Here is a 57,151-nt window from a genome sequence, read left to right as displayed (position 1 = left end):
TTCTGTGTGTGTGTGTGTGTGTGTGTGTGTGTGTGTGTCTGACGGACGAGCTCACACTCAATGGAACACTCAGTCTCTCTCTCTGTCTCTCTCTCTCTCTCTGTCTGTCTCGCTTGCTCTCTCTTTCCATCAGTCGTTCATACCATCTCTCTCTCTGTTTTTCCTTCAATCTGTTTCACTCTCTGTCTGTCTGTCTCGATCTCTCTTTCCCTCAGTCGTTCCTACCATCTCTCTCTCTGTCTCAATCTCTGTCTGTCTGTCTGACTGTCTGTCTCGCACGCTCTCTCTCTCTTTCCCTCAGTCGTTCCTACCATCTCTCTCTCTGTCTCAATCTCTGTCTGTCTGTCTGACTGTCTGTCTCGCACGCTCTCTCTCTCTTTCCCTCAGTCGTTCCTACCATCTCTCTCTCTGTCTCAATCTCTGTCTGTCTGTCTGACTGTCTGTCTCGCACGCTCTCTCTCTCTTTCCCTCAGTCGTTCCTACCATCTCTCTCTCTGTCTCAATCTCTGTCTGTCTGTCTGACTGTCTGTCTCGCTCTCTCTCTCTTTCCATCAGTCGTTCCTACCATCTCTCTCTCTGTTTTTCCTTCAATCTGTTTCACTCTCTGTCTGTCTGTCTCGATCTCTCTTTCCCTCAGTCGTTCCTACCATCTCTCTCTCTGTCTCAATCTCTGTCTGTCTGTCTGACTGTCTGTCTCGCACGCTCTCTCTCTCTTTCCCTCAGTCGTTCCTACCATCTCTCTCTCTGTCTCAATCTCTGTCTGTCTGTCTGACTGTCTGTCTCGCTCGCTCTCTCTCTCTTTCCCTCAGTCGTTCCTACCATCTCTCTCTCTGTCTCAATCTCTGTCTGTCTGTCTGACTGTCTGTCTCTCTCGATCACTCCTTCCGTCAGTGGTTCCTACCATCTCTCTCTCTGTCTCAATCTCTGTCTGTCTGTCTGACTGTCTGTCTCGCTCACTTTCTCTCTCTTTCCATCAGTCGTTCCTACCATCTCTCTCTCTGTCTCAATCTCTGTCTGTCTGTCTGTCTCGCTCTCTCTCTCTTTCCATCAGTCGTTCCTACCATCTCTCTCTCTGCCTCAATCTCTGTCTGTCTGTCTGTCTGACTATCTGTCTCGCTCTCTCTCTCTCTTTCCATCAGTCGTTCCTACCATCTCTCTCTCTGTCTCAATCTCTGTCTGTCTGTCTGTCTGACTATCTGTCTCGCTCTCTCTCTCTTTCCATCAGTCGTTCCTATCATCTCTCTCTCTGTCTCAATCTCTGTCTGTCTGTCTGTCTGTCTGTCTGTCTGTCTCGCTCGCTCGCTCGCTCTCTCTTTCCATCAGTCGTTCATACCCTCTCTCTCTCTGTCTGTCTGTCTGTCTGTCTCTCTCTCTCTCTCTCTCTCTCTCTCTCTTTCTATCTACCTATCTTTCCATCAGTCATTCATACCCTCTGTCTCACTCTATATTTCCATCAGTTTGTCTCACCCTCTGTCACACTCTCTCTATATGTCTGCATCTTTCCATCAGTTGTTCATACCCTCTGTCACTCTCTGTCTCACTCTCTCTATATGTCTGTCTCTCTCTCTTTCCTCCATTATGTCTCACCGCATACCTCAACATTACTCAAATATAGAACAGTAAAAACATATCTACCGATCCAACTTGCAACATTTCCTGAACCTGAACATCCATTATTAGTCTCGTTTCTTAAAATAAAAATTCCCCCACACTACAGGCCATTGAATCTGAAATTTGCATCCGAAATTTCTGCAAGTTAAAAAATCTAACTGGGTTTCCGATTTTCGGCGTTTTTTTAACACTGAAGCCGCGGTAAGATTTGAATTTGAGCAGGTGGACTGCGGTACCAAAATGGGTGGGCGTGATTCCAATTTTTTTTACATTTCTGTACCGAGAGGTCACGCTGTGACGTTTTGATCTTCTATTGGTCTCACACGCAAGTTCACTTGAACTTTGCTACGCAGCGAAATGTGAAATACCATTTGGACGGTCTTGCGTTCCCTGTATGTCGTATTCGCATGCATATGAAAGGAAGTCAATGGTGGGAAAAGTCAAGTGTGACCGCGGCTTGACACTAGATGATTAAAGCCTCTGCAAAACAATACTCAGAAAGTAGATTAGGTTTTGAGAAAAATTAGTTTGCAGATGCTACTTGCTTTCATACTTTATTATCTAATGCAATAACATCAGATAATAGTGAAACGGTGTGACAATGTTCTACATCTGCCTCCTGTGTGGTGAATCGCTGGGCTGTGATAAGCTTCTATCTGCTACTCCCCACAGGAAAATGCTGTGACCTTGACTGGCTTTCTCACCTCTTATCAAACAGAAGAGGATAAGGGCCCAACCAAAACCCCAACATGACAAATACGCCCGCTAGAACCACCACACCCACGACCTGACAAACTCAATAGCACAGCGATAGTTTCCCTGAGCTGAGAAACGTCAGAAATAACATTTAACACCTGTCTCTAACTATCTCACGTGTACCCCAAAAGAAGATATTTCGAGATATCTCTCGGTGGATTTGTGTTCATACAATGAAAGTCAAAGTTGTTTGGTTACCAGCATTCTTCAAAATATCTTCTTTTGTGTTCTGTCATACAGGTTTGGAATGGCATGAGGATTTTCGTTTTTGTGTGAACGATCCCTTTAACTAAACCTTTAACTTTTAAGGAACATTTGGATTGAACGCTCACCTTCCCAAGATTCCTCTCCACTTTACGGAAGCACTTGTTGAGGGACAGGTTGTGCCGCACCGAGTTCTTCCAGCCCGTGGGGGCGCTGGAGAAGTATGGAAAGTGCTCCAGAATCCAGCCGTAGATGTCCTTGACCGGCAGAGATTTACTGGGAGACTGTTCGATGGCCATGTATATGAGCAGGGAAAAGGAAAACGGTGGTTTGGACTTGACAGAGTCTCCGTGAGAGGCCGCTGAAGAGATGACGTGGTTCTCGTGGTTGCCCTCGATGTCAAAAAGCGGGCTGGGGCTTGACTGGGCCTCGGGGCCTCCCAGTGTGAAGTTCTGGAGGAGGTTCTCGTGGAGCCAGTTGAGGTTGGTAAGTTCTTCGTCTCCTGAACTGGACGTGCGGTCCAGGCTGGTGGCCAGCGGGCTGGCGGCACATTCGGCTTCCGGCAGAGTCCCACAAACCCCGCGCGGGCTGGCCCGTTCATCCAGCACGCCTGGGGATTCAGCTTTCTTGTCTGGTGACATCCCGATGATTGGACCCATTTAACCAGAAACGTCTTCTAAAAAACAAAAATGATGATTGTGAATTTGTGAATGAGTTTATATTATAGATGCACCGAAATGAAAATTCTAGGCCCAAGCTGAATAAAAATGAAACACTTGGCTGAAGGCCGAATACCGAATACACATTTCTGTGTATCAATGAAATATCTGCATCAATGAAATTAAATAGAGAGCAAATTATTTTCTGCACCTTAGATCTCCTGAGAAAAAGAGAAATCTAACAAATGTCTCCATTTGAGTTTCAGAAGAGATATCAACAATGTCACAAACTGAGCTCAGATTTGTTAAGACTGCAAACAAAGGTCAATATTATTGATGATCTGAGTATGAACTCAAACATTTCTCATCAAATTGAGTAAAATCCAGATTAATTTACCTCTACAATCAACATTCGTTGTAGCGAAGAACAGTCTGAGACTTCAATAAAACACAACTGGAAAATCGATCAAATCTCCCGAGCTATGAAAGAACAATATCAGGACAGCAGGTCTTATTCACTAATAATTGCGTTTGTATTTAAACGCACATTTGAACCTCCCATGAAAACTTTCCAGAGCACAAATAAAGATATTCAGGTGGCATCCGAGAGATTTCCAGGTCTCCTCATAGACATCATGGTGTCAGTTTTTGCCAAGGTCTAGAAAACTACTAAAGACATCGTTAAATTGCTCCATCCCCACATAGTGGCCCTGTTAACATTGACATGTTAACATTTGAAGCGACGAGAATGCTTTATGTGCGAAAAAAATAAAGATAATACCAACTTCAATCAATATATTCTCCTCTGTCTTGTTAGTGTATGGCGCACGTTCACAAGAGCAATTCTTCTTCGTCCTCTTCTTGGACGAGAGCACATTTCCACATTTTGAGTCGGAGCGCCGGCATGCAGAAGATGAAGAAGAAGTGCTCTTGTGAACGTGCGCCATACACTGACAAGACAGAGAAGAATATAGCCATTGTCACCTAAATATCTTGAGTAAGAAAAACAAAAAAAGACGCCCTTCACTGTATATGATGAAATCATTTAAAAATAAAATATACATCTATGAGTCATTTTATATATATATATATATATATATATATATATATATATAACTATTATCCTAATATGAAACAGGCACTTTGACTTAGAGAGAGATAAAGAGAGAGAGAGAGAGAGAGAGAGAGAGAGAGAGGGAGAGAAAGAAGGAAACAAAAGAGATTTTGCGTACGTGTGCTTTCAACTGTTCCTATCTTTTCTCTTATATTTAGAATACATTTTAGTGCTAAAGTTTTTGTTCATTTGTCCGTGAAATCGTTCGTATGCCAGTTTCAGGCTTAGTGAAAGAGACCCATTGTTCCTCTGGGAAAAACTGGAGAGACAAATGGATGTCACACACGCCACAAGTTGATCAATTGCTCCATGAAACCGTCCTACAACCCTGTCCCTTATTGACAGTATCTCCAGAAAAAAACATTTCAGATAAATGCTCCTCTCCGCTGTCACTTCCCTCCAATAATCTTTCTTCTCCGGGAGAACCGTCTCTCATCTCACACTCATCTGCTGGTATTTCTCAGTCATTCACTGAAGGAGCAGCTCTTGTTTCCAAGGGCCGTTGAGGTTTCTTGAGAGTGTATGAGATGACCGGGTCTCATTCTCATCTCCGCCCACCTCCTTACCGATCACACGCGGCTGTTAGTGAGCCATCAGCCGGAGCGGCCTTGACAAACCGCTCACCGAAGAGCGAATGGGTTGCTTGGAAAGAGAAAACATCTAGAAAGCATCACCACGGCACGTCTCTGATAATCCATTACCATGGAACGAGAGTTGACATTAGGCAAAAGACACAAATCCTAATCGCGATTATCTTGCCCAATATTGAGATGCCGATTATTTAACACGATACCTCATGTTAAAATCTGAATCTGTCTAGCGTGAGCTTTATGCTTTTACTGCGAGGGAATCATATAGACCGAGTATGTGTCATGTCAACAGTCAAAATGCGGTTAAGGTAAAAAAAACGAATTTTTCTTCTTGTAAAAGGGACAGACGCGGCATCCCAACTGTGGCATTAAGGCGAATCAGGTCAATGGCGCCGAGCGAATCGGCAAATCCCTACTGTCTATTCACACCACGCTCAAAGCCGTGCCCCGATGTCACCATGACAACCATCCTGTCTGTTCAATTGGGGGGAAGGATTAGACAGTGGATTGAATAAGAGCAGGGAAAGTCCATCCAGTTAAGCCATCAGTCAGCATCAGCCGCTCCCCAGCATCACTCGCACACTTACACCAGACACGCCAGACAGGGGCAGGAGGGGAGTGGAGGGTATACTAGTGTTTTTAACACTGAACTAGGTCAGTCAGAGCTGTACGAGCCTGTTGGCGGTCAAAGGATACATCAAGGATACAACATGTCGGAACAGCGAACCACATTTCCATAATTCATATTTGTATGGAAGACTAAGTGGACCCAAAAATAAAAGTGCTGTCATCATTTTTGACATACTACTCTTTGCGACATATTCAGTAAAACGTATGACAGAGAGTAGATTGGCTTCTGCAAGATTATGGGAGGATTAACCGGTAACTTTCCTGCTATAAACACAGACCGAACGACAGAGAATTCAGAAGAACGACAGAAGAGCATTAGACCCAACATCTCTCATGGGAAGACAGATTTTAAGAGGATCAAAGAGAGAATGATCACGCAAAATTACGAATCCCGAAAACCTGAATACATGGAGAGGCAACTAGCTGCAAGCTCCCAAAGAGAATGATTTAAAAGGAGCTCCATGGAAACAGTCAAATTAATAAATAAGTGATAAGCCGTACACGATGAATCATAAATCTCAGAAAAGGGAAGCGATTAGACATGTCATGCAGAAACAAAACTGCCCATCTGCATTAAAGAAAAGCTTCCTACCCAAACCTCAAAACACACAGATCCAAACCTGAATATAGTTCAGCAGAGGGGCTTTCAAGACTAATTCAAATCTGAGTAATGTTTTATATCCCATTACGAATACAACTAAACTGAAAGTTTTATCAGTAACTTTTTATTAGTTTAAAACAAACAAAATGCAGTTAGAAAGTAATTAAAAATATCCTTGTTGAAAATGGTCTCCTTTTCATAATATTCCAACCCTTATGTTATTTCACATGTGTGACTTTCTGTCTCAAAAAAGAAGATATTTCGAAGAACGTTGATAACCGAACAACATTGACCCCCATTGAACGATCGCAAAACCACAGAGGCGTTTCTTCCAATATCTTGTTTTGCGTTCCACAGACAAAAGAGTCAAACAGGGAAAAATGACACGAGGGTGAAATTTAGCGTGAACTACCCCTACAGTAAAAGACATTTAGGTTTTACACACCTCATACAGCTCAAAATAAGTTAAAGCTGTGCATCACAGGTTCACCTTTCAGTCCCACAGAGAGTCCTGCATTCAGAACAGTTTGGTTTAATAGACGTGTTGAGTCGTAATGTCTCTTGGCTTTATGGTGTTGTAATTGGGTGAGTACCTTTAAGAGGTGTCGTTATCATAAACACAGAGCTGCTCCTGTTAACTGAACCCTCGCTCCTCTCTATAGCCTCTGGGTAGTTCATTTGCCCCTATTACCAACACAAACGCTGACCTGAAGTGAGCAGCACAGCCATAAGAATTCCCAGGTGTTGCTGAGACGACACCATGTCGAGAAACAAGAAGTGCTTTTTATACGATTAGCTCATAGACGATTATCATTAGCATAATTATCGCTGCTCTTATCAAGCCACATCAAAGCGGTAATGGCACACTTGTGAGGGAGGGAGCGAGCACTAATGAGGGAAGACACTAGGGCTTAATCACACAGACGCCACCAGCTCATCTGCAAGTTAAAATTCCTATTCAATGCTCGGCCTTTCATTCATTCATTCATTCATTCAAAGAGAGAGAGAAAGAGCGAGTGGGCGAGCGGACGAGAGAGAGAGAGAGAAAGAGCGAGCGAGCGAGCGAGCGAGCGAGCGGGCGGAGAGAGAGAGAGAGAGAGAGAGAGAGAGAGAGAGAGAGAGAGAGAGAGAGAGAGAGAGAGAGAGAGAGAGAGAGAGAGAGAGAGAGAGAGAGAGAGAGAGAGAGAGAGAGAGAGAGAGAGAGAGAGAGAGAGAGAGAGAGAGAGATCATCCTAAGGTGTCATCCTTAAAGAAACCGTGCATATAAAACTCCTGTCCGATCAAAGTCGTCATCGCTACAATTTAAAGGGACAATTCACCCGGAGTACAACTTCTGTCATTATTTACTCGCCCTCATGTCAGCGTTTCTATTATTTTAACTGCACGCAGGTTGGGAACAACATAAGAGCGGGTGAAAAACAAAATGAGAACCTGCATCGAGGGTTGAAAAAAAGTGATGACCTTCACGTGACATCCTCAAGAAAAAGGTCTGTTTTATCCCTCAACAAATCCTCCATCACGCAACAGTCTAATGGAGTGAGATCAATACCGCGGTAGAAACGCTGAGGCCAGCAGTATGACATATCACCACAGCCAGCAAAAGAGCCCTTACGTAACCTATCCATGGTTTATCTTCCATAACCACATTTGACATGGTCTTGACCAAAAGTAAAATATGGTAACGCGAAAGATATGCAAAAACATTTATTCTAAGAGATAAATAATGACAAGCTTAAAACTGTGAGGTTAAAATCTCAAATGAATTAAGAGTTTTACACGTTCTAATGAAAGTGAGACCGCGGTTGTCAGATTATGTTGCTAAGGTGTAAGCTGTTGTTAAACATTGCTACAACGTTTTGAGACATAATGTATGATGCGTGAATGTCTACAGACAGTCGTCGTTGGTTTTATCATCTAAAAGATGGCAACTGTTTTCTTCATTCATGACTATTGAGTTCGAACATAAGCAATAATTACCTTAACAAACACCACTGAAAAACTCAAAGCAGACTTGTGCCGTTGTGCCCTAAAGGCTGTCACCCCGCCCTTGGTAAAGTCATTCGTTTTGACGTGTTGAACCGTGCCTCGTTCACACCCCAAACCTCCCGGCTCTTACGCTGTTGTCAGTGAACCTGATGAAAACCGTTTCACCTGAATAAAAACAAAACCTGAATGTCAAATACACACAGGTGTGTCTTAAAGCCCTGTGCAAACAGCCAGCGACTACGTTGTAAAGGTGTTTCAGTCTCACACTCCAAGTATAAATGACAACACTTCCTGTAAACGTTTTTTTTTTTAAAGAAGTAGGCTAATAGTTCAGAGCGATAGGTCTAAAAATACAGCTGGAACGGGCCGAATAGAACACACTTTCACTCGTTTAACTTTGCAGAGGAACAACAGCGTATGAGGTCAGGTGACGTACGTCCCCGCTTATGTAAAACCTTCTCAGAGGACACACCATCCAACATGGGCATGAGGAGAGAAGATGTTCCTCCCCCAGTGGGTCACGGGCTGGTCTTAATATAGTACCACACCATCATCCACTGGAACGCGTCTACAATGATATCAGTAAGATGATATCCAGGAATGATGCAGCTTGAGCAAAACGTGCGATAGTATAGCCGTCTGAAAGATTACCAAGATCAAGAGTTCAAAGAAATACCGGTTTCAAGGTATACAGAGGTTTCAAAAAGTTCAGGTTTCAAAACCACCACATTCTCTGTGAAACCGTGTTTACAGAAATTCAATGTTTGATGTTTATGTCTAATATATAAGAATATTGTAATTGTAAGGCTTTATTTTTACATGTTCTATACCTTGGTTCAAAATGAAAACTTTTGTCTCCAGTTGAAAAGTAGTTGTTTGTATACGCAAACATTTGGAAATAACACATTTTACTGTTGTAATGGCAAAACCGTCAAACCGTGAGTTTTGATAAAGGTTATTATACCGCCAAAATATCATACCGGCCCATGCTTAGACGCAAGTATCCGAGTACCAAGTTTTATATATTTTATTTTACTTCACAACATCACAAACTGATCCAAAATCAGTTACAAGAGATGAGAACGTCCCTCTGTGAAAACCACCAGTCACCGAGAGGCAAAAGTAAATAGAAATGTTGGTTTTGCTGTGACAAACTGGTGGTTATTGGGCACAGGTTATAAAATAAGACTATGATTCATAACCTCTTATCACAAAATGAACCACATTAACACAGGAAAGAAAACTGAAGCAAAACAATTCATGGTGACAGTCAGTCCCTTCTAGTTTTTGTAAATTATTAGTGAAGATTATATAGAGACGACTGCAACAATAAACTGTTAAAGAAGAAAGTGATGATATCTGTGATTCGTTTCACAAAAAATTATTTCACTTTGACGAGGAAGTGACAACTTGGTTTAGAAACACCGAACGAGACCCCACATTGATCCCTGTATACAAGCATTGAAAACTTCTTGGGCAATGGGTTTATGGAGATTCCTTTTAAAAATAGATAAATCACATGTTTTAAAATCTGTTTTTGTTCCTCTTGGTTTACACGGTTTCTTTCAGTTACACATGAAGTCAACTCAACTACAGCTGAAGTGTTGCATACAACTACACTGTTATATTTCAAGCCGGTAGTTCTGGTTTTTGTTCTGCTGTGTGTGATAGTTTGCAGCAAACGTCGTCGTTCCATAGCTGTCTGAATTAAAACAAACCGCATTTATTCAGCAAGGAGTGACGTACACAAAGAGCCATTGTTGCCAGTGACACGAGGCTCATCTAGCTTCACTTTCCCTCACGTAATCAGGCCAACGGCCACATTAGCATCACTTTCAACGGGACAACGAGTGCTAATAGAAGCATGTCTTAAATCCCCACGACAGCCGTGGAGGTCAATGTGGGCAAGGCGATCTCCACAAACAACGCTGTTTGACCAACCGACAGACACGAGACTATGAGGGCGTCTCTTATCCAAGCTAAACAGCCTAAGGAGAGTAATGAACCATCCGTCCTAACTCTCCAAAAGCCACTAGTTAATCCATCAAGCACACTTATACCGCCTTCAAGTGTCTCCGTAATGGATTTATGAGATGAAAACGCCAACGCTTTATCTTAATGCCGAGTGGATTTTCCTTAAGCCATGACTTTAAGAGACGATGCTGGAAAACCGGTATTAATTCAATTGAACTTTGCCAGTTCAATTTAGTTTGTATTTATTTCGTGTTCTATTAATGAGAAATAACTCAAATAAATGCGAGGCATTAAGCAGCGCGGACAAACTACATTACCCATCGTTTTCTGTAAATAATAAAACAGAACACCATTGACACACCTAACATCTTTTATATTGTTAAACTTGCACTCAAAACGTGTCCGGTCTTTGTCAAAAATAAAAAAGTGAGCAAGAAATATGGAAAGTGACCCACATGTGAACGCACAACAAGCGATTTCTGAACTCATCAGCACAAACTTCCCAGGAGGACTTGAAAGCAGCATAATAAATGAAAGTGCCTTTCTAATGGAGCTCAAGGAAGAGGGCAGGAAGTGCATTAAAGAAAAAAGCTATTTTTACACTGCAACCCAAATTCGGTGCAAGCACGATATTGCATTAGCGTCCGCCGACGCCTCGTAACCAAGACAACTGCGGACGTTGGAGCAGGATGTCCCTCCTCCTGGTAAGATGGAAAGAAAATAATAAATAATAGTGAGGGGTGTGAGGGAGGAAGAACAGGGAGGGGACGTCTAGCTGATGAGAGACGGGCAGCTGCAGTCACTGAAAACAATCACCTACAAACAAAGAGCAGATAGAATCAACAGACATGCGCAACACCGATTCCACTTAATGATTCTGATCACTTGAAATCATTTTTGACAAAACACCTCAAAATCATCATTATTTCCTGTAAATTCTCAATATGCATGAGCTTATTTGCCTGGAGTAAAACATGACGGACGCACTTTGTGTTTAAGACAGGACATCCCTTAAGATCTGCAACACCCGTCCCGGGAAAATTCCACATCCTCATCAGCGAACACTTCCGTCCTTCATCGGCGAAAGCTTAATTCTCCCAACACATTCCAAAAGTGTTTAGCATCAGTGTCGTCGACGGCCGAATAAAAGAGGGAAAGACTCGGGACTCAAGAGGTCCTTTAAAAGCGCACCGGGGGGTATTCGCCATTCACTCACACAAGTAAGGGGCTCTCCTGGCACGGTAACATCCTGCTAAGTGACATCCCGGAATTCATAGACCCTCCCGATGGCGGACAAAATAAATACACAAAATATTACTTTTAAAAAAAACATCAGCAAGAACAGCTTCAAATCTATGATGCTTCTTAAGAGATTAAATGTAAAACAACATTAAGTTGAGTTTAAAGAACTACAAATTGTAATTTATTAATGAATGTAAGTTGTTTAAGCCCTTAAATATCAACAGTACACCCACACTGCAAACACAAACTACCGATGTCTGTTCACAGTTAAATAACAAAAGGTTGAGCCGTTCTCTCTCTCTCTTTTATCTTTTTGCCTTCTTTGTGTGCTGTTTATCTTGGGTCTTGCTGTCAGCAAACAACATCTGTTGAACGAAGAGAGTTGACCGCAACCCACTCGCCTGCACAATTCAAAAGACTTATTTTGATCTCAATTAACAATCGATTTGACATCAATGGAGTACCAACAAAAACGCTGTATCTTTAAAAAGGCATACACACCTACACAAGCCATTTGTGTTACTCTCCTGGGTAAGTGTTTCCGATTATTCGTGCCATCTACATCTTTTCAGCATTTCTAACGTTACCTAAGCTCTCCGCTACAAGCGACCACGACATCATTGCAGTACACAGATGTTCACTTCAACGAGTGATCCAGAATAGTGGGACAGAGCAACCAGCCTACGGTCTGAACACATGATCCAAGTTATCGTGACTCAAGCCTTGGGGAATAACGGCGGAGACTGTTGAATCAATGAGCAGACTCGCTCTGAAAGTGATATCACCATGAACAGATTGCGACATGTCAAGGAGGTCAAGGCTTCAAGCGAACGGGGGTTCACGTGGAACCCGCAACAGATCGCACACAGGTCACTTCCCTAGAAGGCTTAAAGAAAGGTTAAAGGATTTAGAGAAAAGCTCAGAGGAATAAAGTTATTGGTAACGTCAACTTTGGTGATTCCTGTCAAAAATGTCTCTGACACGGGTGGTATGACAGGCATGCGTTTTTCTGACAGCGTAGGTGTGATGACTCAAAAATCCCATGACGGCGACTTTCAGTAAGTTGTGTTGTTTGCGACGTGTTCTACTTTCATAATCGTAAAACGATTAACTGTACGATATATACAACTCGAAGGTCTGCTTTGTTTTAGTTTGTAACAATGGGGAAACACAATAATGTGAACATTTACACATGAATTTTTATAGAAATATGCTACACAACATTTTCGTCATTATTTTATTCATCTCAAATCGAACCATATCACATCACGTGACCCACTTAACTTTCACACATATAACGTCTTTAATCCATATAGATCTTAGCTGTAACAATACAGACTTTGCGTAAAAAAAATCCCTATAAAAACGATCAACGAATTCGGTTCACTTCGAGTTCCCACGTCGCAATTCTGCGCGAATTCGGATTAAACGTCCGATGCGATATTGACACCAAACATCGATCAATCTTTCAGAAGTGCGCGAGAACACTCCAGGAATGGCCTGAGATCAAGAACGGGTGTCCTCGAGAGCAAAAGAAGAACTTTGATGAATCAGAAAGTGAACACATGTCTGACTTCTCCGACATTTAATCGACACTAACGCGAGCAGTTGAGAAACAATACAGGAACCGAAGCCTCATATCCGCCCCGCGCGCGCTTCACAACGACGGGAAGTTTTTCTGCGTCGGTCACACAAACACACGCAAATAATCGATGAGGAAAAAGAGCCTGAAGTTCGTTTCGTTACTCACGTTCGTACAGACCGGTCCGTTTGCCGACGAGGCGCTTTAGTTCTGCTTCAATACTGAGGGAGTCCGATCGGCAGCTGCTCGCGCCGCGCACAGCTCACGCCGCACAGCAACGCTACCAAGCCCATTGGCGTTGCCAAGGCAACAGACCCACTTCAGCCAATCATAACCCCTCCCCTTCGACGTCCCCTGGCAACTGCTGCAGCGCGCGCTGGCGCTAAAGCGTCGTGTGTTTTCACGTGTTTCTCCACCGTGATGTGAGGTAAAGTGTCCGTGGAATCCTCAGCGTTTGTCGTTTTTTATTTTTATTAGAAGTTTAAATACAATTCGTGAATCGGTCGCTAAACTTTTGATGCCTGTGCATGCGGGCACAGAACTAAGGGATTGTCCTATAACACGAGTTTATCAAAAATAGGTCGTTTCGGTATTATGTATCTATCTTTGGTAGATATTCTGGGAAAAAAAGAGAAATATAAGAAATCGTTTACATTATTTTATGCATGATTATTTTACGTATTTATTTGGGCATTTAAATAATGCACTCTAATGTGCAAAAAATAAATACGGTAACTGATGTGTTCAAACAAAACATCGATTTTTAACACTCTACAGTGTTAGCTCTCCTTAACAATTAGGAGTGTTAAACTTTGCCGAAGCCAGCATTCGAAGTGGGTTTTTACCTGGCATTTAAAACATGTTAAAAGCGTGTTAGCCGCTTCGTTTGCAGTGCTTGCTGGATGAATTAAATGTGTAAAACCACATTTTGTACACTCTTTACAGATCATGTCCCGTAATCGACTATCAAGCGGTTTGTAGGCTGAAGATTTAAAAAAATCCAGCGCTGGCAGACACCAAAACAACTGTATACTAGAATGACCTCATTGGCCTGACGCATCTGCTCCATCTCACCCAACTGCTGTTCTCGCACATGGATACAAAAACAGTAGCGCAAGACTTCGTACTCGCAGCACACAGGACGTCTAAAATGGTGGCAGGACACAATGTCAGACTGTTTACACTACAGGCGAAGAAAACCATTGATAAGATGATTGATGATATGGTTTCAAGCTCACTAGCATAGTATTTACGTGCCATGAAACCCATAGTTTAGTGATAATCCCCGGGGATTTAAAGCAAGAGGAATTCAGGTCATTGTAATAGGGTACCATTATGAAATGTGACGCTTATCTGGTCGTTCAACAAGACAAACAGGATTTCTTGAGCCCAGGATTTGGAAAACAGGGAAACAATTTTGTAAATGGTCGTGATAACTAATGGTGGTGTGTAGAAGCACTGGATTCTGGGACTGTATCATTTGTGTCACTGTTAGTCAGCTGCTTTGAGCAATTCAGAAACGTTATATATGTTTTTTGCATATTTAGCATAGTAGAACATGACCCTGGATCTACATCCTTGTTGGCTCAGGCTCATTATATTAAAACAATACGGTCCCTAGACAGAATCCTAACCTTAAAGGTAAATGTATTTACTCTTCTGTTGTTCACAACCTGTAAATGACTGTTCTGTGGAACTCAAAAGAAGATATTTCGAGAAATCTCATAGTGGTTTTGTGTCCATACAATGAAGGTCAACGGTGTCCAGTGTTGTTTGGCTACCAACGCTCTTCATAATATATTCTTCTGTGTTCTGCAGAAGAAAGAAAGTCATTCAGTTTTTGAATGACACGAGAGTAAATGATAAAACAAACCGCATAAATCTAATGGTAACGAGTGGTTGATAAGAACGTTGTGAAACGTACTGTTTTCTCAACAAGCATATTAATGCATTGTATGCGTCATGTATTATCACCAGATATCAAAGAAGACAAACGCTGCGACTGATGAAAGGATGGAGATGTGGTAGGGTGTGTCTGCGCAGGGAGGGGACGGTCTGCGTGTGCTGGTGTATTGGTCAGATGCCCTGCTGTTTTAATAGCCCATAAATCTGAGCAGGCTAGAGGCCGCTGTTTTCAGCTCACTGAGACCCTTTCATGCAGAAAAATGAATCCGTGACCGTTTTAAAGTAAGCGCAAAGCCCTGCCAAAAGGCATCAGCGGCACACACGCAGGAACTGCACTCCATTTCAGACGGGTTAGAGCTAATAAAACACTCCATTAATGACCGTCGTGGTTTGTCCATGAGAGTCTTCATCCTTCTATCCCTTACACATTCTTGCTCTTATACATCCATGAAACTCGCTTGTTGCTGTACTTAATCAAAACAAGGCGTGACACTCGTATCTGGCGGTGGAGGGTTATTGAATCAAGGCGGCTCTTAAATGTACTCAGGTCTACAAACCCATCTCTGCAGTCGTCCATATCACATTAAAGCGAGACTCCCTGCTATAATTCTATCATCTCGCATGCAAACTTGCCCAAGCTACATGCCGCCCTGAAAATATGACATTGACGCATTGTTTTTCTGTGTCCACAATGAAGGTAAACATTGGGCTAAAAGTCTTCAGAAAAAGTCTCTGTCTCTTATCAAAATGTATTTCATCCAAAAGTGATAGGCTACTAGTGCAAAAGTCACCAGGGGTGTTCCAACGTAATTGATAGTACATTGATTTTCCATTACTAGGGCATAGGTAGGGCGTTCTGGGTGGTTGCTATGCAGTTGCTATGGTGTTATGTGTCCAGAAATGATATAGAGAGGTAAGTTTTAGTTTTGATAAACCACAAACCTTAAGTATGAGCAGAGATAAAGTAACTCTTGCCTTAGCAAATGTCACAAATGTTTGCTTTATTAAAGACTTAGATGTTTGCAAGAACTTGGATATTTGTAAAATATTGAATGTCTCTAGTGGAAACTTTTTTTTGATGGCAGCAATAACACACCCAACCCGCCTTTATTGTCTGGCAGTTTGAGAGCATTTACATAGATAAAGACGTCAGGGCTGCAAAACCGGGTAAACAAGAAATATTTGCATTCACCTGAGGGCAAGTACCAACTAACTGTGGCACTCCCATTGGCCATTCGACTTTGCTTTTATAAAGAAAAAATGATGTAAATGTTTAGGTCTTTGTTTTATGTTTTTTGTGAGTAATGCTACGACTAGTGCTTGAGAAAGACGGAAATAGGAATGTGTTGATGTTTCCTGGTATCTACATATATACAGACTTCATTCTTGTTTGCACGATTATGACTTGGAATGCTGTCTAGGTAGGCAGCTCAGTAAAGTATTAGAACAGAGTTAGTGCTTTGGCTCCTGTGTACTGTAATACTCTAGATGGATAACTTTGTAGACAAAAAAATATTATTACAAAGATTATCCACTGTTGGTCAATTCATTAACAATCCAAACACATTCACAAAACTAGACATAAACAATTTACAAACACAGCACTGAATCTCACAAGATTTGTCAGTAACGTATGAAAGTTTATGTTGCATGAAGAAAACTACTTGGGACAATCAGATTTCTTTTGCATTCTCATTACAATGCAAAACAATATATATTTTTATTTATTAAAGTCCCAGTGAAATGAAAAATTACGATGCCTATTTTTTCATTAAATATTGCAGCGTTTATTGTAAATAGTTGTCAATGTGGGTCGTTCTCTTTTTAGGATACGTGTGCCCTCATAATCTTCAGTAAGAATCAGAAAATCTGTCATTTAATGACTATCCATTTTAAACGACATATGTTAGACGGCTTGGGCGGAGCTTCCGTTGACTCCTCCCCTTCAACTGTCAGTCTGCTGCCAGTTCCATTTCAAAATGCAACGGCTGTCTTTATACGTCCAATCAAATCGGGTCACGCCGCATCCTAACCAAACACGATGAGTTAACCTGTGATAAGAAATTTGTTTGTCCATACCGAACGCGAAAAAGGGGTGGGATGCGACAATCAATCAAAAAACACAGCCAATCAGAACAGTTTTTGTCTGTCCACGCAGCTGAAGAGGACACATGCGGAGAGATGCGTAGTGTACTCATGACGTCATTGATGCCTCACCTGACGCTACGCTATAATTTTTAACTCTAAACGTACGTAATCAAATGTACATAACCCGTCATCCTCCATGTTTGGGGATTAATATTCATGTGGTGCAGAACTTGCATCGAATAAGATCGTTGTGTGGGCGGAGCAGTCATATCATTGCTTTAATGGACTAGTTTTGATGCACTTATGTATTTTGTTGCCTATGTTGTTATAATTGCTTCCAATGTTTCCTCATCTGTAAGTCGCTTTGGATAAAAGCGTCTGCCAAAAATGACTAAATGTAAATAACATGGAAAAGATACTTTTTATCTTACTTGGTGTAAGACAAAAGTCACGCCCAATATTTTTCTTTGAAATTTGAAAGGCAAAAATAAACCAACGTCACAGAATAAAATCACCTTCACATTCCTTTTCGTTGTACAAAATACAAAAATGTTTTTGGTCTTTAGATTCAGTAAGTCGTTGTGACCTGAGATTCTTCCACATAAGTGAACGTACATGGTTAAGCAGACAGCACTCGGACAGCTCTCCGCATTAACAGACTCTTTGTTACTCCAGATGTGATGTGCGGATGGATCTCCACGGCGACACAGAGAGCCTTATTAAACACTGAGACAGCGGAGGGTGTTTGCTCACAGAAGTCTAGTGTTTGACAGCTCTTTGTGTGTGTCGGGCTTTTATGAAATGTGTCAACAGCTCCTGCTTGACTCTTATCTGTACTGATAGACACGTGAAGGTAATAAAACACTCGACGTGCGGTGCCACAAAAGTGCAGCCGTTCAATTATCCAAGTTTGAGTTTAACTAGATGTGTACAATAAATATGGATTGTGTAAATAAATACACAGTGTTTGCATGAAATATGGATGTGGCTTAGTGGGGAATGGACTGGCTCTTGAAAGTTGTCAGTAGTAATAGAATAAGTCTAATTATAAATAAAAAGTGGGAAGAAACAGATGAACACGTCCAAAACACATTTACTGGGGACTATAACAATATTTTGTTAGTCATTGATGTCTCCGTTTCAAAATTGTATATAAAGCCGCGGACAAAATTACGTGACCACTCCAGTTTAGCTTTAAATCATAATTTCTGCATGTATTGTGGCTATTTTAGTCCAGTGTCTGTTCAATTTCAACATAGAAACAAACTTCTGGAATGACATAAACATGCCATAACATCTCATATAAATCTTGATGACCTATAGAGTAGTATCGCATACTTCATATCTTCAAAGAGTATTTGGTTTGATCACATTTATAAAAGATAGATACAGCTGTACCATTATTTCTGGAAAATACGGGAGGGGGGAACTAAATCAGGAGCTCACATCATCGCATTATTCCTGCATAACTATCGATTCACTATAAATTAATGTTGTTATGCACGTACGCGATTACCGAATGCCAAAAAAACACAGATATGACCACTTGACCTAGCGCATGCGGTTCATGTCCGGCATCTTTTTGCGCTGGGTCTGCTCCATCTATCAGTTTCAAACGAAAAATCCTTTGTTATATCCACCGTCTATACAAGTATAACATCCATCACCGACATGTCGTGAACAAACAGACACACCTAAACTTCACTAGCAACAACATTTTATATCATCATAGTTTTACATTCGCTTACATGTGATAGTTCCCCCAAAAATACAACAGACATAATTATGCGAACTATCTCTTTAAATGTCTGGATTGGTCTTTTGTTTTGGTTTCTCACTTTAACAGCGGCACAGTTCATCGAACAAAAGCCATTTGAATGCCCCGCAACACAATACACTGTTTGTAGATGCAATCAAATTAGCCTATTGATCCCCTGTTGTTTTACTGCCTCTGTAAATTCTGTTTTTCTTCTGTAATGTGGTCTCGTACAGGCTGATGAACCCCTTTGGAAGTTAATTAAGTGTAAAGTGCATGACTTTGACTGTTTAACCACATCACATACAATTATCTGAACATGTTTGTTATATTAGTGCTGGAATATTTGATCTTCTCTAAAATATCAAACACTTTGAGTACTGTTTTTCTTATGTCAGAGGGAAAAATATGAGAAGCAGAAGACTTCATCTCACGCTGTTAAAGAGACATATCTAAGATATACAATAACATCACTGAACACCCATCAACATGTTTTACATTTAATTAGAACGTGTGAAACCCAAGCTTTGGATGTACTTGTTTCCCGCTTCTATGAGCTTCATAGCGGAGCCCCTCACCCACAACCTCAGGCACAAGTGCACTTTTGTCTCATGGGACAATTGTGATGCTGTGCCTGCTGCTGTCGCTGGCCCCAGTGTGGGCCGCATGACATGCGAACGCTGCCATCTTTGTTCTAACAGAGATCTTCACACCGCAGACAACATCATGCATGACTGACGGGTGTAAACTTCAACATGTACCCTACAAGAGAGATAGGCTAGTTTCCTCACACGAGTTTACTTAACCCACTGATTTAGACAAATTTGATGAGAAATGTTGAAGCCCTATAAGCCCTTCGAGTCATAAAGCAAAACCGCCGGTAAAATTAAACATGACATTTGCAATTATTTATTTGATCTAGAATTCATTAACATAGATGCATTTGGAAGATGCAGTTTGCAATTCCAATGTGTTTAATCGGCATGAGTGAGTCAAATCCAGAAAACAATACGTGACCCCTGTAAGTTCACAGTTAAGACCTATCATACAAACCAGTTTAAAAAGGTTCATTTTGTTTCTCTGCGTTCACCCAAAAATGCTGTCACCATCTACAAACTCGCAGGTTGTTCCAAACCTGGATAAATGTCTTTGTTCTGCATAACACAAAGGAAGATACTTTGAAGAATGTCAGTGACCAAACATATCTCATCATCCATTGACTGCCATAGTATTTATTTGAAGTTCAACGATTCTGTCATTCAAACCTGTATATGACTTTCCTTTAATGAACACAACAGAAGATATTTTGAGAAATGTCTCTCTCCATACATGGATGTCAGTGCTGTTTGGTTACCAACGTTCTTCGAAATATCGTCTTATGTGTTCTGCAGAAGAAAGACAGTCATGCAGGTTTGGAATGACATGAGAGTAAGATTGACTTGGCAAGAGTGTGTAATCGTACAGTAGAGATAAAGGCAGACGCTGAATGAGGGCGCAGATGTGTTGGTGTGTGTGTTTTTCTGATATGTGTATGTGCTTTCTCGCCTACAGCGTCGTTGAGTTTGGGGTGTGTAGGGAAAACCGGCCTACGGGCTGTACAGTGTGTGTGTGTGTGCATGAACGCGTGCTGCCCTCCTCTTCCTGCCTCAGTGAGCGCAGCTTAATGAAGCGAAAGTGTCCACAGGGCAGACCGGGCCTCGTGTTCCTACGCAACCAGGAGGCATGGGGAGGTGGTGAGACAGTGAATCAGGGCTCCGGCTACAGCTTCTCCTCCCTTGCTTTCCATAACAACACACACTGTTTCTTTTGCTAACACAAAGCAACTGTTTTTATGGTCGGTCTTTGTTTATTATTTTCTGCTTTAGTCTGTCTGTCTCTTCTTTGGATCCTCTCTCGGGTTGATAAGTCAAGCATCACTGTCACATGCACACAGTTCAGGATTTCGTCATTCAGCTTTTATTCATCCTCATGTCATTCCACACCTGTAGGACTTTTTTATTCTGCAGAACACAAAAGAAGATATTTTAAACGATCGGTACAACACCGAACCCCATTGACTCCAAATCACTGCGACATTTCTCAAAATATCTTCTTTTGTGTTCCACAGAGAGAAGGAGTCATATACAGATTCTGTATGACATGAGGGTGAATAGCTGGGGTGAGGTAGGGTGTAGCTTAGACCCTACATCTTTTACATAATGAAGGTTTTTATGAAAACCTGGCAACTCTGTATTAATGAGTTGCATTGTCCCACGAGAAGGAAAATTCACAAATGACATCACAATAATATCTCAATTATTACACCTGCGTAAGGAATTTATAGAGAATCTGAGACAAAGTTGACAGCCAAAACCAAAATTTAGAACTCAATAAAGTCTCTAAAAGAGCGACCGTGTTGTTTCACGGTTAGGCTTTAAGGACAAAGTGGACATGTTCTATACTTAGTGCAGGTGATGGCGTGCTCCGCTCTCGGGCTGGCCATGAGAAGGTGCGAGGACCTGCTGCCAGCTCCTACAGGGTTTGATGAAGCCGTGCAGCCGCGGGCCGGTGGGGCCCGTCGGCCATCTGTCCCTGAGCGAAAGAGCCGGGCACGGCCCTGAGAGGAGCAGTGAGGGGCTCCTAACACTAATGCTGAGAATAAAGGGGGGTCTGGAGCGGTTTTCTTTCTCTCCTAGCAACCGTTTCTTCTTTTACTTCATTTTTTTTGAAGGGGGAGTAGTATCCGTATGGCGGGATTTGTACGGCCGCGCTCTCTTTCACTGTCCTATTTATGGTAATGAGCCATCTGCCCTTTCTCTGATGCTCGAGGGAGGGGGGGTGTCTGACGGGACCGGCCAGAGGTGAGAAGACATTGGTATAATGATGAAATCTTTTTCTTATGAATCACTTCGCAGAATTGTTGATTCATAATAGAGGTAAATGGCATCCAGACCAATTCATTTATAGAAAACTTTACTTTACAAAGTGTACTTATTTGATAAATAAGCGAAGTTCCTTTTATTAAAGATATGTTCAAATTCAAGTACATTTTAAGTATCCTGTATGTAGTTAGTATGCTAATGTCATTGTAGTATAGTGTACTATTTCAATACCACTTGACTAAATTGGCACACATTTTAGTTTATGAAAGCCTACTTTTTTATAATAATTTAAGTGTTTAACTTTAAATACACATCTAAGCTCCAACAGTTTTTTGTTTGTATTGCTTACTACAAGTGTATAGTTGTTTGTACCATACTACAAGTGAAAGATATTAATAGATGCACAATTTTGTGTCTTTAAAAAGTAAACTCTGTGTAAACTACTAGTTGCAAGCGTACTTGTACTTGTCTTTAAGTGACATATTGTCATATTTAAAGGTTTATAGTAATATTTATATTTTTATATTATTATTTAAACTTCAAATACAATACAATTTCTTTCAGTATAAGTGAAGTATACGTGTACTTTTATAAGTGTACTTTTACATACATTTGAATGAACCTTTTCATTGTAAAGGACCTTTTTTATAATGCTTCCCATGCATGATTTTTATTTAAAGGTCTCAGAAATCCATTAAATGTCATTGACCCAAACGTGGAGAAAGAAAGAGGATCTTCAAGAGAACATCCAGAAACAGCCTGTGACTCCCAGCATGCACTCTGACTGCAGTGTTTGCATGTGTGTGGGCTGCAGTATGACACACTCACAGTGTGTGACGGGTAGGTGTGAAGGTAAACTGTGAGAAGCCATTAGTGAACGTGTTCTTCTAGTGTGTGTGTGGTAGTTATGTGCGTATCAATAATAAACCCCCTGACTAGTGTGGCAGAGGTGAGTGATGACATCTAGTCTGTGTGGGGTCATTTGTTTAAACACAAAATAAACAAAGTTTAAAAATAAGAAAAGTGTCTAAATAATATTGGGTGTAGTGTGCTTGCAGTGAGTCGGGGCTCAGTGACGTGAGGAAGTGATGAATGGGTTTGGTTCAGGTAAGGGGCGGAGTTATGGTGACCGCATGTGCTCCTTTCCTGGTCTGTGGGATGGATGGGGGGGGGTGGCTTCTTTGAAGGTGGGGTCTGTTTTTCTCACACACACCTTGAAAGTTACGCACAGGTCTTGCCACACAGCTAAAGGTTGAATATCGGTTTCTGTTCCCCTTCAGGATTCTAGCTTCTATCTGTGTTCACTACAGATTATTTTCTGTCAGTGCACCACAGGTTTTATTTACATTTATGCATTTGGCAGACGCTTTAATCCAAAATTACTCACTTTGCATTATACTATACATTTGTTTCTAAGCGTGTGCAATCCGCTGGGATCGAACCCATGACCTTGCTCTTACCGCTGAACTACAGGAAAACACTTCTAAATAATCTGGCATGACCGAACATGTCCATGGCCGGCAATGCAGACACAATAACTGATCTTGGTCTATATATCTGCTGTTTATTCGTATGTCTGAATATTATGACACAAAAGGAAAGTATACTTTTACGCTCCTTTGTATGTATTTGTTGCTTTTTGTATAAAAGATTGTAAAGTAATGTACTCGAGATTTACAATTTAAAGGCATACTTTTATAAATCAAACTAGTTATTTTTTGCCAAGTCAACGTCAACTTAAACCTACTGAAATGGTCTTGTATTCACAACGACATAAGAGATGAGGATAAGAGACACAGTAGATCTGTTTAGGTTAACATAAAGTCAAGTTTTGGGTAAAAACAGTGGTTTAAGCGGAGTGAAGTCAATAACTGTGTCAGTGTTGGTTTGCGATCGTGCAGCCTGAATGCATCACAAGGACATGTGATTTCTTCATGATACGGTTGTCATAGCAGCACCCTGGATCACGCCAAGACAGTGAAGTATGGCGGAGGAACACATGATCAAGGTTATGTAAGGGCAAGAAACAATTACAAGCAGATCACTGACAACGTGTTATCAACTAAATGTGTAGTGTTGTTAAAGAAAATGCTTGCAATGCTTTGATGCTGTAAATTGTTGCCAGGAAACTTGCTAAGTTGTTGCAGCAGTGGGTTACAATGTAGTCGCCAAGATGTTCTGAATTCATTAAATACTAATAATGTCAAATTAAAATGACACCTATGATTGAGATGTGTATGGATTTTTTAACTTTTGTGTTTACAATTTCTATTGAATTTGAACCTGCTTGTGAAAAACAACTAGTTTCAGTTCCTTTAGCACAAGCCATAGGGAACCATGCTCTGGTTCAACAGTTGAGCTGCTTGCCACATCCTGCTACACACACACACACACACAACCGGCTTCCTGTCGCTGGCATCACCAGCTGGAGTTGTCTGATAGCTTTGTGTGTGTCGCGCCCTCACACATTTTGAGATATTATTAAAGTTATACTTTTCTTCACCGTAAGGTCAGAAACTTAGAATCTCCACTTCTAATTAGATTTAAAAAAAAACCGAATCCATCCATCAAAGAACAAACATCCCATAGACTTTTTTTGTATCATTTCATGTTTATTTAAAGCTATTTTGAAACACTACAAAATTGTTAGCAAAAGGCATTACAGAAATACACTTAGATTGAATTTAATATCTGAATGGATTCATGGAGACTTGACGGCTCTTTTTATAACCACACGAACATGAACATCTTAGAAAACTACAGTGACCAGACAAAACACCCCACGAATCCAATAGCAACCGCATGACAACACCTTGACAACCACCTAACACCTCCTAATATCTTAGAAGTGTGTTTCACGCAAGCAACAGTTAAGGTTTAATGCCCACCAATTTCATTAACATATCATCACAATATTGATAGTGATATTACTCTTACAAATACGTTTTTTTCTTTTCGATTTTTACACCAAGGCGCAATGCATTTCTCCTGCTTCGTCCAAGTTTCAGCACGTATAAAAACCATAAAATGTACCGTGGTACTTTCTATTAATGAATACTTTTCATTCACACGCATCCTTCAGGTAGTCCCGGACAACACAAACCTGCAATGAAAACACATTTATGTGGTGTCTACACAAACGAAATCATTTCTCCATCAGTTGCTCATTACTGACATCATTTGTTAAGAGCTGATGGTTTGCTTTAATAAAGTCGTCTACAGTGACATCTAGTGGTAAACATGTGTGTTTGCCCGATTACAAATGTTTAAATTGTGTAGTCGTGGTAGATGTTTCTCTAACCATAGTTTTGCAACTATATAGGGTTCTGGTTATTTCATTGTTTATGTCGTATTGATATATCTGTGAAAAAACATGATATTCATTTATTTCGAGCTTCCTAATTCAAACCACGTTGTTAATATCGCATTTGTTGTATTATTTATCGCCCAATATGTTTATAATTTAATATTGCTCTTCAAAAGTACTGACACATATCTACTGTATAACATGCTGGTGCATCTATGCATTTAAATATTTTATCATCTATAATGAAATAACCATTATCAATTTGCCTTCTTCCCCAACAGTGACAGAGAAACATTTATTTTCATATATACTGTATATATATATGTGTATATAATAATTGTTCAATACATCTTCTGAATTTGCATAATTTAAACCACGAAAAGAATATATAAAGAATTCATTTGTGTAACTTATTTGATATAGACTTTTAACAACATCTTTGCCAATAAACTAAGAAAACCACCTTTTTTCCCAGCTGAATGTTTGACTGCAGCATTTTAACTCAAAAGTAACCTGTTTTATACCAAACAAAACCATCATCAAGCTCACCACAATTATAGAGATGTAAAATGCAGTTCTGTTTTATCACAGCAGGTAGTGCTAATGTGTATGATGGACTTTAAGAAAAAACTGAAAGGTAAATATACTGTAACAATGACAGGTGTCTCAGTTATGCAACAGTTTTAATAGCAACTTCTCGAACTAAACAATTAGCCTTTTAGAGGAAATACATATTCAGATTGTGACCTGTTTGTTGCTTTCAAGATTCAAAGTGCCCAGTGAGGAAACAAGTTTCCCTGAACAATGAAATTCTTACTTAGCTGTGCAAAATGAAAGATACACACACATACATACAACGTAAGAAACATAATAATAAAAACTAAACATATGTATATGAATATTATATGTGCGAATGTACAGTATTAACTTGTATGTGCAAAAAGCAATAGCGCAGTAACATGTGCAAATAAATTGAATGTAAATACATTATAACAATAGCAGCAGTAACGGTAACAGACGTGCAAATTGAGATGAAGCTATTCAGACAGTTTTTAGTCTGGAAAAGTCTTGAATTTCCAAAATTGCCCCAAGCAATGCACCAAATGATAAACCTTGCATATAATCTAATACACCAAAATGATTTTCTTTGAGCAACACACCACAACTTGTTAGAAAATAACAATATTAGAGGCGAGGATTACCAAAACATTGAACTCTTTTCAAAAGATCTCTGATCTAGATGTGATTTCAGCGTCGACTTTCATTCTGCTTCCCAGTCATATTTTCTCAGTGACAGTGTCTGATTCATTGTGATCATTTTAGATCTCATGATTTGTGCTTTATCATCACATTTACATCTCTTCCGTCAACACGTCGCAGATTGACTTAAACTAATTATTATCTTCTTATTCAAAAAATTATACTAACCTCACTATTCTTAGCTTTGTATACTGTGCTAGGCTTTAATGGACTAGTTTGATGCACTTATGTTTTTTGTTGCCTATGTTGTTATAATTGCTTCCAATGTTTCCTCATCTGTAAGTCGCTTTGGATAAATGACTAAATGTAAATGTAAAATGTACCTGCATATACATTTATTCATTTAGCAGATGCTTTTATCCAAAGTAACATTTAGTCTAATGGTGGATGATTGCGTCATTAACCAAGAAGTACATGTCCCAAGAAAAAAAGCATCTTGGTGCCATGGTCAAAGTATCTGGTGGTTATACCATTGTCATCTTGTAGGTGTAAGAAAACAATACTTATATACAATGGTATGATATTGTATTAAATGCAATATGACATTTACCGTGGTAGAACCATAGTACTTTTTTTAGTACGTGCGTGTGTGTGTGTGTGCGTGTGCGTAAATGGCTCCTCCTGCCACTGCAAATCGAAATCGGAGGTCTCGGACCGGAGCGCTTGGACGGTATAATCGCTTCCTCGGATCCCGAACCGAGCTCATTCTCAGTGCAATGCACTTTACGTTTTTATTTGCATTTTCTAAGCTGATCTCAGTGTAGCGGTCGGAAGGGAAGGGCAGCACGGTGTGTGTTTTTAACCAGAAACCCGTCAAATGAACTCCGTCAGAGCGACTAACCGCAGACCCCGGCGAGTGTCGAGGCCGCGCCCGGTGCCGCCGGAGAGAAACAACGCTGAAAGAGGTAAATATTTCCCTTAAGATCTCCAGACTGTGCTCGATTCACACCCGGCGTTCAAAGAGAGGACGATCTGTGTCGGTTCGTGTCACTTTCGTGTCGCGATGTGTGTATTTGCGTTCATTTATATGCGTCAGGAAACACCGAGGCTTCTCTTCTCCCCGCAGGCCGCGCTTTGTCTGACTGGATCTGATCTGCTCTCCTATCACCTATAACCCTCGTTTGTCTTGGAATTCTACATCCGATTCTTGTCAGATTTACACCGTATTGTTTCGAAATCGTGTACGAGTCCAAACGAAAGAGTTAAAGATGTAATATTTGCTATAAATGAAAGGGGTCCGTTGTTTTACGCCGCTGTGATGGTTAGCATCTGCTCTTAGCAGTACGACAGCTAACGTTAAGACAACAAAATGTCACAAACACCACACGGACCTAAAGAAATAACACCGGAAGAGCTATTCTTTGTTTAACACCAGATTACACGACACGGTAAAACCGTCACGTATGTTACTTGTACTGTGTTTACATTTGACAAAACATTACCAATGGATACCACGGTAATACCGTGTTTTGGGATATGTACCGTGGTAGCGCAGTGAGGTATAGTGGAGTATCTTGAAAAGACAATTTGACGTTGAAATGTTGTTATTTAGTATCATGGTATTGTCATGTTCTGGGTTTTCACCATAGAAGAAACAAGGACCCCAAGGGTACTTATAAGAGCAATACGGTGTGAAACACGATGCATGACGGGATATTTCTTATAGACCTGATGCCCCCAGTGTGCTTTGTTGAATCATAGGTATTTCTCTGTTAGTTGGGGTTGATAAACTAAAACAAACCTGTTTACTGTGTTGATCAACCAGTTTAAGATTGGTAGTTAGTGTATGAATTGGTTTAATGTCCGGTTAAACGTCAGCGTCTATACTGAACTACACACTTTTAAGAACCTGAGATCTGCGTCGTGTTTGTTTACCTTATTTACACTTAAGTTAGGATTGACTTCGACAGATTTAGTGGACTGCTGCATTGTTAGGTTGGTTGCTATCCAAGACACAGCTGTTAACAAAGATCATTGAGATGCGCCCCTGGGCCGTTCGGTCATTCAATTCCTTTAAGTTTAGCTAATTTGATATGTTGATCTAACATCTTCATTGGGATGTTGTTAATTAAAATCCAAAGCTGCTTGTATGAGCCGTAGGCGTAAACATTATTTTGCAGAGGCTGATGAATGGTATGTCAATGGCGCCGCCATATTGGGAAGGGCAAGAATGCACTTTAAACATACAAGAGAACAGTGGCGTTGCATTTTTATGGATATAAAGCACAACGACATTTACATTTTGCAAAGAACGGTATGAGATTTTGACGGTTTTGGTAACCTTTAGCAAAAGTGTCACGGTTTCACATAAGTAGGCACGATAAATTATCGCCCATATCTGTATCGATAATACAATTTAGACTGCTATATTATAGCCATTTAAGCCTTTTGTCTTTCTGTCGTGATCATTCTCTTGCTGCTATTAGCAAAACATTGTTGATGTAGGTACAGTATGTAGATACAGTATTTATGAATGTGTAAGTTATAGGATCAAAAGCATATTGTTTGAATCAGACTGCTGTCTGAATGCTTTCTGTCTTGTGACCTATTAGACTTGAGAAAATGTTTTGCGTTGCTCTGAAAGAACATCTATAATGTTTCTTAAAATATTTATTTGTGGACAGTTAAGTGAGAGAGGGGACAGGAAGCGAAGTGGGGGGTGGGATCGGGAAAGGACCACGAGATGGGAATCGCGCCACATGTCGGAACACTGCCCACGAGGCATGTCGGCTCTGACTATTTGTTTGTTAAATAAAAAATATACCAAAACAGTTTGGATGTTAAATCATCTTTAACTAGGTTCAAGTAGGCTTCGTACATGATTTTCATGGATAAAAGATAACTAACGGTTACCTTGTTTTCTGCAGTGCCAGTGAATGTTTTCATATAAAAGCAGATGTCCACTTTCCTAGATACTGTATATCGGCCAATATATCGGTTATCGGCTTCCAACGTTAAAGAATCATCAGTTATCGGCCAAAATGTACATATTTATGTGCATACCTATGTGTATACAAACAAGAACTTTTCAACTGGACACAAATACATTTTATTTTTAACCAACATTCTTAGAACATACACATATGTCAGGTAAAAATAAAGCCTTTAATTATAATACTCTATATTAATTATATAGCCCATATATTAGGCCTAAACCTCAAACATTGCATTACATGACTTATTTATTTTTTCAAGCTATTGTGTAAGCAATTGTGAAAACTGTTTACTTGTACTGTTACTGTATGTGTTTTGTGTGACAGTCTTGCCCTGCCCAATATGGCGGCTGACGCATTGTAGAAATGGACCAAATTTTAGGCTAAATACATTATAACCCAGCATTGTTGAGTCTTTTTTTTTGTTGGTTATACTGACATCTATACAGCATGGTGGTGAATGCCTAAAAAATCTAGTATTTTATAATTTATTGATATGAGCACAAAAATGCACATAATTGAAATGAATACTTATTTGACAAAATATTTAAGTACATCTCGTGTATATCACTGTGATATAAATAATGTAGTTTTCAAACCACATATTGCACGTGAAGATCTTACAGACAGTATTCTCACAACAGGTACTTCACCTTACAGGTTCATCACTTGAAAAACGTTCTGTTTTTGAGTGGGTTGGGTTGCAGAACGTGTGGACTGTTCACCTTTCAACTGCCTTTTGAGTGGACATTATTTATTGACACCCAGCATTTTGTTAATTTAGAGACATGCACCTGCCCTTTATTTTTGGAGCTCATGTTTGACTTTTCCATCGATGTGTGACAGAATAACAAGTTTCACGAAGCCATAAAATAGTTTTGTCTTTTATCTCGTGCTTTTAAAAGTAAAAGGTTTTTATTTATGTTCCATAGATTCAAAGTCACTGTGAATGTTTTACTTTACTGGAGTAAGCATGTCATACAGGTTTGGAACATCATAATGCTAAATGGCTGATGACGTCATTTTTGTTTTAGGGTGAACAGTCCCCAGGAAGGTTAAAGGGTCACACATACTTAGATTTTCTCCGTGTAATAATTAATTCAATTTGTAATAAAACGGTGAAGCTGAACTTTATATGAAAGAAAGGTAATATAATTCACACTTAATAGAGTGCTTTACAACTTTTCACTTAAGCATAACATGTTGTCAAGCTCTGGTCTCAGAATGATGCTTTCTCACCAAAATGAACTTGGATAGAATGTCTTAAGGTAAAGTCTTCTCTGTGATCTTTGGACTTTATGCATGAAAAAAAATTTAGGAGGCGAAGTCAAAATCACCTGAATTTAGACTTGAATATTTAAGCTCCAGGTCACAATATAAAAACTAAGAGTTACAACAAGACAATGTTTCTTATAAAGTTTTTCAGATCACCTTATAATCATCAGATTACTACATTTATAATAACTTCAATGATTCATTAACAGGCATTATAGTGCCAACAGATGAGTAGTTCATTCATATATAAGTGCATATTCATTTATGAATGAAACTCGTGATATTTATAACATTCGTGTACGTTAAATCATACAAACATTTCAAATGGATCTGTTTTACGGGTTATATAATGAGAACTCCTTTTTTAAAAAGTTTTTATTGTGTTAGTTAGCTGTATTTGTTTTTGTTATTGTGGCTTAAATCAAAACAAACCAACTGCAGTTTGATTGATATTAATTGGAACGCACAATATGTAAAACATGATTTTTGACGGCGGTATCTCATTTTCGAACCAAACTCTTAATATTCATTCACTCCTACACTATATCAGTAGTGCAGATTGAAGTGTGTGTATAATGTTCGTTTGGAGACGAGTTGACATGCAGTGTGTTGCTGTAGTTGGTGGGACACCGTGTTTGTGGTGGTTACTGGACCAGTAGCCCTGGAGAGACTCTGATGCTACCAGAGCAACACAAGTGCGTTCGCAGGATGAGCTTCATTCACTTACGGTGCTCAATTGAAGGTAAAACAGATGTCAAACACTTATGAATAACATCCTGCGATGATAAACTGATTGTTGCGTTACTGATGGGTATTTGATATAGCGTTTGGTTGACCCTCATTGCTGATATCTGACTGACTTTAGTAAGCATCGGAGACCTCAAAAAGAGTAAATGCTTATTCAGGTCGTGGACAGACAGTACTGTTTGGCATGTTTTTAGTGAATGTTCCTGAATGAATGTAAAGAAGGGAGATGTCAGTCGTGCTGTCACACGTGTGATTTTGATGAGCCGTTCTGTGACGTCACGTTTGTTTAGCATACACTCTTTGTGTTCTGCTAAGAATCGTACAATGATCCACAGGTTAAGATTTTGCTCCGTGTCCCGCCGGCAGGGTTGATCTTAGTCATTGATGCTCATAACGTGATATTGGGGTACTAATGTGAGTGAGATTTGCAGGGCGTTACCCGTTAAGAAGCCGATAGTTGAACCGTATATACAGCATCTGAAAACATAAGATTTTTCTCATTTTCTGTTTCTGTGCCCTTCTGCAGGCTCTCAAGAGCACGCAGCAATTGCTGCAAGAAATGCGTCTTGAGATGTAGCAGGTTTATGTTGGTAATTTGGGATTTGAAAGGTTTGAGATAAATGTTTTGTCTTGCGGTTGTGAAGGGCTGTTTGTAGAGGCTTTTTGTAAATCTCTTGGGTTTCTTGAAGTTGTTTCGTTCACGTCATTCAAAATGTTTCTCCTTGAATTTCACAAACCAAGACTTGTGAAATAAACATGATTGGCTTGATTTTTATAAATGATGCTCCAACAACTACATCGGGATTGAATTAGTGACTACGTTTACATGCATCATCATAATGCGATTATTAATAGGATTTTGGCAATACTGCTATTACACTGTAGCTCATGTAAACGCAATCAGTTGATTGAAATAATGTAATTAAGCTTATAATCGAAGTAACGTATGTGGTGTACGCAGGTTTTAATCGCAATTCAAGAATACAACTTAATCGCATTTATGCTGCTTCTGTAAGTCACCTCAAGCGCAAATTAATGGTAAACATGACAGTCTGAAGTTTTACCACCAACTTTACATATTTTTATGTCTTTTGTGCTGTATTTTTGGTTAGTTTAATATGTGATGATTTGGTAAGTTGCAGCAAGGTCCCGTCCGCCCCGTCGAGGATTCGCACTGAATCTTATTTTCACATTGTAAAAGTTAAATGTGATGTGAATTCTGTCTCTGGTTTTGTGATTTAAACAGGAGGAACAGATTTGTGAGCTGTAACCTCAGTAAATGGAGAATAAATGGACATGGCTGCAGAGGGGGCGTTTTGTAAATGACCTCCATCAGATCGGAGGGTTACCATGGCAATGAAAATTACAGCAATATTTTGGTGTTGCGAGTATCTCTATTGTCGAATGTGCCCTGCAGAGATTCCATTTGGTTGCTCTTCTTCGAGCGTTTAAAGTTCATTTTTATACACTCGTCCTGTATGATCAATCTAAAGCTGCTTTTCTTCCATATTTATTTTTATAACAAGGCTCATACCATTGCTGCACTTATTTCTGAATGAATGTCGCTTTCATGGTAGTTTCTATCGGCACATGAAATGAATCTCATGTCTCTCTCCGAAGAGGTCAATTTTGACCTACAGATGAGGAAATCTGGTACGTGTTTGGGCTGCTGTAGCGTGTCGGTCGGTCTTGGGTTACGAGGCTGTTATCACAGGGATGCCACGAGGTTAATTCACTCTTCTGACCTCGGTGCCCGTCGGCATGTGGCGTCACCTGCTGTTTGCAGCAGCTGTAAGGGGATCAGACTTTTGTTAACCGAGGTCTCTTGGTTTGGACGGCACTGTTTTTAATGCCTCTGAAGGGTGTCACACACCGTCTTGTCCACCCCGCAGAACTGTGTAGCTTTTATCACATTTGGATTATTGTCGCGTGTCATGATAGATCGCTAAACGTCGCTTTGACTAAGACTGTACGAGTCTCTAAACAGGCTTGACCAACTTGATTTTATCTTGAAAATATAAATGCATATCGTGTTCAGCCATCGCAGATTCATATCCAGCCTGTCCTGCCTCAAATCTGACGGATCTCTAATCTGAACAGCACATTTTTTGAGATTGTATGTTGTAAGATTTACTTCATCCAAGCCGTGTTGATATGCTGGTGTTAAATGCGAAGCACATGTGCGTTTTGTGTTTGTTTTATAGATGAGGACGTTCCTGCAGAGATGGTCGCAGAAGAATCCGGTCAAGGAGCTCAGAATAGTCCATATCAACTTCGAAGAAAATCACTGTTACCCAAGAGAACGGCGTGTCCAACAAAGACCAATATGGAGGTGGGCAGACATTGTTCCTTAAAGCAGCATGTTAACAATCTTCTCAAAACTTGAAATGAATCCTGAACCAAACTTTCTCTGCAATTGAAAATATTATGTATACCTACTTCGTACTTCAGTGTCATATAAAATAAATATACATTCCTCTCTTTTAAAGGGTGCTTCCACATCAACAACAGAAAACTTTGGGCATCGGGCGAAACGTGCCAGGGTATCTGGGAAATCCCAAGATCTGCCTGGTAATGAATCTGAGGATCTATCAGACCTGATTCAGTTGATCTAAAGTGAGAAATGGACTATAGTGAGCTTAATTTTCATGAACTGTGGTTGTCTTCTGTCTCAGTTACTCCAGCAGAGCAATACCTGCAGGTGAAGCTTCCAGATGAGGTGGTTTTAAAGATCTTCTCGTATCTGTTGGAGCAGGACCTGTGTCGAGCAGCGTGTGTGTGTAAACGCTTTAGTGAATTAGCCAATGACCCCATCCTCTGGTGAGTTCCTCCATAAACTCAATGATGCTTTTCTTCAGCATGTTGCAGGTTCTCCAACAGAACCGGCGCTAGTGAAGTGTTTTGACATTAATACCATTTCCTGCCAATGTTTAGGTTTTTCATGTCCAAGTATCTCATAATAATAATAATAATAATAATGGGCTAGTTTCTTAAAAATGTACTTAACTCATACCAGCGAGTTGAGTATCTGGTAAGATTGAGAAAATATAAGAATCATTTATCTGAAATGTGTTTTGATATTTTGAATTGGCCTTTTTTTGAGTTTTCATGTTAATTTTAGTTATCTTATTTTCATAAGTACCTTGCAGTGTCACGTCATGTAATGAATCTTTACCCTGGTCATGTACTCGGGCTTGGACGATATACCTCGATTCACACTAATAATACCTGTATAGGGGATTCCTGAAATGGCGAAGGCTTGGTTTCTATGTTTCATTCACAGCTCTTCCATGAACTACGGCTCTTTGATCAGTAGAAAGTACAGCTCGATCGAAAATCACTGCGAGATTGACTCGTTTGTAACATGCAGGTGAAAATAAAGTGTCTTTTTTCAAAGAGAAATAAACCAAGTCATAAAAAAATAATAGAGGGGTCTGAGACACAAACGCAAACACTCATTGGTAGGGACCGAGTACTCGCACATGGAGCTCATCGAGGAAGAGAGCGCATGCAAACACGGGAGAGCGACCGCACGTCAACTCGCATCAAACAGGTCAGGAAACAGGGAAGCTGCAGAAGTTCCGTTTATCTTCTAGTTAATCGATCACACATCCAGTCACTGTCACGGCTGGATAAAAAAAATGACAAAGTGTGACGCCAAATATACTTGGGAGTATAAATCATTGAATATCTCAACTGGTATGTTACGTTAATAATATTTTTGAGCTGCGGACAACTTTACATTCAAACTGCGATCGCTTTTGGAGCTGATAAATAATGAATTCCACACGGCTGAATTTATTTAAATGTTTATTAGTGAAATAATGGTTATATAGTCGATGAAAGAATAACGTCGGGTGTTTTGAACAAGTTAACCTTGTTAAAAGTTGACTACATTCGGAGAATATGCTAAAACTTCCTGAGCTTCAACCCGGTGAGCAAACAGCAATATGCAGCTCTTTTATTACCAACATGTATTCAAATGACGTCTAGCTTAGGCAATGTGACTCTGTTAGCGAAGCTGCGTAAACTACATATCAGGCATTAAATGTAACATCTAATTTCTACACGAGTTGCTCTCATGTTAAATATAAGTGTATTAATAAAGCAAGTGAGTATACATTACTTGTGCACGCTGTCGTTTCTGTCACGTCTCCCCTCAACATGACGTCATTCAACTTTCACCTTTTTGCAATTAGTGTATCATAACTGTGACTGTGTGGTCAAGACCTCTGTAAGATTATTATTGTGTTTAGTATCAGGCATGTTAATATTTTATGATGTTATTATAAAATTATTGACTAACAGAACATTTATACAAATACTTATCCCAGCTCCTTCGCTAACGCAAAAATAAAACCGGTACTGTTTAACAAATATTTTGTATCCTCTAACTTTTGATCTTGTTGTTAGCGACTCATCTAGCCGTATTTGTGGCAGCTGTGCAAGGGACTTGGTAAACTTCATTCTGAGGCGCTAGTGGGAGTAACGTTTCACTGCTTCGCAGAACGAAAAATGCGCAACGTCGTGTGAAACAGTCACAAGAAGGCGGAGCTTATCGCTGAATCCTATATTAGAAAACCGATACCCGAATAAAATATCGGGGAAACGATGTATCCGTCGATCTCTAATTAAGAAGCACCCCTTGTGTAAACGAAAGTACTTCTGTGGCCCATGATTTATAGTTTCTGCGCGACAGCACCCTCTGGCTTTCGGTTGTAGTGGCATTTAAGGATAGTTCATTGAGAAACTGAGCATTGCAGCATTGACTATGCTGTTTTAATTCGGTTACCTCAGCATTAGCGTCTCCTTCCATCATTATATCCTTTTACATCCCAGGACTATCGTTTTCTTATCTTTATTCTCCTATCATGTTCTGCAGGAAGAGACTCTACATGGAGGTGTTCGAGTACACACGGCCCATGATGCACCCCGAGTCTGGAAAGTTCTTCCAGATAAACCCAGAGGAACACGAGCAGGCCAATCCCTGGAAGGAGAGCTTTCAGCAGCTGGTAACATCTCAACGCTTCACGTGATTGTATTGACATTGCCCTAGTTTCAAATCCCATCTGTATCTTATCATCAAGATTCACAAGAGAAACATAAAGAAGCCCATTCCCGTAGATCAAAACCGAACAGACATTGCTGTAATGTGTCGATGTGGATGTCAATCGTGTGTTTTGTGTGAGCTTCACAGTCCACATTGCCTGACTGATCTCTGATCTGTGTGTTTCTGCAGTATAAAGGCGCTCACGTCAAGCCGGGCTTCGCTGAGCATTTCTACAGTAACCCAGCCAGATACAAGGGCAGAGAAAACATGCTGGTGAGACTCTCAGCTTAAAAATGCTGATCATCCAATCGGATTTCAGAATCTTATGATGTCACTTTTCAATTGTTCCTCAGTATTACGACACCATCGAGGACGCTTTGGGAGGGGTTCAGGAAGCTCACTTTGACGGTTTGATATTCGTCCACTCCGGGATCTACACGGACGAATGGATCTACATCGAGTCACCCATCACCATGATAGGCGCCGGTATGACACACGTCAAGTATTCAATAAGATCTGAAGAGGTCATGAGTATTAATCACACATTTGCTCCGGCAGCTCCTGGAAAAGTAGCGGATAAAGTATTTATCGAGAACACTAGAGACTCAACGTTTGTGTTCATGGAGGGCTCGGAGGACGCGTACGTAGGCTACATGACGATAAAGGTACGTTTGCTTCATACGTAGTGCTCAATTTAAAGCCGACTGGTGTGATGTGAGAGTGATGTAACGCATGACATCACTGTGTGTGATGCGTGTTGCAGTTTAATCCTGATGATAAGTCAGCTCAGCATCACAACGCTCATCACTGTCTGGAGATCACAGTCAACTGCAGTCCCATTATAGACCACTGCATCATCCGCAGCACCTGCACAGGTGAGCAGATCTTTCACTCGCTCTTCTGATTGGCTGGGGTTGTTTTAGTAGCGATTTCATATCGCATCTGGTTAGTGCACGTGCTAGAGCGAAACACAATGTCTTAAGGCTGATGTCATTTTGTGGATCTTTTTCTGCCGCAGTGGGTTCTGCAGTGTGTGTAAGCGGTCAGGGGGCGTCACCCACCATCAAACACTGTAACATCAGCGACTGTGAGAACGTGGGACTCTACATCACAGATCACGCACAGGTAAAATAAAGCTCCTTCATTGGTCTGTCACGTGTGTATCACGAGCTGTGCTCAGTGTGTCTGCGTTCTTCTGCAGGGCATTTATGAGGACAACGAGATCTCCAATAATGCGCTGGCAGGAATCTGGGTGAAAAACCACGGCAACCCCATCATCAGACGCAACCACATCCATCACGGCAGAGATGTCGGCGTGTTCACGTTTGACCACGGCATGGTGAGAAACATCTTTGTGTTCACACACCCCTAAATGTGGTCCGAGCGTGCTGCCAAGTATACACTGTCAACCGCATGCTATTTACATGATATTGTGTTGTCTCGTGACCTCACCACACATTTATAACGGCGATGACTCTCTGGCTCCCTCCACAGGGCTACTTTGAAAGCTGCAACATCCACAGGAACCGGATAGCAGGTTTCGAGGTGAAGGCGTATGCGAACCCTACAGTAGTGCGTTGCGAGATCCATCACGGACAGACGGGCGGCATCTATGTGCACGAGAAGGGCCGAGGCCAGTTCATAGAGAACAAGATCTATGCAAACAATTTCGCAGGCGTGTGGATTACCTCAAACAGCGACCCCACGATCAGGTATCCCATATATGTATAGGTAGATTCACTTCTCGCTGCATCTCATCAGACACGTCCAGTTCAAGACATTGGGAACGTGCGGTGCTTTTGTGTCTCTGAAGTTGAGTACTGATTTGCTGCTCCTCTTTGGGTGGTTCACAGGGGTAATGCCATATTTAATGGCAACCAGGGTGGTGTTTACATATTCGGCGATGGCAGAGGTCTCATTGAAGGGAATGATATCTATGGCAACGCTTTAGCTGGCATCCAGATCCGGACCAACAGCTGCCCGATCGTCCGGCACAATAAGATCCACGACGGACAGCACGGAGGAATCTATGTGGTGAGCGAACGGACGAAACCATTACGCATGCTGATTTAAAAGCAAACCTTTTTTAAACGAAAAATATTCTAATGCTGTGTCTCATGTGCGGTTGTGCGATGACAGCATGAAAAGGGTCAGGGTGTGATCGAGGAGAATGAGGTGTACAGTAACACACTGGCTGGTGTTTGGGTGACCACGGGCAGCACACCTGTACTCCGCAGAAACCGAATACACAGCGGGAAACAGGTGTGTAAATCACACGTCCACTTGGAGTGGCCTGAAACACTTCAGACGTACACCCGGCAGGTTAAAGCTATTGAATGTTTGTCTGTCTCCAGGTGGGCGTTTATTTCTATGATAACGGTCACGGTGTGCTGGAGGATAATGACATTTACAACCACATGTACTCTGGAGTTCAGATCAGGTCAGTGCCGGTTTTACATCAGGTGTCTGAATGTTTCAATATAGTGACAACCGATTCATGTTCATCTGTGTTCTGTCTGGTAGAACTGGCAGCAATCCCAAGATCAGGAGAAATAAGATCTGGGGCGGACAGAACGGAGGAATTCTTGTTTACAATTCAGGTAACACATCCTCCTGATCTTTTGTTTGTTTTCTGGAGCTTCTATGCGTTTACATTTCAATTGGATCTGTGTCTGTACTGAATGTCTCCTCAGGGTTGGGTTTTATAGAAGACAACGAGATCTTCGACAACGCCATGGCCGGAGTTTGGATTAAGACCGACAGCAACCCCACACTCCGCAGAAACAAGATCCACGACGGGCGAGATGGAGGAATCTGTATTTTCAACGGAGGACGAGGTGACCGCATGACATCGTTTACATTTTATTTGGCGTTAGGTTTGTTTGCCGTTTCTCATCACGAGGTTTTGTGTTCGTGTCACAGGTTTGTTGGAGGAGAACGATATCTTCAGGAACGCCCAAGCTGGAGTTCTCATCAGTACCAACAGTCACCCTGTGCTTCGCAAGAACAGAATATTCGACGGTTTTGCTGCTGGTACACATTTTTCTTTAACTATTTTAATACATTTGGGTAATGTTTATATCTTGAATTATACAAAACATAACTTTGGTCAAAGTTGGCATTCTGAGTGCGGTGTTTCTCCATTGAATTGCTCACATTGATTATTTTGGAAAGCTGTATTTTGTTTTAAATGCTGTTAAAATGTACATCTTGGGACATTTCGAGTTACATGGGAGTAATGGTGAACATGGTGTTGTTGGACAGGTATCGAGATCACAAATCACGCTACAGCAACGTTAGAAGGCAATCAGATTTTCAACAATCGGTTTGGCGGCCTGTTTCTTGCATCTGGTGTCAACGTCACAATGAAAGGTAAAATGAAAAAAAAATCAGTTTCATTCATTCTATGATCAACCGAACCCCAAATGATTGACATTGTACTTGTTGAATTTCCTTCGCAGATAATAAAATCGTGAACAATCAGGATGCCATTGAAAAAGCAGTGAGCAGAGGTCAGTGCCTGTACAAGATTTCCAGTTACACCAGCTATCCAATGCACGATTTTTACAGGTAACGCTCCACACCTGTGTCTTTCAAGATATTTGGAGCGGATATGGGCTGCGTTCTCACAGCTCTTCTGTTGTTTCTGTACAGATGTCACACCTGCAACACGACAGACCGAAACGCCATCTGCGTGAACTGCATCAAGAAGTGCCATCAAGGGCACGACGTAGAATTTATTAGACATGATAGGTCAGTCTCTTCCTCTTTCTGAATTTCTTTAAGATCAAAAACAGAGAGGTTTTAGTTTCGTTATGGTGTTAAATTTGACCCTCACAATTGTCAGTGATTTGTATTCGTTTTTTCCTCTTTGCAGGTTTTTCTGTGATTGTGGCGCAGGGACTTTGTCGAACCCGTGCACACTGGCCGGAGAGCCGACTCATGACACAGACACGCTGTACGATTCTGCCCCTCCTATAGAGTCCAACACACTGCAGCACAACTGAGACTGAGCGCCCGCGCGGACCCGACCCCCGGGGAACTAACAGACTCTAATGTGCGCAGTCTAGTGCAGACGACATTACAAGCTAGAAATAATTCAATTTTATTAAAAAGAACTCTTTGAAAAAGAAGACTGTGTAAACTTAGACGATGGAAGCTGAGAGGAAACATTTTTTATTTAAATGAATGAAAAACGAACATTCTGCTGTGGACTTGGTGATCCTGTTTCCCCAAGCCGTTCCATGCCAGCGACGGTGTAGACAAACGGGCAGTCAAGATGCTCTCGGGAAGACCGTGACGGAGATTTACGGACGACAGACGTGAGGAGAGATCAGACGCGGAGCGTACGGACTCGCAATGCTTCCCATGCAACTGTCACCATGCTATTGTAAATGTACGGATAAAAAAAGACCCAGCACTTCAATTATGGTTTGTTTTTTTAAAGATGTTATCGAGGCTTGATTTTAATGCTTTCTCATGTAGTTTTGTATTTTCAAAATCTTAAATGTACTTGAATGTCTTTTTATTTTATTAAGTATATTAATTTTGGGGTTGTTTATACCTTAGACTTGCTGTATTTGTTTTCATGTCGCGGGATGTATGTTCTTTCTGTGAAAGAGATTTGAGGAAAAAAGGATGAGAAACACTAACGTATTCTCCGGCAATGTTCGTGTAACGCGTTGGCCCACATGCATTGTGATTTAAATCCCGCCCCTTTACCCTGATTGGCTTATCGCAGGGTCATGTGGTAAAAGCATGAGACACTAGACTTGTGAAAGCATCTCATTCTCACGGCCGAACGAAAAACGACATTGCTGGAGATGTTAAAGACTCTTCTTGCTCATTTGAAGCTCTGGTGAGTATCTGTACAGTTTTATTTGCGCTTCCCCCCTCCATCCAACTGTATTTGGTGACTGTGGGTTCTCTTACAGCCGGAATTGTATGCATGTTCCATGACATCTAGACTTAATATATTGTGAAGTACTCAATAACCATTATGTAGCTGTTAGTAATTAATCAAAGGTTTAATTTCCTAGTCAAGAGGAACGTGTTACATTTTTGAAAATAAACTTTATTAGATCATTTTAGTAGTGAGTATTGTTTTCTAGATGGGCTCATGGAAATGTGAACGGGTGAATACTAACACAAACTGAAATGTATTTTCATTACAGATTGTAGATCATTTGAAACAGTTTGTTGAACTCCTCACGAGCAGCTCCCGCGTCTTCGGCATATGAACAGAATTTCCTGTGAAGGAAAAAAACGTTAATCTGACCTTTGCAATACGAAGAACATTTCTCAGAGTTATTTTGTGATAAGCAACTGTTACATGTGTTTGAGGTCAAAGTTCATTACAAAAGATAAAACACAGATATTGTATTCAGAATAACGGGAACTACAAAAACATCAATATTTTGTGATGATATGAATGTGGGAAAATGCGCAAGTCGGCGCATAAGCGCGCAATATCGAAGAAAATGTGGTATGAAAATTGCATGGATTTGAAAACAAACACATTATTTCTGTCTGTTGATCGTCTTGCAAACAACATCATCTGCATGCGCTCATGAACACACAAGGCTGTAACATTCTCTGCATTCATCTAAAGCTCTTCTAAATTCGTCATTTATTGCGAATCATTTGCGATACGTTGTGCAGCCCTTGTTTAATAATACAGCAAAAATCACTTACTTGAACATCCTGAGAGACACGGTGCTCCTCTCAAACTCTCGAGCCTTTTTAAGGCCGGACTGGATAACCTCCTCTGGAATATTGGCCAAGCGAGCTGCGTTGAATCCGTAACTTTTGGGACACGCGCCACCAATGAACTTGTACAGGAAGGTGATGGTCTCCTGACTGGGGTCCTCGCATTCATTTTCCACCATACAAGCCTGAATGAAACGGGAAGGTACATCACAAAACTAAATATAAACATTCTGATAGTACACAATGTTGCACACGCCTGCTTTGCAGTACTGATTGGCAGACAGAACTTTTACAATAAAGTACTTTTATCAGAAGTACTTTTTTATTTATTTGATGTTTAATGTTTATCCGAGTGGTCTAGAAAAGCAGTTTTGGCTGCCATGTTATCAAAGACATAGTTATTTACTCTGAAATATATATTCTTCCTTTATTTACCCCATGACTTCCTTTCTTCTGCACAGCACCAAAAACTAATTTTCTGTGACGTACTGTTATATACCTTGGATATGACCAAACAAAATAATACATTACCAATAAAAGACCATGGGGCTTGTATGTTTTGTTACAAATAACGTTATGTTTGCGTACAAACTGAGGGACAAGTATTTCCTGCGGTGTATAACAACGTGTCAATATCAGCAAAATGAAAGACTGACTGACCATGTGTCCGAGCCGGACGGCAGGATTCTGTGCGTGATCCTCCACCAGCGAGTGGTAGTGTGTGGAGAACAGGGTACGGCAACAGATCTTCTCTGACAGCTCTTTCACCACTGCGCTGGCGATGGCTGTGCCGTCATACGTGGCCGTGCCTCTGCCTACATTTAAAGGAGGTTATAGCATATCTGTTTCTTCAAGTCAAATATGATATTTTATCCAAGTAGACTAGTGTGTATGTACCCAGTTCATCAAGGAGGACGAGAGAATGATTGGTTGCGTGTAGTAATATGCTGGCCGTCTCGCTGAGCTCCACGAAGAAGGTACTCTCACCTAGAAAACATGTATTCTTTAATCAAAAACAATTCAGTCGTGTTTGTTTTTTCGTCGTGAATTAAACTGAATTCCAAAAGGAAGTTGACTTGTAATATCAGAAATCAAAAACATGGTTCAAAAGAGTTTATTGTGCTATTCTGGGAAAGGCCACGTTCTTCCACACTGGACCATAAAACAGTCCCATTTATCGATTTTAAATATGGATGAAATATTTGAAATGCATCAATTCACAATCTTGCTGCACACAATGCATGGACAGAAGATGGAAAAGGAGCATAAACCTACCGGACATGATGCGGTCAGAAGCGCCGAGTCGAGTGAAGACTCTGTCCACCGGTGTGAGACGCAAACTGTCAGCAGGAACATAACAGCCCAACTGAGCCAAAATCACCACCAGACCGCACTATCAGACAGTCAATAAAGAAGAAGAAGAATGAGAGAGAACCCTGCCACAGCATTTTCTTCCTTTTGATAGCAGGATTATTTCATTCATTGAAATGATAAAACAGGTCATAGTATTCGTTTGGGGTATATATGGGGTAATATATTTAATATATACTGTATATTGCATATTTAAAATAAAAACTATTAAATAACCGTTTCACAAAGTGTGAACTGCCATTTGTTTATTCCACAACTAGTCAAATCTCAGATCTTAATACTACTTTTTTAACTTATACAAACTAGAAACACTGTTTTACAATGAAATGAAGTTGAGGCATTAAAATGATTATCAACCAGAAATTCTTTGAATAATGACAACAAGAATAACAGCTTAACACAAATGGTGAACTGCCATTTGTTTGTTCCACCACGAGTCCTACACATCTTATGGTACAGTCGTAGTGTCAGTTGGTAATACACTGGTACTTTGGGCAGCTTTGTGGGTATTTTTCGCAATCAGAATTTCAGTTTGAAGTTCACGTAAGTGAAGTAACACTTAATTATAAAAATCATAAACAATTTCCTCACCTGTCTTTCCTCACCTGTCTCATCAGTGTGGACTTGCCTCCCATGTTTGGCCCAGTGACTAGAACACAAGGAGCATTTGTTTTCATGTACTCTTGACCCTCGTCCTCACTGTCACCAGGGCAACCGATAAAGATGTCATTGGGGATGAAGTCGTCGCCAAAGAAGGTCTTGGTGACACACGGGTGACGGGAACCTCTCAGATCCAGGAAGGGAGAGGGCTGACACCCGTCTCCTGGAAGAACCATCTCTGGTCTGACCATGGGTCCGTCACTGCTCTGACTGTACCGGGACATGCTCAACAACACATCTGCAATGACATGAAGATGAACAAGAGAAACAAGTGCAACATCAAGTCATTTTAGGTAGTTTAGAAGTACAGGCGGGAAATTGGTCTCTTACCAAGAACAGCCATGCACTCCACAGCGGTTTGCCAGTCTTTGTAATTCTTGTCAAAATTGTAGAAGAGTCGTCTCATGCAGTCCTTCAGCGCAGCATCTCTTTTATCCTCCCAGCTCTGAAGATCTGAAAACAGCCGCTCAATTTCTTTGGTGGAGTAGCGCTTCCATCCCTTCTTCGTAGATCTCACTTCGTATTCCTCTGGAAGGCTTCTCTCAGAAAAACTGTCGGGAACTTCCAGCTGGTAACGGTTCCTTCCTGTTCCCCAATACGACAACGTCTTACAACCCAATCTCTTCTTTTGTCTGTCCAGGTATTCTTGCAGCTCTTTCTCACAGTCTTTTATTCCACTAAGAGCCTGGTCATACTCGGGGTCAAAGCCAGCTTTTGGCGTTATCACGCCAGTGGTGCGAGCTTTCTGATGGTCGAAAGCAGTGTCCCAACGTTTGAGCTCCGGATCAAGATCAGGGAAAAGCCCATCTTCGTGTTCGTTTTTCAAAAGCACAACCTGCCTCAAAAGCTTTGACCGAAATCCCTCAGCAACGGGATCCATGACCGACACGACTTCTTTCATGACTGTGAATCCCTCGAGCGCCGCAAGAAAGTCAGCGATCTTACGTTTGCTGTAGACGAGCTCTTCGTACAAAACTGCACGGGTGTCTGGATGGTCCTGTCCTTTCAGAGGAGTACCCATGCTGTGGATTTTACTCAGTAGTCTTTCAAGATCCGGAAGCTTTTTCAGTAGGTCTGCAACTTCGGTAGATTGGGACGGGGCACCCATCAGATCCTCAAGAGCGTCCAGGCGATCCGCAATAGAGGATGGATTACAAAGCGGAGCGCAGAGCCATTGCTTAAGCAGTCGTTTGCCAAAGGGAGTACAACAGGTCTCTAATCGTTCAAGCAGGGTCCCTTCTGGACCCCCGGTCGAGCTGTTCTGAAGGATCTCAAGGTTGGCAAGGGTCACTCCATCCAGCACCATGCGTTGACGGGTCTTTTCAAAAAAACATGACGCCCCGCCTGCTTGCTCCATCTCAACATCCACAGGAACATAATCCTCGAAGTTGCCCATGGAGACAAGCTCCTGGTCCACGAGACACTTCTTCAGGTAGAAGATGCAGCCGCCAAGTGCAGAAAGAGCTAGTTCGTACCCCTTCTTTGGAGTGAGACCTAAAGAGTCGCTTTCAGACGTCATCGACTTCAGAGTTGGAGGAAGCACTGATCCTCCGTCATGGTTGCTTTCTTTAAAGTAGTCTTCCTCAGCAAATACCTTGAGGGTCTTCTGGGCATCCCAAAACTGTGAACCGGCATTGAGTCCCTCCTGCAGAGCAGATGACAAAACGGCTTTAAAGATTTTAAGCGTCTCAGCAGACGGGTTGCCCTTCTCAAACAGAACCTGGGCAGGAGAATAATGTGCCACCAGGGTACGCAGACGGGAACAGTGTCGGTCGTCTTGAAACTGTCCAACGTGGAAGTGTCCCACAGAGGTATCCACAAAACACACCCCGTAGACGTGGCCGTGACCTGCGCTGTCCTCTTCGCTCTTCTCTTTAATGCTGAGCAGATACTTGCTTTGGGTTCCTGAAGGGGCGCCGTCGAGCACGCTGTAAGTCTGAGTGCCCCGCGTGATGATTCGACAAACCTCACGCTTGACCACGCGGTCAAACTTGGTAGGACGCGTCATGGCCTTGCATCTCGCTTCCATCATCTCTGGTGTCTCGGTCTGTTCCACGCGAGCCACTTTGTAGCCCTTTTGAACAAGCACGTCTGAGAAACGACCAAAGCCAATCTCAGGGAAGCCGGAATGGGCCCAGGTACCCTTCATGAAGGTGAGACCCAATTCGTTGACGCCGATCACAGCATCCATATGGTAGAGCTCGTAGAACTTGCCAACTTTATAGAACAGAACCGCATCAAACATTTCACTCTTCAGCTGCCACCAGCGCCGCATTCCAGGCGTAGTCTTGTTCAGAAATTCCTCGGGCACGTACAGTGTCGCGGTGTCGTAGTTTTCTTCAGACTGCCGTCTACGCCGGGCATCTTTTCGTTTGCCGTCTTGAAGCCATTCCAGTTTCTCGTGGTCCCACACGGTGGAACCTCCATCCAGTCCGCCCGTACCGCCGCTCTCGAAGTTGTCCGGTGCGGAGAAAGCAGAAAGCCGTGACTTGCTGTCAGAGCCCAGAGATGGAGTGGCAGGTTTTGCTGGAGCTGGCTTTGGGGTGTTTGAGGGAGACGTTTTGGTCTTTGCTTTATTAGGTTTTTCAGAGCGTTTGCGCTTCACTGGTTTCACAGGGCTATCTGGTTCGATCTCAGGCTCGCTCCCTTCTTCTTCCTCACCCGCACTGCTCACCACATCGTCTTCATCCTCATCACTGCTAACTGTCGCTTGATCCGGTTTGAACTCTTCACCAGAGTCCTCGCTGTCAGATGCCACCACGATGCGTCGCCGCTTGGACTTCTGACCTTTCTCGGCTGCAGCACGAGATGGACGCCGGCTGGGCTTTACCCTATTTTGGACCTCTTCCTCAGACATTTCCTCATCTGATATGGTCGATTTGTCAAGCTATCATAAAATATAACAAGTCACGGTAAGCTAAACATTATGAAAATACAATTGAAGATAACCGCAATCTGGTGCAATGTTTGCAAAAGATGAACAAACAACAGTTATGATTGAAATGTATTTAAAAGACCTGAAATTTGTGATTTTACTTTAGGTTTAGCGCTGCTCACCTCCATATCCTCTTCAGCCGCCTCTTCTTCATCTGAGGGATCCATACAAATTGGCATCTTCAGTCTCTGTTCTGTATTGTCCTTCATCGCGAGGTCTGCCAGCTCCATCGCCTTACGAATCACAGGTTTACCACTGAAAAACACGCCGCCTGATTTGGCATCCGCGCTATCAGAACCTTCAGGACAAAAATGAATTCATGGTCGGACTTGAAAACATTTTTCAATTGTAACAATTTTCATGGCCATTGCTTACCTTGATACTCCCTTATGTATTTTGTGTTAACCCATCCACGGGTGGGAGGCTCATCGAAGAAGTGCACGTGAAGTCTTTGATCTCGGCCACGGCCCCTCATCTGCTGTCCGGTGAGAGGTTGAGGCACAACTATACAAGGCCACCAGGGATGCCCCTCCATCTTTGCCCATACAAGAGTACCGGCACTGAACATGGATGAAGAACTAGAGAGTAAACAAAAAAGATCATTTAAAACTAAATAATTGCAATTTTCCCAACATTCAGCATTAATTCAACATTTATGATTTAGAAACAATTCTCTGATTTCTCTTTACCCCGTCTTTAAGCTCTTTATAAACCAAACGACTGAAGTTATAGCCAACAGCTCTCTGCGTTGATATAAACGTTTAAATTGCACAAATACATATCAAGACCCCTTTAAAAAGAAATACATGTAATTGCATTTGATCAATTATTAAACATACAGAGCTAATGTTTTTGCAGTTTTAAGTGTAGGCCAAGTGTATTTCACTGTATTTAAACATTAGTAAAGTAGAACTGTACATAATATGATTTTTTAAATATCCAATATAATTCACATACACACACTAACGCCTACAAAGGGTGCATAAAAAACATGACAATACAAACATTAACTCAGTATTCATATAAATGAATTACATCAATACATATAAATGTAAAATGTAATGTCAAATGTAATATTAATAACTATATCTTTACCTTGGTAAAGATTTTTGAATGCCATAAATGACCATAGTCTAAAATAAACAATTCTATAAAAATAGCTATTAGCCACTTACATATATATATATATTTATTGTCTTATATCATATAATCCTAAATCCTTTATAATTTGTACAGTAATAATAACGGCAGTGAAGAAAGTTAACAGAATGTAGTAAACTATCAGTTGTCATAGTGATTGTATGTAACATGTGCTCTTGTTGGTCAAGGGGAAAGTGTTTATTATAATATTATAGTAAAGTACAGTCACCGTGTTTCCTTTACTACACGTCATGATTAAACTACCGTCATTGCGATCCTCGTAAATCTGCGGGTTCTTTCAAAACAACATCTTGCTAAAGTTTCATCTTATGTAACTGTAATGCAACAAACGCATAAAAGTGATCTACACGCGTTCTGCGCATATACGGACGATCTGCGTTATGACATCAAAGTACCGCGAGAGCTTTGCTTGTGTATCGCTCTCGCGCTACCGTGACGTCATTATCCGATCGGTCTGCGCACACGCGGCGCCGCGTGAAGTCAATCACGCCCACAAACTCCCGCCAAACAACACACATGTAGCAGGACGACGTAGATGCGCGACGTATATCGCGTAAACGGTCACGTAGTGTTATTACACTGTACATTGATTTCAAATAAACTGACGCCAGATATAAATCCTACGGTCCTCGAATACCGTCACGTGTCCAAACACGTTCACAACCTAAAAACGCGTCAATACGAAGCGCTCTTGGTAACCGTTATTAAACCGCGTATACTTCTTAAACATATACCGCGGTTTGTTGCTCGTAAATAGTGCCGCTTTTACACGACCCACGTGTCGGATAAGACCGTGTTGTTTTCTGTAGAATTAGTTAAGAATTAATTTAATATGTTCTTGCACCGTTATTAAACCGCGCGTACTTGCCGAACGGATACCGCGGTTTGTTGCCGACAAATCGTTCCGCAAAGATACCGTAAGGTAATACCTTCATGTCGGTGTATGTCAATGATAACAGGCGCACAGATAAGCGCTAATATTGACGTACGTGTCGTGTTGTGTGGTGAGGTAACGTTACCACAGCTTGATTTTACGACAAATACCGCACAGTTCAACTTCGGTTACTATAGTAACACCGTGGATTATTTCGCCGTACCTCTGTTTTGCAGCAACTGCTTTCTCTCCAAAGAGTTTCGCATGGCCGCCCTTGGCTTGAGCTTTCAGCGGCTTTGGTGTCGTTCTCTTGCAGACTTTCGCCTCTTCTTTAGGAGACGTGTTGGATTTGTCCGAAGGCACATCTGCTTCCACCGGTGACGGGTTTGATTTGGACTTCGCCACGGGCGGCGGCGACTTTGTGAAGAAATTGAAGAGGGAACTTTGCTTCGCCATGTTTTGACGTGAAGTCGATCAGAATATGAAGCAGTTATTCATTCATCGGGCCTCTACCGACCCGAGGCGACGGCTTCGCGGGAAAACGCCACCAGAGTACGGAACGGGAAGAGGCGGGTCGACTGACGTCATCAAGCGAGTGTGAACCAATAGGAGTTTCTGTGTATCATTTTACACGACCCACGTGGCGGATAAAAGACCGTGTTGTTTTCTGTAGAATTGGTTAAGAATTCATTTCATATGTTCTTGTTTTATTTAGTACAAGACACGCGTATTTTGAGAAAAGCTAAATGAAAACGATTCATACAATTACACGGGATGTAAAGGCATAAAACGTGATAAAAATAACATGTGATTTTGAATTCCGTTTAAAAAACACACTGTATTGTAAAACATTCATTTTAAGGGGTGAACCTAAACCAACGTGTGACTGAATAGATACAATTATTTATTTATACGGCCACAAACGCACTGAGCCCCATTCAAATCTTGGTGAGTTTTATTTATACGACATATTTGTACACTTGACATCTGTTAATACCTTCGTTTCATTTCGCAGAATAATAATGTGCTTTATTGTGCATTACAGTTCGCTTTGACGCCAGTAGGGCGCAGTGTTGGCTCGTTTAAAATCCCATTTTAACCTTCCACAATAAATGTTGATTTATAAAGTTTTTGATGGACTGTATGAAAAAATCATTGTTTAGTAAAGCTGATCATTAAATCAAAAATAATATCTCCTGCAAACTGTGTATTTGTCATGTGTCTGCCCCTTATTTGTGGGAGCTTCTTACTCTGACTATTTCTAGTGTAAAATAGTGTGTATTCCTCATCAGCTAGAAAGTGCTCAGTGTCTATATTTGTTAACCTCGAAGCTTCAACATAAGCAGACAGACCCCATACACACACGTGCACCGTCATTTAGCACCAATGCTTTGTATATTAATAACTGGTCTTGTCTCATTGTTCCAAGGTTACTAGAGAGGACAGGACGCGGTCCATACCCAGACCTTACAAATGCTGTGATGATAGAGCTGGACGAAGGACGTGGCCATTCCACACAATTTCAGCCGCTATACGATTATTAATGATAATCTTAAATCAAATGTTTTTTATTTGGCCTTGTTGTGCAGCACTGTTGAGCTTGTGCAGAGGCTGCAGCTTTTGTCAGAGGGGATCTGGAATCCCCTGGTTAGACCTGCTTTCCCTCTGAGGTTTTTTTCTCCTCCAATGGAGTTTTGGGTTCCTCGCCACCGTTTGTATACTGTTTTGCACTGTTTTTATAGTCTTATTTAAGAATGTTTTAGTTTTTATTTAATTAACACTGTATATAGGAATTTATAGTGTGTCTGATATTTGACCCGTGTTTTGACTTCCATAACCTTTTATGTTTTGCTCATAGTCAATGTTTTCTTGTAATTGTAAAAAGCGCTATATAAATAAAGATGACTTGACTTGACTGATTAAGTAATCTGTGTTTGTGGAGAAAAATAATCCACCAATAAAAAAAGGTCCACAAAGCCCATATGGATGTGACTGAGTAGTCCTCCAGAAGCTTATAAAGGGGTAAAAATAACCCGATCTGTTATGAGTCATCACAAAATGCTTCATCAGCACAGAATCACGGCCAGAGATGCATTCCCCATTCCATCTTAATCTGAGAGATTCAACCAGTAAACGTAATAAATTAGATTTTTATTTACCACTGCATTATATAGAAAAGTAGTTTTGTTTGCTCATAAATAACTTTGTTTGCATGAAGTCTCATTTGGGATGTTTTCCGTCTCGTAATGTCATTATGTTGTGAATTGAATGCGTGCATTTGTGTACGTGTCTGTCACGGAGGATAGTTAGTGTGTTATCTTTGCACAATGCCACAGCCGACAGTAATAATTCACAGGCCAAGACCATTACGAGGGAGCATTTCATTTGGTCTTATAATACTCTCGTCTTGCAAATGGATTTGTTTGGCATCATTTTAACTTTATTTCCATTTGTTTAATACGTTTCCCTGTAGCTGTCAGCGTGACACAAGACGTCTGATATTATGTGTTTGTGTGTTTTTCTTTAGCTGCTGTCTATCCTGCTCATCCTGACTTCCAGTGTTTGGTAGACGCGTCCTCCAAAAGGACTTGAATGGCTGTTTTGCATGGATAGTAATGACAGAGCGACCTGAGGTAATGCACTTTACTCTGGTGATAAAGCGTTAGGGTGACCTCAATAAACACCTTTCAGAATTTGGCTTAGATGCTGACATTAATCCTCATTAGTCAAAACATGACCACCTGGAAGACTCATGTTAATAGGCTCCATGGCATGAATTCATTAACTCTCTCATCATTTAGTCATAGGAGCTGTATAGCTTCAGTAAAGGTGAATGTCTACAAGGCTGTTAACCTTTAAAAATGTCCATTCACGTCTATTAATATGTGACACATAAGTCCTGTCAAACTTGACACAACGTATTGAAGCGGCATGTTTTATTGGCCTGTTCCTCACACAAAGCCTCAGATGTCTTGCATTTGGGTTTTTGGAGCTGTGAAACCCCGGCGCAGAGTTTAGAAGGACGTCAGGGTGAGTGAACCATAGATGAATTCACTTTAAATGAAGTTGGTCAGAGTTGTAATATTGTTGAAGGTTTACCGAGCGTGGATGTGCACTAGTTAGAAATGTCATCATCTCTCTGTTAATAATGTAAACATCCCGAGTATCTCACACACCCCACTGCCTGCTGGGAAATATCAAAGAGAGCGACTGAGAAAGCAGAGCGACTAGGCGCTAGTCTGAACATTAATTGAAGATCTGAGAGTTTGATGTTTCAATAGAGAGAAGACAATTATGAGTCATTTCATCCCGTCCACGCTGACCTTCAGTTGTGTTTCACGTGTAGTTTATAGAAGTTATAGCTAGTTTCTTTTTGATAGCGTTTGCACTCTTTTTCTTTCAGTTTGCAGAGACCTGACCCCCCCAAAGTTAAAATTCTGTCATCATTTACTGTTCTGATGAACACAAAGAAAGATATTTGAAAAAATCATTAGGATATTAAGTAAAGATCATGTTCCATGAAGATATTTTAAAAGTTTCCTACCGTAAATATATAAAAACTTAAAATAAGCTACGGTAAGGACTTGATTTAGACAACTTTAAGGGCGATTTTCTCAATACTTTTTTTGCACCCTCAGATTCCACATTTTCAAATAGTTGTATCTCGGCCAAATATTCAATCTAAACCAACCATACATCAATGGAAAGCTTATTTATTCAGCTTTCAGATGACGTATAATCTCAATTTCCACAAATTGACCATTAAGACTGGTTTCGTTGTCCAGGGTCACAAATGATATATTTTGCAGAACAGTTGTAGCGCAGCTTTAACTTCCATTTTAAGGATCCATTGAAGAGCTGTTCATGGTAAAAAAGTAACTGATGAATTGTTTAAAATAAGTGAAGCTTTGTGTTAAAATAAATAAATGTGTAACCATGATCGATTGGAATGTATGCATCTGCTCGGATGTGTAATTTACAAAGGCTTTTAACAAACAAAGACACCACATTGGCTGCTGAATCGCATCGATGGCGCCGCCATATTGTGTTTTTCTCTGGATTAAAAGCACAGTAACATATTTCCCAACTGATTTGTTTACGCCCTGACGCATGCCATTGGTTGACTCAGACGTTTAAATTAGTTTTTTATCACAACACATAGTTTACGCTGTTTAATAAGTCAAACTGCAGATGGTTTAATTACAGCCGACTCTGCACTAAAGTGAAAGCGCCCAAGGAAGACATGTGCTGGGATACAAATAGATTTTCTAAAAGATGAGGTGTCAGAACGGCTAGCGTAGGTTAAAACGGGGGATTACTAAAGCAGTAACCATATAATCCAGTACTACAGCCAGTCATTTACTACAAAAGCTTCTTATAATGGAAGAGCTGAGAAAGAATGTCAGGGGAAACACATCTAATGTGCTTTTAAGGGATGTGGTAGGTAAACGCTCGATTTTAACAAACTTTCTCGTATCAGTTTAATGTGCAGAATCGACGACAGTTAACTAATTGGCAGGAGACGTGCTTGCAAAAAACACTTAAAAAAGCAAAATAATTGGCCACCTGTGAGAAGCGCAAAGCTTATCTGTGTTATGCACTGCCTTCAAACCTGAAACCCCTTTCATACAGTAAATAAATGCTAGGTTGTGTCAGATGGTTGTGTAAAATATGAACATTTTCTAGGTTCATTTAAACCAACGGTTGGGTTTGTTAATATTTTACTCAAACAACTCAACCTTTTATTTTAGATTCTAGAGTCTTGGGCCATTAAATCCCCACCCAGCCTCGCAAGAGTACATTAAAACACTCCAAAAACCTTAGCAACCCTTTTTTGCATTGCGGTGATTCGTTTTCCTCAGTCAAGCAGCTTGTATCAGAGTTTATCAGATAAATGGTCAAATCCAGTTTAGCAAAGGGACACGGCTTCATGTTCATTTGCTTTTTGTGATTGTATTTTGAAAAAATCGCCCTGCTATCTATTGATTTTTTTCCACATCTGCGTTAATGCTGCAGGGTTCTTTCAGGGCAGTCGCTCATAAATCACAGTCGGGCATTTTAGCAGATTTGGTGCATTGCCAAACGGTTGCAGGAGTGTTCGGTCGCTTACTGATCCCACCCGCAAGATAAAAGATCCCACCGCAAGTCTGCACGATATTCTCATTCCTAGATGTTTCTCGACTCCAGTTTTATTATCTTCCAGGTGAAAATTCCAGTCACATGATAAGAGGTATAGTTTCTGATGAAAGCCCTTTGACTTATAGGAAACGGACAGAAAAACATTAGTGTTCATATTTATGCAGTGATACAGAGCACTGCGGGACACAGCAGTCCGATTATTCAAGTTAGATTTATTTTGAGGATTAAAACACACTGCGTGTACATCGCTCATATATACGATACCAGACGCATCTCATTAGAGCAAAATAATTTTCTGTTGTGTGTCTCCACGATCAATGAACACAAACACAGACCTTTAACTTACCGGACACTCATTAGAACTGTGTTTCTCTTCTCTGACTTATTCTCTCATGTTTTCTTTTCTAGAACTAGACAGTACTAGACTATACCTGTCATTGTTTTAATGTTAAACTACTTACTCTTGTTGCAGATTATTATGCAAAGACAACTGAAGGACTTTTATCTTTATTCATGTAAAAGATACTTTTATCCAGTTTGACTTGAAAGCATTAAACATCATGTCTAAGGAAAGATAAACAACCTACAACTTAGAAGAGATCTTTGTATCATTTTTAAATGTACAATTCATTTAAACGGGAAAAGTTATTTAACATTATCAAGAAGTGCATGGCCAAGGTAACTTAGCTCTGACAGAAATTTATATTATTATTATTTTATAATGAAGATAAGCATGTTTGCCTATAGAATATCATGTGCAGTAAATATCAGAAAGTAAAATTGGGTAAAACATTTTATTTTGTGAGTATAGATGGTTTAATCGGACACCTGCATTACAAACTTTTATGACTTTCTATCTTCTGCAAATCACAAAAGATGATATTTTGAAGAAAGTTGGTAACCGAACAGTGCCGGACCCTACTCACTTCCGTCGTATGAACACAAAACCAATGGGGTCCAGTTAACAACATTTTTCAAAAGATCTTCTTTTGTGTTCTGCAGAAGAAAGAAAGTCGTATAGGTGAGGAAATGATGACAGGATTTTTATCTCTCTAACTTCCGATCTGTGTTTGGTTTTGATATAAACATTTCTTTTATATTTTATTGTATATTAATTGTATTAAATGAAATGTATTCTTTGCTGAAGTCAAGTTTGGGCCACATCATGTTTGTTTATGTTGTTGCCGCTGAAACCATTTAAAGAACCCATGTAACACCCCTCCTGATGTCACTTCACTGGCCGCCCCCATCAAGCTCAAATCGCTGACACCGCTGGCCTTCAGAGCGATAACAGCAAATTCTCCCCTGTAGTTAACTCACTGCTCCAGGGTCTACATCCCTCCCATCATCTTCGGTCTGAAAATGAGCGACGCCCGGTTGTTCCATCACAGCGAGGCACTAAATCGCTTGCAAAAACCTTTACTCATTCGGTTCCCCTGTGGTGGAATGAACTGCCCGCCTCCACAACTTCAAATAACAGCCCAAAACATACCTGTTACGCATTTATTTGACTAACCGATTTTATCGCATTTATAACTGTCTTGTGTCTAAAAAAATGATTGTTGTTCATTCTCTCCCTTGCTTACTCCTCCTACTAGTAAACTAACAGTACTGACAAAATGTTTATATGTTCTCCTACTTATAAGTCGCTTTGAATAAAAACAAAAATGTGTTGTGAACAATATTTAATGTTCTGCACGTGTGTCCGCCATTTCTTAATGTAATCTCTGCCCTCGTCCCAAAAGCTGAAGTTGATTTGAAGGATTCCCGATCATGAAAAATGTCCTGATGTGGGTTCAGATTTGTCAGTGTCTGAATCCGCCTGTGAGTGATGACGGTGTGTCTAGTGAGCATGAGGTCTGATCCATTGATACAAGCACTGATGGAAGATCTAGTCAGGGTGAAGAGTAAAGATGAATGATCAGTGATTGATGTTTCCACTTTATCTTACTTTTCAGACAACAGCAGTGTTGTCATTTCTACATCAGGACCGCAAATCTGAACGTATTTTGCATTAGGTTTTGCCTCCCATTAAACCTCTGCAGATGTAAGCTGTTTACGTCATTCCTTCTATAGCTGACAAAAGTACTTTTTTGTTTAGTTTTGTGTTTAAAATGTTCTTTGGCTTAATAAGAGGGGTCAGAGAAACAATCATTTAAAAGCATCTGTAATAGACCGTTTCATCTGAGGCGTGCACCGGGACTGTAGTTAACTTACTAATAATATAACTATTTATAATTCATTTTATTTATGTAAAAATCAATTGGTATTATTTTATTTGATAATAATTGTATTAAATAAACAATTTGTTGAATGGGTCCTTTGGTCGCATTTAAAGAAAGCGTATGGTACACTGACATCTAGCAGTTGAGCTTGGTTTCGCAGTCTAAATTTAAAATATTGGAGAGACAAGTTTAGCCAAGTAACGCTTCTTCTCGGTTTCTTTTGATTGTTATCAGAAATAATCTACAGGCATTTTATATTTTGTGAATGTGTACTGGATGTTCACGAATGCGTGCGTGCGCTGTATCATTAAACTGGGACAGGAGAAAATAAGGTTTTCTGATGTTTTCTGTCTTACATTTGGTGACCTCATTAATTATTTCGCTCACACATGTTGTTTCTCTTGCTCACCGTCAGAAGACCGCCGAGACTGTTTAAAGTCACGTGTCTACAAAGGCTTCACTTTGAAGTGTGTCGGTCCAGGTCTTTTGATTTCAGGAGGGCGGCCGCAGTCACGTTCCTGTGAGAAATTGGTCCAGAGCTTACTCCACATTTTCACCGCAAGAGCGCTGGATCAGCAGATGTCCGTTTATTTCATTCGATGGGTCAGTTATCTTGTGCTTGGGTGAGCATTGCTATCGCTCGTACCAAGAACTTCAACAATATCGTAACACCAACGCACAGCAGATATGAAATTTCCATTTATCTGTTGAGTGATTGTATTTTAAGATCAACACATTATTAAGTGAGAACACAGTTCAATTATATTCCTTCACTTGTTCTTATACTGTATCATAACCCATGATATCATTACTCTGAAGCATTCCTGCTGTGACATCACAGTTTCAGACTGTCAATCAAAATCAATCATTAATTTCCTGTAAAGACTGAATATAGGAGAACAAGACCTGCTGCAACACATAACACAGCCGGTATTGACCGCAGAGT

At 40.8% G+C, this 57,151-nt stretch overlaps 3 protein-coding genes across 7 annotated transcripts in view; 1 reads left to right on the top strand and 2 right to left on the bottom strand.

Annotated features, from left to right (window-relative positions):
• foxn2a (forkhead box N2a) overlaps nt 1-13,324 on the bottom strand; it is a 19,236-nt gene extending 5,912 nt beyond the window's left edge. The window contains exons 1-2 of one of the 4 annotated variants that reach the window (XM_079472523.1): nt 13,118-13,324; nt 2,700-3,247 (exon numbers count right to left, since the gene is read on the bottom strand). In XM_079472523.1, coding sequence (XP_079328649.1) covers nt 2,700-3,230 — 531 coding nt within the window. In that variant the 5' untranslated portion in view covers nt 3,231-3,247; nt 13,118-13,324. Of the gene's footprint in view, nt 1-2,699; nt 3,248-3,627; nt 3,711-8,142; nt 8,317-11,112; nt 11,213-13,117 lie in introns of those variants that run through there. The other 3 variants (XM_079472526.1, XM_079472524.1, XM_079472525.1) reach the window with 3 other exon arrangements.
• Nucleotides 13,325-26,700: 13,376 nt separating this feature from the next.
• fbxo11a (F-box protein 11a) lies at nt 26,701-41,217 on the top strand. 2 transcript variants are annotated; one of them, XM_079473475.1, is made up of 22 exons: nt 26,701-27,031; nt 33,286-33,413; nt 33,571-33,652; nt 33,757-33,901; nt 35,964-36,093; nt 36,321-36,404; nt 36,485-36,617; nt 36,690-36,796; nt 36,895-37,006; nt 37,150-37,256; nt 37,333-37,470; nt 37,626-37,843; nt 37,985-38,165; nt 38,271-38,393; nt 38,486-38,571; nt 38,655-38,731; nt 38,825-38,968; nt 39,054-39,164; nt 39,396-39,503; nt 39,593-39,701; nt 39,786-39,884; nt 40,009-41,217. In XM_079473475.1, exons 1-22 carry the CDS (start codon nt 26,944-26,946, stop codon nt 40,136-40,138), a joined length of 2,640 nt encoding a protein of 879 aa, XP_079329601.1. In that variant the 5' UTR covers nt 26,701-26,943; the 3' UTR covers nt 40,139-41,217. The 2 variants fall into 2 exon arrangements, 1 of the variants encoding a protein (XP_079329601.1); XR_013787588.1 differs by having other exon boundaries at nt 26,740-27,031; nt 39,593-39,643; nt 40,009-41,215.
• On the bottom strand, nt 41,087-49,440 carry msh6 (mutS homolog 6 (E. coli)). Its single transcript, XM_079473474.1, has 10 exons — nt 49,065-49,440; nt 47,182-47,384; nt 46,929-47,104; nt 44,202-46,758; nt 43,817-44,109; nt 43,116-43,233; nt 42,738-42,827; nt 42,501-42,655; nt 41,826-42,025; nt 41,087-41,381 (listed from the first exon to the last, which is right to left on the bottom strand). The coding sequence occupies exons 1-10, from the start codon at nt 49,295-49,297 to the stop codon at nt 41,300-41,302; spliced, it is 4,107 nt and encodes a 1,368-aa protein (XP_079329600.1). The 5' UTR covers nt 49,298-49,440; the 3' UTR covers nt 41,087-41,299.
• Between the last annotated feature and the right edge of the window lie 7,711 nt (nt 49,441-57,151).

The sequence above is a fragment of the Barbatula barbatula genome (assembly GCF_947034865.1).
Source record: "Barbatula barbatula genome assembly, chromosome: 14".
In the NCBI taxonomy this organism is placed as follows: domain Eukaryota; kingdom Metazoa; phylum Chordata; class Actinopteri; order Cypriniformes; family Nemacheilidae; genus Barbatula; species Barbatula barbatula.
This window is presented reverse-complemented; position numbering and strand designations above follow the sequence as displayed.

Excerpts from the sequence above, each read along its gene's own strand:
- fbxo11a (XM_079473475.1), top strand. The coding sequence starts at position 26,944 with ATGAACTCCGTCAGAGCGACTAACCGCAGACCCCGGCGAGTGTCGAGG. Across the intron at positions 33,653-33,756 it reads GAAATCCCAAGATCTGCCTG|TTACTCCAGCAGAGCAATAC; the intron begins GTAATGAATCTG and ends CTTCTGTCTCAG. Across the intron at positions 38,969-39,053 it reads TATTTTCAACGGAGGACGAG|GTTTGTTGGAGGAGAACGAT; the intron begins GTGACCGCATGA and ends TTCGTGTCACAG.
- msh6 (XM_079473474.1), bottom strand. The coding sequence starts at position 49,297 with ATGGCGAAGCAAAGTTCCCTCTTCAATTTCTTCACAAAGTCGCCGCCG. Across the intron at positions 42,656-42,737 it reads CGTCCTCCTTGATGAACTGG|GCAGAGGCACGGCCACGTAT; the intron begins GTACATACACAC and ends CTTTAAATGTAG. Across the intron at positions 41,382-41,825 it reads GTGTCTCTCAGGATGTTCAA|GAAATTCTGTTCATATGCCG; the intron begins GTAAGTGATTTT and ends TTTCCTTCACAG.